Genomic DNA, 72089 nt, shown 5'->3' with positions numbered 1-72089 from the left:
ACAGAGATGTTGAGTAGTCCTCCCCAGGTTGTGGCTCTGCACCCAGGCTGTTTGGCTCTGAAGGATGTGTTCTTAACCAAGGCTAAATGTCCTCTCAGAAGGAGTGGGCTTTCCAACATGGAGCTCCCGGGCTGAGAAGATTTAGGGAAGGGGCTCTCAGAGAGCTATTCACTCCATATCTTATAGTGCCAATTCCATCTCCATATTGGGCCGGGGGGGGGGGGGTCATGAATTTTCTACGTTGGTGTATTATTCCCTCTTCGAAAATGTGTAGTGTCAACCTTGTCTTTATAAACTTGTCCTGATCCTGCCATTCCCCTGAGTATTTGACTATTCCAGACAAAAATCCAGTTGAACTAATTATTTTGTGAGGATTTGCTTTTCTTAAAAAAAAAAAAATTATGATCCAAGTCTAGTGCTTCCAAGGCATATTTCTTCAAACTTCAAGCATCTCAGAAGGAACAGGTTGTGTCAGGTTCTCTGAGAGGTCCAACATTAGGACCAAACTCCAACTTTTGAACAGAGCTACCTTCACCCAGGTGGGGAGGGATCGGAACAAGGTTTAAATTTTTTGTTGTTGTTCTACATGTTTTTCCCTGAAGTCTTTGTCAGAGCCTTTTTCTACATGCAATAAAGTCTTGAATTTGATGGAGGCATCCCCTTCTGGCTTATGGCAAGTCTGTCAAAAATAGATTACACATCTCAATTTCATCCATGTCTAAAGACCATGGAATAAAGTCGCTCAGCATTAACCCATAGAGTGCTTGCTAAGTATTGCATATCAGAATCTTCTTGGCAAAAGCCTTCTCGAGCTGGCTGGGGAAAGGTTGGGGTGGCAGCTCTGAATAATCTTCCATTTTTATCCCTTGACACTTTAATTAAGATAATTTAACAGCCTGTTAAGCACAATATGCAGAATTTGCCACTAGGAGCCAATGAGGAAAGTGTCTTGGGGAACTGGGAGATACGTGTGAGGTTGGAGATCCAGGCAGCATACAGTTGGATGGAGTTGTGGTTATTACTCAGCCCATTGACTGTGACTTTCCCAAGGTCACCCAGTTAATTAGTGGACTCCCTGGATCCCACACTGCATGAGAAGTTGTGGGATATTAAATGGAACTACCCAGGCATAATTGATTGCGAGCACTTTTCTTGAAAAAGCTCAGTGTCTGGCCTTCTCAGAAATTCACAATCAGCTTATGCAAAGCCTTGGGGTGGGGGAAAGGCTGAAGCAAATACCAATGATATGACTCAAGATCCTGTGGTTTTTCAGAGGGTTAGATGGGTTGCCAAATGGAGTCTGAGATCTCCTCATCTTGTCTCCTAGTGCTGCTGTGTGGCCCATGCAGCAACTGCCTATATCATGGGTACATGGACACATGTTGGGAGTCCCCATGCCTCTGTTAGGCAGTTAAGAAAAGTGCCTCCTACTCAGGCTTGTGCAATCAGAAATAACATCCGCTCCATTAATCATGTTCATCAAGAAGCACTTTCAGGCCTGACATGCAAAAGTTCTATTATTTGGCTACACTTTTTTCCAAGACCCTAAAGAATTTATTTTTTAATTCCACCTTTTGAAAATAAGAGTCTTCAGTCTGATAGGTAATATGCATTTCACCTTAAAAGTGGATGGCATTTACCCTGTCCTCCAGAAATTATATCCATTAGTACTTCCACATATGCTTGGCATTTATCAGGATTTGTTCTGATTCTTTATTTCCAGCTTGATTGGCTAGATGCATACATCTATAAAAATCATGAAACATGATGGATTTCAAATCCACTTGTAATAGACTGAACTTCATAGTACAAACTCTTAGATTCTGAGTACCATTAGCACCTCCTTTCATATTTAGGAGTCAAGAAAAAAGTGAGGGGGCAGATTTAGGGTGAGAGACTAAGTTAGGTAAAGGCCAGGAGCAAGGTGAGCCGGGGGAGGCTGGTAAAGAGAAGTAGGCTGGGGAAGCGAGGGTCATGAGTTCTGACTTATTTTAGGGGAAAATGATCCACTATTCAAAAAACATTGTGACTCTATAATAATTGGGGGAAAAATAAAAGCTGAGAAGGAAGAAATGCATGTGCGTGCAAAGGCATGGAGTTGCAAAAGGGCCTATGAGTCACTGAGAAGCTCAATTAGATGAGGTTGATGGTTAGAGGTGGATGGTGGGACGAAGCAATCAGGATGTGATGGAAAAGGGACAAAGTCAGTTGAGATTGGATTGTGAGAATCCTCCCCATCCTCCTTTCATCTTCTCCCCCTGCAGCTTTCCTTGACTACACAGGTTCAGAAACACATCTTCCTGTGAAACTTTCAGCCTGTATTATCCAAACCTTAAAGTTGAAAGAGACAAAAGAGGTCACTGATCCTTAATCATGTGACAGACTTCATTCTAGTACTTAACTCTTCATTTTGTTTATGTTTCTCCAGGTCTGTATTTCGACTATTTAAGAACATTACCAACAATTTCAGGAGAGGAATTTTTTTTTTGAATATTTACTTTTGAGATAGAGAGAGAGCGTGAGCAGGGGAGGGGAATGGGCAGAGACCGAGAGGGAGACACAGAATCCGAAGCAGGCTCCAGGCTGTCAGAACAGAGTCCAATGTCAGAACTCGAACCCATAAACCATGAGATCATGACCTGAGCCAAAGTCAGCTGCTTAACCAACTGAACCACCCAGGAACCCCAGGAGAAGAACTTTTTTAGATAGTTGTAACTACAGTAGGAGTTACAACAGTAAGTTACACAGTAACTTAATTAATAACCACAGTTGTTAAGGGATTTCTACATGCCAAGAGTTTCCTATGTATTATATCTAAAACTCAAAACAATCCTATGAGGCACACATTATTGTTTCCATTTTAAAAATGGGCAAGAGAGGTTAAATAAGTTGCCCAAGGTCACAGAGCTCTAAATGGAGGAACCAGGATTTGAAACCAGGTTGTCTTATTGTAGAGTTTATTTTTTTAATGCTTATTTATTTATTTGGAGAAAGAGAGAGAACATGTGCATGAGCGGGGGAGGGGCAGACAGAGAGGAAGAGAGCTTCCTAAGCAGGTACTGTGCTGTCAGCACAAATCCCGATGTGGTGCTCCATCTCACGAACTGTGAGACCATAACCTGAGCCAAAATCAATAGTCAGATGTTTAACTGACTGAGCCACCCAAGCTCCCCTAAGGTTTTTAAACAGCAATACTCTACCTGCTTCCCTAACAGGTGCTTAAGAAGTTTTTGCTGAATGAATGGGATAAGTGGATGCCAGATAAATTGCTTTTTAAAAAAATCCAAAGCCTGTTCATTGAAATACTATTAATGCATTACTTAATTCTTCACCAACTAAGAAGTTTTCTTTACCAATTCACTGATAGGCTCTATATTCAAAGAAGCATAAAGGTCCTATGAGTATTTCTCATCAGAGATCTATGAAGATAAAACTGTTTCGTGGTCTTGTTAAGTACCAATTCTGTCAATGGCACTGAGTTCTTTCCTCTAATATATAGGAAACCTTTCTGAATGTTTTCCACTTCCAGAGAGTTAGGCAACCTGATATCACTCTACATATCAGCAGCATCTCAATCATAAAAACAAGAAATGAATCCTTACAAGATCAAGACAGGATGAGTTTGGCCATACTACAGAGCTGACAGTTGATGGTAATAAAGAATCAATCAGTTCTCCAATTCAGAGACAGCCTGGGTGGGACCTTCATCTCTGACCACTACCCTGAAACCACTAGGAGCCAGGAAACTGGGGGAAGGATCCAGGTAAGATTTCCCTTAGAACCCTGCAGTGATGGCTGGGGGGGAGCCTCTTGAACTGAACGAATGCCCACTGCTATTTCACAGCCAAATGCAGGCGCTTGGGGATTTAAACCTATCAGGACTCACCCTTGGCTGGGAAACAAGATGAACAAAAAATTAAGGTGCTGACAGTTCTGTTTTTAGAGAAGTGCCAAAGCAAAATAGAAATCATGGAAAGAATCAAAAGAATGCAAGCAATGTGGCATTCCACTTTGACCTCTTAGACCTTAGAGGTCTTAGACCTGTGAGGAGACGTGGAGGCTTCTCTCCTGAGGAAGGAAAAGCCCTCGCTCCTAACAACATTCTGCCCAGACAAGATGCTTGCCCATACAATCCCTTTTCTGCAGAGCAGCTGTGCAGAAAAAGCACTGTCTTTTCCCATGATCCTCATGTGTTTTGACTGATGCTTGTGGGATAGTTTAAGCTCAGTAAAGCTTTCAAGGGTTGGCCAAACAAGTCTCGGACAGAAATGTCAGGCTTCAATAAACCATCAGGTCCAATGTCTCAATTTCAACTCAATGTTTAGACTGGAAGGAGAGCAGAGGAATACAGCTAACCCTTAATTTGTACTTATATATACTCATGTTTGATCACCATGAAAATGTCCCGCTACTGCCAGATCACCAATCAATATAGGTTGCACCAGACGCACGGGGAAGATACAACTGCAAAGCTATGAGACTAAAAGACAGTAGTAGTCAGGACATAGTTAATGGTAGGAATGAAAAACGTTGCCCTTCAAGATTGCCATGGGAACTGGCCACTTATGCTAATACTACCATTCATCAAAATATAGGGATAGTTTCTGAAGCACACAAGAAGGTGTTTAATGCAATGCTGGAAAATGCAAAAACTACCCTGTCACTAACTAGCTGTGTGACCTGAAAAATTTTACTTAAGTTCCCTGATCTTCCATGTCTTCACTGGTAAAATGTGGATACTCATTCCTCTGATGTCTGAGCAAAATATGTTTGTATGCAAAAACTTTAATATCTTTGATATCTAGAAAGTTCTCAGTAAATGGTGCCTATAACAATTATCGTCATCATTAACAATGACAGTAATGAATCTAGATCAGCCATTGTTAAAGTTATGGAATCTTGAGCCTCTCTGATTCTCATCTCATTTAAGTATCAGGTATGTATTACTTCATAGGGTCATTAGTGAGATAAATGCAAATGAAAAGCATCTAATGTAGTACCAGGTACACACTATATGCTCAATAGATACAACTTCTTTTTAGTGACACTACATAGCATTTTTGAAGTTATTTAATCTGCAAATGGGAGAAAAGCCAGAATAAAGTATCAAATTCTAGTTTCACCGAGAAACTACTTACCTCTCTGTTTAAAACCCTATTATAGTCTATTTAAAACATAAAATAAAAATTAAATCCTGGTATAGATTAAATTTATAATTGGAAACACCACAGGTATTAAACACGTATTCTTATGGATTATATTTACGTTCAAGTTAAATAAAATACCTGCAAGTAGTAAGGTATTAGAACATAGAAGCTGATGAAATTAAAGTTATAATCATGAGAGTCCATAAAATTGCATGTTCACATTATTATATAAATGTATTCCTCTTTTATTTCTGTGATGAGGCTATAAAAGATGTTCACCACCCCCCTCCAAAAAAAAAAAAAAAATGCAGAATCCAGGATGTCAGCTACAAAGCAGGTATGATCAGGAATTCTAGAAAGAATAAATAAGTCTGTCTTCGTTAATTAAAAGCCTATATTGAATAAAGTCCCATTGTGGTTGTGACAAAGATCAAAAGATATTTGGATGTCATCTTCAAAAGCTTTTGACACTAAGCTGGTGTGAAGTTCCAAAGCACTCTTACAGTCCTCCACTCTCTGGCATGTTTTAACTCTGAACTCAGGCTAGATCCTTCAAATAAAAGCTAGAGATAGCTACAGCAGTTATGAGAAAGGACAAAGATTGAGAACAAAATACCCAACTAGGCCTATTAATCAGTGATAATTTAAATGATACTTTTTTATGATTTTTAATTTTGAGAGAGAGAGAGGGTAAGCTGAGTGTAAGCTGGGGAGAGGGACCAAGAGAATCCCAAGCAGCCTCCACACTCGGCACTCAATCCCACAACTCTGGGATCATGACCTGAGCCAAAATCAAGAGTTGGACGCTCAACCAAATGAGCCACCCAGGTGCCCCTTAAATGACACTTCTTACAAGTTCTTCTATTTTGTATATATAGGTACACATAAATGCCATAAAATGTTTTAATGCAGAATGAATTTTTGTATTCTATTATTTTAGGAAATCTTTGAGAATGTTCATTTCTCAGTTATTAACCAGGTTAACTCTCAGTCACTAAGCCTGCCTGTTTGGATAATTTGGCAGTTAGTCCAAATTATGGAGCACACATAGGAGGAAACAGCCTCTTGATGATTGAGCTTAGAAATTCAAACACAAAAATTGATCATCTTCAACACGGAGGACTAAGTATCAAGACCATAAAGGGCTCTTTCAAGCCACACACAAACACACACATGTTCACAGACCCACCCATCAAAGATTCTGGCCACCTATCTACATATTAGGCGATTTTCTCTGAGAAAGGGAGCATGTGGATTGGGAGGGAAAACATACACACACACAGGTGATTCTGATACATTCCTTCTTCCCACTGCTGAGACCTGCTAAAAATTGATGACACATGTCACAATTATTTTTTCATATTTTCCCAAAGAATCAATCTATTTGCTGTTATTGTAACAGACTCTTATTCCAGGAAAGGCTGTGGAGATGCAATTGAAATGATGATAATTGACTTAGTCAGCCGAACACTCACTCTCTCAGCAGGAAGAAAAAAAAAAAAACAAAATCCTCAAAACAAGAATTTCATGCTTTTAGCCAGAGGCATCTGCAAAGCATGTGTTTGACCAAAAAAATGGTCATTTGAAGAAATACAAGAGCAGTTAAAAGTATAATTTATAGCATGTTTCTCACTACACATGGATCTGCTGTATGGTTTTCTGACCCTATGCTCAAGTTTATAGTCCTTAGGATACCAGGGACAGTTTTAGGAGGATGTTAAGGCCACAAGCAGCAGAAAAATTTTGAATTCCTTTCATATCAACTATTTCAATATTATTTTAAAGCATTAGGGTCCACTAGCAACTTTCATGCAGAAACCTTTTCTTTTAGTTTTGATGTGCAATCTGTCAGCAACTCTTTGATTTGCTTTATTATGTCCCCCTCCTTGCTATCACTTCATTGTCTCACAGCTGTCTGCTCATTTCTGCCTTGATTAATTTCTTCCTGGGTGCCTATATGCCTGATCTGGGAAATAATGCCCCTCACTTTGAGCTGTTGGCTTTTTGTCATAATGAATTTCAAAGAAATGTAATAAGAAACTACACAGCCTTAGAAACAAATGATGCTGAGAAGTACAAAGGCTGGAAAGAATGTATAAGTCTTACTGGAAATCAGTTTATTTCTATTTTTTAGAAAACCATTGAGGAAGGAAGGAAGGAAGGAAGGAAGGAAGGAAGGAAGGAAGGAAGGAAAAAAGAAAAAAGAAAGAAAGAAAGAAAGAAAGAAAGAAAGAAAGAAAGAAAGAAAAAAGAAAGGAAGGAAGGAAGGAAGGAAGAAAGGAAGTCACTTTAAACTAAAGAATAGCTGTGGTCCACTCCAGGTAGGTCCATGGCTAAGATTGAGGCAAAGTCAGTCCATTTGGACCCCTACATGCTCTCCCTCTGGTATCCCTTCTCTGCACTCTCTTTTGAGTTCGTGCTTTCTCTTCAGTATATCAGTAAGTGAAAAGACTTTATTGTACTGAGGACTATTCTATTTACATTAAACTGGCATCTGATAAAAAGCTATTGCTCAACATTAATAACAGCTTTGACCACTGGCTTCAGAAGAATTAAAGTGCCAGTATCTATAGAATATCAAAATAGCTGGTTGGAGAGATACATTTCTAACTATAATTAACTCCTAACCAGTCACTTCATGAAGCTCTTAATTTATGTGAGGTTTCAGTGTGCTGTTCTATCTATTGTTATAAAATTTATTTTAACAAGGTTTGTCGAAATAATTTTCAGTTATTGGTATGTCTCCATTGCCTCCTGGCTAAAAACTGTCAACCAAACTGTCAGCCTTGCAGAACATGAAAGTTGTAATTTTGTATTCTGAAGTAGAATCAGATAGATAACAAAGGCAATCATTAAGTACAGAATGTCATACTTCAAAGACATTTCAGGCACTCAAAACAACCTCTTTTGTGCCCATGAATTTTCAAACCATTAAGAGTTTCTCAAAAATTCAACAGTAGTTTATATGGAACATAAAATGTGCTTCACAAGTGTACTTTGAATTTTTTAATGAACCGTTTGCTGTTTGCAGCAAAGGTGCTAAAGTTTTGCTGGAACTTTGGACAAGAAAAATCAACGGACTGGAGTTATAAATACAAACACGTGCAGGGCTTAGACAGTCCTATCACCAAAACATCTCCACTAGAATAGGACTACATTTAAAAACCAGTTAGGAGACAAATAATGAATTGACTTTAAAAATTTTTTCTTCAATATTTACATTCGCAAAGCATGTTGCAAAGTTTTCATATACAAAACATTAGTTCATTTGTAATAAAACTTGTACATGGACAGATACTTAGGCCTGTCCATGTACAAGGAGAGGATTCAAATACACAAATTTTTAGACTCGGTTCTGCCTTTCTTGACCACACAGCACCATGGCACATTCTGGAAAATCCTGAGATTGAAAACTTCTCCTTCCTTCAAGTCTCTCCTGATCTTCAGGGTGGTTGTGCCTGTGATGCCAGTCCTTCTTGGAACAGCAGTGAGAATAGTAAAAAAGTTTCTGTATAAAGTTTCTTACCCATAAAAGATGGTAGAGGAAGGTGTCATCCACAATGTTTTTATGTCCTAATGCTGTTAATTATGTTTATTGGAGTCTCTCCTGGCTATGAAATAATTATAGAATCTTCATGAAAAATACAAGGTATTTTTTTTAATCTCATGCACTTGTAAAAAAAAAAAATGCGTGTAGGTACATTTTTTACTCCACCCATCATGCAAGTGTTTAGAAACCAGCCAAAAATAAAGTCCCTGGGGGAATCTCACGCAAAATGTTGATGGACATAAATATGAATGTTTTTTCATCCTCACCCTCATAGTTTCTCTGAGCTGCAAATGCCAACAGAAATACATACCCTAAATCCTTCAATTAGGATGTCCAAGAAATGCTAAGTAAGAAAGAAAAAGATTCCATGTGCTCAGCAATAGCTGCCATGACCAGTGCTCATGGAAAGTTCTAATGGCTTATGGTTGTCAGGGATGGCTAGAAATGGGTGCTACAGATTCTTATCAGAAGATGGACTTATCGGTTAAGCGTCCGACTTCAGCCAGGTCACGATCTCGCGCTCCGTGAGTTCGAGCCCCGCGTCGGGCTCTGGGCTGATGGCTCAGAGCCTGGAGCCTGTTTCTGATTCTGTGTCTCCCTCTCTCTCTGCCCCTCCCCCGTTCATGCTCTGTCTCTCTCTGTCCCAAAAATAAATAAACGTTGAAAAAAAAAAAAAAGAAGATGGACTTATGCATGAGATTAATATCAGTACTATCTCTTTGTCCCTCTCCTGCTCTAGCAAATACCCGCATGAGGAATCCTGGGAGCAGGAGGAGGAAGAGGGACTACATGGTTCTATTATTTGGTATCCTAACTGTCAAAGACAGACCTTTCATCTTGAAACAAACTCCAAAATCTTTGTGACAATTTAAGCATGAAATGAAGACTGCCCTCATAAACCAACTTCCCTTCTTTGACATTTCTATTATCACTAATTTTCAATAATGTACACTAGATCTTGCTTAGCAATAATAAAACTACCCGTGTTAGGAGTCTAGTTTTATATAACACTCCATATGGTGGATTCATAATAAATTTCTACTGGGAATACAATCATAAACCACTATTTTCTGCTATAAAAAACCATTAAAGCACAGACATGCACAAACAAGGTAATCTGCAATAAATTTGGAAATGTTAAAATACTACAAACGTAAATGTATTCAGCCCCATTGCAATGCATGTAATTTCCATAGCTTTATTAGAAATCTTGCCTTTGCAGTGGTTTGGCGATAGGTTATAAATATAGTAGGAATGAGTCAGCATGCAAATCCCTTCTGTGAAAAAACAATTTGAAAGGTTTTATAGCCCAAAGCTGTTTATTATATTGTAAGAATAGTAATGCAAGTTTGTGTTTGGAACCTGCTGGGAGGAGATTTCTCAGGACATCCTGTTTATAAAACAGCAAGGGAAAAAAAAAATTCAGCAAATTAAAAAAAAAAAAAAAGAAAAAAGAAAATAACAACATTTGATTTATGTAAGGTCACAGAAATAGTAGGTCCCAAATAAAGCAATTTTTAATTGATGGACTTTTCTCTGCACACATTAAGGGTCATGAGAGAGATGAAAAATATACCCCACTGAGAAAAGGAGAGCAGCGTTAGCCTGGCAACTTTGAATCCTGGAGGCAGAGAGGTAACTATCTCTGGAGATGAGAGGAGATAAGGTTACAAAAGCAAAGACAGAAGAGGCAGAATGACCGAATTGTCAGGATCGGCTACAGTCCGCCGACCTGAGGAAGGGGTGTCAGCAAAGCAGACCACCAAGGGACAAAGAAGCTGAGGCCAGCACGTAAGCCGTGGAAAGGATGGAGATGTAAGAGTCCCAAGTAGGGAAAACAACTCAGGAAAGGCGGGAGCAAGAACAGAGGGCTGGATTTGGGAGTCGGAGCTCACTGGAGCCTTGAGGAGACCAGCTCAGGACCCGGTGGGATACCAAAACCAGGCTGCAGGGAGGTAAGGAGTGAGTAGATGATGATGACGTGGAAACTGCAGACACACACAGTGTTCACAAGGGATGGGGGGGACTTGTTGGCTTGAGTGCAGATGTATCAATAGGCAGAATCTCTTAGGATAGAAAAGATCTGGGGGGTGGGGGGTTTGAACCAGTGAAGAGAGCAAAACCAAAGACATAGGAGACAGAAGTGAGTCCTGATGGGAAGGAGTTCTGGCAGGGTGTCAAGGAAATGGGCTCAAGGACATGGGCCAGGGAACTAGCTCTGGAAAGAGGTAAAGCATTTAGGCAGAAAGAAAGGGCGGCATCTGTAAAGATGAAGAGATAATCTACAGAGTAGAAGAAAAGAAGTCTGGGGGGCCTGGCTGGCTCATTCAGTTAAGCATCCATCAGACTTCAGCTCAGGTCAGGTCATGATCTCTCAGTCTGTGAGTTCGAGCCCGGCGTCGGGCTGTGTGCAGACAGCTCAGAGTCTGGAGCCTGCTTCCAATTTTGTGTGTGTCTCTCTCTCTCTCTCTCTCTCTCTCTCCCTGCCCTCCCCTGCTCATTCTCTGTCTCTCTGTCTCTCTCAAAAATAAGTAAACATTAAAAAAAATTTTTTTTTAAGAAAAAAAAAGGAAGGAAAAAGAAGTGGGTGGAACTGAGGCCCAAAGACCTTCAATGGCTTCATAAAACCAAGAGGCAAACTCAGCTTCTGATTTTTCTTAAATGTATGAATTCATTATAAAAACATATTATCGTTTCTTTGTGAGCTTCCAAAGCATCTGTGTGTATGTTATGTTGTGAGGGAGCCAAATACTATAAAAGATCCCAAACTGTCTAAACATGTGTGCTTGCAGCCTGGCAAACATGTGCGCGTGCACACACGCACATGCACAGCAGAAGTGCAAGCCCATTCCCAAACCAGGTGTCATTGTTTATTACATGGCTCACAGTACCCACCTATGACTTTTTCCCAATTTCCCCCTTCCTCTTTAGAAAGGCTCTTTCTGTAAAACCCCTGCCCATCTCAAGCAGAAAGGAGCTGAGTACCCCCCTCACCATCCAGAATGCATGTGAGGGCATAAACATCAGCCAGGAGAGCCTGTATGCATATCCAGGGCACATCGGCACAGGCCCAGGAATGATCCTTTTAGATAAAATGAATTATGGAAGGCCAGAAATTTTTAAAGAATTTGAGAAAAACAATGTTACAAAAGGAGGGGAGGGACAAGTCTATTTCCTGAAATGGAAGAATTCATGTTCCTGTTTGTCTGATTATGTGAAGAAAAGAGACTGTGTGAACATGGCCAGAAGGATGTGGGGGGATACTATTTCAGGATTCCAATGAAAAAAATTGACGAAGTCACTCTTTTATATGAAGAGGAAATTGGAGAGGATTGTAAGGGAATTTAAGAGAATACCAAAAGATCTTAAAAGGAAGAAAAAAATTAATAAGCAGGAAATAAAGTAGTGACATGGTGGGCATAGAAAATTATTTAGGGAAGGAAAAATCAAAAGTGTGATCAAAAAAGGTAACCAGAACTCACAGAGCTATTTTGAGAGTGAAAACCAAGTGAAAAATGTCAAGTATAAGATTATTCTTATTTGACATTTTTATATAGCAGCAACTTATAAAAACATCAAACACTGACATAAGCCTTCCTCTAGCATTTTAACACATCATTATATTGTTAACAATGTCAAACGACTGTAGCCATTCATGTGACTTTTAATAGATTACTTTTATCATAAAAATGTCATTTTTAGGATAATCTGCATTCTCACATTTTTTTATATTCAGCTCTGGTCTTAAAATGTCAAGTATAGAAGATATCTGTGTCTGCAATTCTTGGGAGTCTTACCACAGATCTTGAGAATATCAGTATAAAATAAGCCTTAATTTGATATGGCCTCTATGCTCAATTCATCTTTTCTGCAATTTTTTTTCCTTTTAAAAATAATTACAAAGCACATGCATTAGGTAAAGATAAAATTATGAGTTAAAGCCATAATAGGCAGGAAATTTATAGGGAAGTCTGCTTTGGCCCTCATGAAAGACATCCTATAACATGTTCAATCACTCGGGGTTGCATTCCCATAGGCATGATTATAGACTAGAGATTCTGGCCTGCCTACTCAGTTAGCAATGATGCTAACCACCAATCACTTCACTTTCAGGGGCTAACATGTGCCAAATGTCCAATCAGATTTCTTTGGCTGTTCCTCTTAAATGTGAGGAAAACAAAGCAATTAACTAATACATCAAAGATCAGGCAAGTCAGGCACAGAAGAGGAATTAGAACTCAAATAAGTCAATAGTCTCATGTGGGAATTGGCAAACTTTTTCTTGTAAAGAGCCAAACAGTCAATATTTTAGGCAGGCCACATCGCCTCTGTCACAACTACTTGACTCTTATACCATAGTGCAAAAGCCAGCAGGCAGCACATAAAAACTGGGTCTGGCTGTGTACCAATAAAACTTTATTTACAAAAACGGGATCTGGACTGGATTCGGCCCTCTAGCCATAGTTTGCCAACCCCTGATCTAATGGATCAGCTCACACAATCTGTCAAAAATTACAGCTCAAACTCTAGCAAACACTAATTTTATCCAGATTGAATAATAATATCTAACAGCAGTGCAATCTTACCAGATGCCATGCACCATACTTTTATACAAATTATCTCATTTTCTATCCCACTCGGTAAGTACTGTCATATCTTCATTTTCAGATGAGGAAACTCAAGCTCAGACAGGTATGTGAGTTACTGAAGGTAACTCAGCTTAAAGTAAAGGAGACAGAAATTGAAACTAGGCTTCTGGATCAAAGCCTCTGATCTTAACCACTGCCTTGATGTTCTATGTATGTCATTTATGGATGCTAAGAAAACATGTAGCCATAAAAATCTGGGCATTTTCTTGAAAAAGTGATATGTACTCTTTAAACTTACAGAACTAGACAGAAAACATTCCTTGTAGCTAGGCATCCCAAGCAGGTCCCATTTTAACCTATCTAATTGTGAGTGCACTGTTGCAAACCTACCATGCCCACACTGGAGAACGAGACCCACAACCTGAATTCTCCAGGCAGCTGATGCCCAGGACATTAGATGCTCACAGCTGTCACAGAGAAATGATCCTGGATTAGGGCAGCAAGAATAAACATGGTAGATGAGTTTAAATCACAGGCTAACAAGGAAAGAATCAACCCTGTTATGGCCACCTGCAGACAGGCTTACACCCTGGACTTCACAACCCATCCTCTGCCACTTCACAGCCCCACTGAGAATAAAAGAAAAACAAGCTTTCAACATAAATGAGAATGAAGATACGATGTTTTCTAACATCTGTTGTTTGCATGGCACATTCTCAACTCACAGCATCCTCCAAAGTAGGCAAGTATTATTTTATCTTCATCTCACAGATGAAGAGGGGTCACTGAGATGCAATAAATTGTTAAGGCCACATAATAAGGAAAGACTCAATGCCTGGTCTTCTGAGCAAGCCTTGGGGCCTCTTCCCCTCTCATCCAGGCTGTCTTTGAACCTTCTGAAATGACTCACAGAGTGATAGTTTGAAAAAGGAAGCCACTGTCAAAAGTCAAACACATTACACAAACATGGATTTTGTTGTTCAACTGAGGACACTGGAAAAGACAGCCAGGATAACCCAAATTTTAAAGGATGTCCCATATTTGGTTATTTTCACACATACTATTTATAAAAATAAATAATAGAGGGGGGATCTTTGTTAAAACTTAGCCCCAGAGGTCCAGAACTTACAGGATCTGTTCTCAACTGTCTCCACCCAGAAGTACTTCCTCAGGGAGCTTTGGCTGCCTTTGGCCATATCACATCCAAGCCAATCCTGGATGTGGACGTCACAGAAGGAGGAGGGCAGCATCCCAGCCCAGTGTCTTTTGCACCCTTTCTCATCATTGCACAATGATTGCTCTTTGCCTACCTGCCCTCTTACCTCCCTTCACTCCCAAATACAGGCAAAGAATGCAAAACATCAAAGTGAGGTCTAGGTTTTGTCAACTAGATTTGATTATTCTTTCAAACATTGAGACAAACCTCTAGTCTAAACAAAATTTGTTGGGAGCTAGGGATGAATAACTGAAGACAAAGATCATCCCCATTTATCAGAGAAAAAGTTAAAACTCTATCATTTCTCCTTAAAGCAGATACATGTGCTGTTTACACACACAGCCGCGCGCGCACACACACACACACACACACACACACACACAATTACTTTTTCTAGTTTCCTTGTTGAAGAAGAAAATGTCTAATTTACATGTAGAGCCCACAAATTATAGCCATAGCAGACAAGGAAGCAGATGAAGATTGTGATTGATATTCCAAAATCTCCGTCCTGATTTCCCCATCCTTAGAATTAGCCACTCTATAAATCAAACGGACATATGAACATCTGATGTTGAAACCAATAGGTCACATCTGTGAAAAACATCAGAAACATAAAGAACTGGATTCTTCTGTTTTCTCTGAAAAAAAAATCACCCCCTCCACTATCCCTATGACCATTTCCACCATTATACCTTAAAATATCCCGTCTCTTCTAAGAAAATATCACTTTCCACATGTCTATTGCTATTAACAATGGCCATTTCTTCTTTCCAGTTGGTTGTGCAGAAGATTAGAAATTGGCACTATTTTCCACAGTAACCCTGAATGAAACCTTGGCTGTTTCTAAGTAAGAAGCTATTATTGAGGCACACACATGTATATTGTCAGCCAGTGGCCTAATAGAGATGGAAATCTCTCATTTGTTAAGGGTATTTCTGTGTCTGCTGATCTGGGTTTATGTATCTCAGAGTTGAAGATACAGACCAAATATTAGGAGCTGTTAAGAGTTGCCTTCTACTCTTCCGGGATCACCTTATGAGAATCACCTGTGGACTGTTGGCCTTGGGTCTTCTCTCTCCAAGAATATCCAAGCAGAAATACTCATGCTATTTCTCCTGTATGAGGCCAATACCTGTGACCCACCATCCCTGGAATATGTGTCCTGGGGTCTTTTCTAGGCATGTTGATGGGTTTATATTTATACAATGTTTAGAGCTAAAAGAACTTCATAGACCATCTCAACGAAATTCCTCATTTACAGCTAAGGAATATGAGCAGTGAAGAGCGTAAGTGACCTCTACAAGGTCACACACCTTGTGGACAAGCCAGCTCACTTCCATTCTTCCTCTCATCTTTGCTCTGTTTTAGCTGACTTCATCTATACACAAACAAGATCTCTTTGGTGACCCTGGCATACACGTGCTGAGTGACCGGTGAGGAAGGGAGCAGCTCCTGGCTACTGAAACACTTTAGTCTTCATGAAGCTAGCTGATCCCTACAGAGCTGATCCATGGCTCACCTTGCACTACTTGCACCAAATGACTAGAGCATGTTGCACATAGTATGAACTCAACTAAATATGTGTCCAGTGAATAATATAAGTTAATCAGCCCAGATGATAGAGCCACATGGTTTATTCTGTGGTTATAAGGAAGGAAATGCATTGCCATGTGGCATACTGTAGAAATGAACACACTTTTCCCCAAATAAGGAGGCTAGGAGACATCATCAACCATGGGGCAATGGTGGCCCTCACTCTTTTATCATGTATCTAAAGGTTCATATGTTGTGGGAGAATTTAATAAGGTGCCTGGTGAATGGAACTGGGATCAAAGACATTAGAGAACCTTTAAGACCATTCTCTTACTTTATACATTTGGGAATCAAAGACTCAGAGAACTGATGGAATTTGCCCAACTTGCCCCTGACCTCAGGCCCAGCTGTCGCCACCCCTCCAAGCTGCCTCCTCCATGCTGGGGGGCCTTTGTTCCTGAAACTCAATCTCTACAACATGGAACCTTGTCTAGAGTTCAATGCTCTATACATAGCCCATCAAACATCTGCTGGCTAATTAATGAAGACTGGAAATTTAGCCCTTTAGTTTGCCCTACACCATTGGTAGGTTAAAAACCATGAGATTTTGCTGTTTGAATGCTGTTTGGGTCAGCTAAATCAAAGTGAAGATTCCTTCCATCTGGCTTAGATAGGCAATCTGACCCAACACCCCCTCTGAGACTAGCTTTGGATTCCTTTTCTTCCAGGTGGGCTGAATTTATACTTCCTCCTTTTCTCTGTTCTTACACTTTCTGGAGACTGAAAAATGGCACCTACTCTGTGGATAGTGAGAACACCATGACAGGCCATGATCACCAGGCTTGTCATCTTAAGTGTGTCGGTCAGACCAGCTGTCTTCTCTATAAACTCTATACCCCACCCCCTCTCCATAAATATCTGTAGATTAGACTGATCCTTCTGCTCGACAGCCCAGGGAAATGGGGATTCTTGTCCTCTTCATTAACAGCTGAAAAAACAAGAACTCTTTGTGTAGAAACATCCAGAAAGAGAAGGCATCCTCCAAGCCTGCTTCTCTCTTTATTGTGGGCAGGAGTCAAAAAGCCTCTGCTCATGCTCAAACCCAAATCCACGGTACCATAGACCTCCCCATGCTCTCCAACACAGACCCCCCACCCTCAACCAGAGCTGCTATGTGTAAATTTAAGGCTTCTGGAAAAATGAAGGGATTTACCTATGTGCCTACTGCACATGCAGGAAAGTCCTTCCTCTGCAACCTTCTCAAATACCCATGTTTCCTGGTACTCTTTTTTTTTTTTTAAGTTTATTTATTTTGAGTGAGAGAGAGAGAGAAAAAGAGAGAGAATCCCAAACAGGCTCCACTCTGTCAGTGCAGAGCCCAACATGGGGCTCGAACCCACAAACTGTGAGATGACAACCTGAGCTGAAAGCAAGAGTCAGACACTTAACTGATGGAGCCACCCAGGTGCCCCTGGTAGTCTTACTACCTTCTTAGAAAGTTTCCACTGTTGAATCTACTTGACCTCAGTCCTCTATCCGAAAGGACCATCCTTTTTGACCCACATATAATAAATGCTGCCCAGCCAGACCACCCCAATCAACCTGGAAACCCATGAAATGGCATGTTGCACCCAGATTGCTCTCACAATCTGTTTGTTCCACTTTTCAGCTGACTTTCTTAACTTAAAAAGAAAAATAGAAAAAACCCTAAAGAAATATAGTTAGATTTAACTGATATGTGGAATTTAAGAAACACAACAGATGAACATAGGGGAAGGGGAGGAAAAATAAAATAGAAACAGAGAGGGAGGCAATCCATAAGTGACTCTTAAATACAGAGAACAAACTGAGGGTTGCTGGAGGGGAGGTGGGTGGGGTTATGGGCTTAATGGATGATGGGCATTAAGGAGGCACTTTTCAGGATGAACACTGGATGTTATATGTAAGTGATAAATCACTGGGTTCTACTCCTGGAGCCAAGACTACACTGTATGTTAACTAACTTGAATTTAAAAAAATAAATTTTTTTTTTAAATCAAAAAAGAAAAAAAGAAATATAGTCAAATAGAAAGTGGCATCCTCCTGTTTGAGAAAATGTCAGCAGTGTGGGGTCGGCAATATTGGCTGCAGTACCAACTCTTTCGTGTAGTAATGAACAAACAACAAGGATAATAAGGAGGAAGAGGGTGATGACACGTGGCTTCATTTACTGCATACTCATATAAGTCAAGCTACATGCTAAGTGCTTTCCACATATAATCTCATTTAGTAATATTTCCAGTGTAAGCAAACAGATCAGACTATTTTCTCTTTCTAAGACTGATTTTCAGATCTGTCTCGCTGAGTTAATAGCTAAATCACAGGGTTGCTGTGAAAATTAAATGCGATAACAGAGATAAATGCAATTGTTAACCTCCGAAGTGATTTACAAATATCCCTTATTCTTCTTCTTACTGTTACGTTTCCATTCTTTCCAAGAACATTTGAATATACAGTCCCCAAGCCATAGCTCAGTCCTGACCAAGTAGAGATATCCTTGGCAACAGACCCTGTAGCTTCAAACACAAAACAAGGCACCCAAGTACTATCTTTCAGAAACCAGCTGTGTCTTTCACAAAATTTGACAAAAGGCTCCAAACTAAGTGAACGCCAACATAAAGGTAAGAAAGTTGCTTTCTCCTTCCCCATCCCAGTAAGGCAGTGATGTAGTTCAAATAATGTGCCTGCGTTTTGACACCCCCACCCCCACCCAAAGAGATGTTTCCAGGAAAGCCTTGCTCTCTGGAAAATTTCCCAGAATGAAGAGACCCCTGGAAACCCGCTCCCTCCCACAGGCCCCCTCAGGCAAGGAAGGGCATCTTAAAGGGGCTCCAGGCCCCCTTGCCTCTCTCTCTAGGCACTTGATTCTGGAAAAGAATATTGTGGTAGAAACATACAGGTTTTTTTTAAAAAAATTATTTTAATGGGTGTCTTTTCTCTAGTTAGGGTGTTAAGTGTTTTCCTGGTATTTATGTAAATAATAATAATAATAATAATCCCCTGTCCCTTCAAGAACTGAATTGCCACATTTTCCACTTTCTTCTCTCAGCACTAACTTCCTGGGAAAATGCCAACAGGAGTGGAGAAGCTCTTCTGCCCAAAGATACACTTGGCACTACGTCGTGTTCTCGAAAGGAGAATGCTTTGTCACATCTACACCTCTGCAACATGGGAGAGTACAGCTTTCTGATTTAAAATGCCTGTAGGTAAAACTACTCACTTTAAGACAGAAAGCTGTATGTTCTACTCCATTGGAGTTTTGAGAAGCTCTACCACTGCAGCCTTAAGACAGTGGCATTGCCAGCTGTGATAGAAAGCAAGGTGATGGAGGCACTGGCCAGTGAAGAAAATACCCCAGAGCGTGTTCCATAACCATCACACGACTGATGGGAAGAGGCAGCTCTTAGGGATTAAAAAAAGAGGGGGTGGTGGTGCTCACTAATTATCAGTTGTGTGACCTCACACCAGCTACTTAACCTCTCTGAGCCTAAAACCTATAAAATGGCAATAGTGACAGTACCTACTACTAAACTCTCAGTACTACTTTCCTGTGGCTGGCTGTAACAAGTTCCTGAAGACTACGTAGCTTAAAGCAACAGAAATTTATTCTCTAACAGGTCTAGAAAGCAGAAGCTCAACATCAAGATGTCAGCTGGGTTGCTTCCTCCTGTAGTCTCCAAGGGAAAATCCATTCTATGCCTTTCTTCTAGCTTCTGCTAGCTACTGGCAAGTCCTTGTGTCCCTTGACTTGTAGCTGCATCTCTCTCATCTCTGCCAAGGCCTCCGACATTCTCCCCTATGTGTCCTCTCTCCTTGTCATATCTTTAAGGACAATTGTCAATGGAATGAGGTGTCCATCCTAGTCCAATATGATCTCATCTCAAGACCCTTAATGTAGTTATATCTGCCAAGACCCTTTTTCCAAATAAGGTCATATCTACAGATTCCTCGTGAACATGTCTTTTGGGGAGGCCATCATTCAGACTATTACACCCTCTTGCCAACTGAAAGAGTGAATTTAGGTCATGCAAGTCTCAAACTTTTTCTTCCTATGTGAAAAAAAACACGGGTCAGTTTCCCTGCGCCCCCACCCCCCATAAATTTCTTCACTGTTCCTGGTTAGTGGTCTCTCTGCTCAGACTCTTTGAAGCGATGGTAATACCTGTGTTCTTCCTGTCCTATGGCTCACTCGTTTGTAGATGGAACATGGGCATAAGTGATGGGAAGTATACAGTAAGGTTTTCGATGGAAGAGACATAAGATGGTCTTGCTCAACGCCTCATGTTCTTGATGAAGTAAAAGAGATCTGAGAAGTGATGTGCCTTGCCCAGGTAGTATAGGTAACATGATGGCACAGCCTTCATAGAGTCAGGCACCTGTCCCCAGCCCTGCCTCTTTTTGCTGTCACCTCCAACTGTGTCACTCTTCCACTGAGCCTCACAGTTGTAAGGTCACCCTCAGCATTCTATAAACCCACATGAGAGAAGTCAACATGTCTCACACCTTACTGTATGCTCTTGGTTAATTCTAAAGGTCACACCAATTTTAGTCCCTAAAATTAAGTCCAAAATTAAGATGTAAATAAGCCAAAGTTGGACCAGTCAAGATGCCAATCAACCTTAGATTTGCTTTTCTACATTTCAGTGTATAAGGAGAAAGTTTGGAAAATGCTTTCCATCCTACATAAGGATAATAGAATCTTATAACTTCACTTAAAACTTTGATCATACAAATAATCTCTTATATTCTGAAGATTTGCCCAATATGTCTATTGTTTGGAACTCAAATAGTCTGTTCTCTAGGATTGATATTAACCATAACAAGTACATTGCCAGGCTAAAGCCTACAAAATAATACAATTACAACAAAAAGGAAATCAATATTAATATTAACAATATAAGTAACTAAACAAAGAAAAGTTAAACTGAATTAGAAAGTTAATTCTTTTATTAATTTGCCCAGAATTTCAGCTTGAGGAAAAATAGGTTTAATAAAAGGAAAATGGGAGGTAGAAGGGAGCTTTTAGGAAAGCTGATGGGGGCTTCTGGGTAGTTTCAAGGGCATTAAAGATCAATTACATTTAATTCCATTTTGAATTTATGGATTTTTTTCCAAATGAAATATTTTATACCTCTTTACAATTTTCAGACTGCTTTCAACACAGAATCTCACTTGCGAGAGCAGCCAGATGAATGGAGATTTTATCAAGCAACCACACCAGATGAATTCCAGCAAGTGATAAATTAGCAATTGGGAAGTGGGTATTACTACTCTCTTTCAAACCCCACCACTCTGGGTGTGGTCAGCATCATCAGCATCAACTGGGAACTTGTTAGAAATGCAGAATCTCATCTAGACCCCAGACCTAAAAAAATCAGAATCTGCCTTTTTTACTTAAAATTTTAGTTAGTTAACACACAGTGCAATATTGGTTTCAAGAGTAGAATTCAATGATTCATCACTTACATACAACACCCAGTGCTCATCACAAGTGCCCTCCTTAATACCCATCACCCATGTAGCCCAGATCCCATCACCTCCCTCCATCAACCCTTAGCTTGTTCTCTGTCATTAAGAGTCTCTGGTGGTTTGTTTCCCTCTCTTCTCTTCCCCCCCTACTTTCCATATGTTCATCTGTTTTGTTTCTTAAATTCTACATATGAGTGAAATCACACAGTATTTGTCTTTCTCTGACTGATTTATTTTGCTTAGCATAATACACTCTAGTTCCATCCGCATTGCTGCAATGGCAAGATTTCTTTCTTTTTGATGACTAATATTCCATTGTGTATATATACTGTATCTTCTTTACCCACTTATCAGTTGATGGATGTTTGGGCTCTTTCCATAGTTTGTCTACTGTTGATAATGCTGCTATAAACATTGGGGTTCATATACCCCTCCGAATCTGTATTTTTTGTATCCTTTGGGTAAATACCTAACAGTGCAATTGCTGGATCATAGGGTAGTTCTATTTTTAGCTTTTTGAGGAACCCCAATTCTGTTTTCCAGAGGGGCTTTACAAGTATGCATTCCCACGAACAGTGCAAGAGGGCTCCCCTTTCCCTGCATCTTCAACAACACCTGTTGTTTCTTGTGTTAATTTTAGCCACAGAATCTGCATTTTAACAATATCTCCAGAGGATTCCTATGCACATCCGCATCTGAAAAGCAGTGAACAGTGAACAGAAGTGTCTTTATGAAATAAAATAAAGTGGGTAAGCAAGGAAAAATATTTGTAAAGACTATACAATTGATTTTTAATTATACATTGATTTGCTAGCAATATTGCAAATTGAGTTAATATCTTCTTTCCCTTTATAAAACAGAGATACTGGATAAACTACAATAATTTAACAAGAAAAAAAAGGCAAACTCAAAAGACAGAAAGGGAAATTTCTAGTTACCAAAAAACCCACAAAGGAACTCATAGCAAATGAACAAATGTACCAGAATCCTGAGGGATAGCAGACTTGGCTGCAAGTACAAACATCAGGGTACTAGAGTTATAAAATCCTCATGAAAATCAGAGATGAGGTCTTGGACCCATATGAAATGTGATGCTAGACACAGACTCATCCATAAGCCCTGCTCCCTTTATATGAGGGGAACGCAAGACTTCCCAAGGGGACTGGAGAAAAAGCAAAGAAGTATCAGTTGTGACCCTAAGCCCCAGTCTGTGCCATATGTCGATATGGAGTCCAAATGAATAGTAAACTGACAAATTACTATGAAAATTCATCTTGGATAAGTGAAAATCTTGGGACACCCAGCCATGACAAATATAAAACTTCTCTGTAAAGATACTTCCACAAACTGGAGCATATAGGACTCACACAGACCAAAAATAACGCCAGCTGAGAATGAACCCACAAGCAAAAATTAACACCACATGAGAAAAGAATTCACTACAAGGGGACATTATCAGGTACCTTAAGCAAGAGATTAGTATGTCTCAGAAAATAAGAAAATAGAACCATTCTAAAGAGACTACAGTTTTATTTAAACCTCAGATAGAAAGGCTAGCAGGTCGTTTACAGGCAAGGAAACTGAATTCAGAGAGTCCAAGGCTTAAAGACTGAGAACTTCAATCCAGTCCCAGTGCTTTTTCTACCATATCACATTATCTCTGTTCTTAATAAATGCCAGCTAGTTGGATCATTTCTTTTATTCATGTAATATATAAGAGAAAGGAATGATTTTTTTAGATTGGGAAGGGAGAACTCTGATTCAGTTCATTTGATATTAAGCATTTTTTTAATGCAAACAAGGAAGGAAGTAGGTGGAGACATTTGTGTACTCAAAAATTCTTACTGAGAGTGAATAACTGCACTACCATTCTTTTATTGCAGTTGGGAGATATATTATAAAGAATCTTTATGTGCACTGATTGAACAATAAACATGTACCTTTTCTCTAAAAAAAAAAGAAATCTTACTGAGGATAAAAGGAAGTTGCAACGTAAGAATTTTGAGGCATTTGGACAAAATGGGAGGTAATAGGTAAATATCCATCTGAATGTTCAGAAGACAAGGATTTATGGCTTGGCAGTTTTTTTTTTTTTTCCAAGTCAGGATGCCAGGTAATCACTAGAACATGAGCCAAAATGAGCTTTTGCTTTTACTCCCAGAGCATCTTCATGATGTCCCTGAAAGGCTGTTTTAAGCAGCAGCGCTAACCTACAAACCCTTACACAGGGTGCTAAGGAATTGGTGTATAGTCAGACAGAACAGCAAAGCCATAACTTCTCATCTCTTACCCCTTCACTAAATTACAATTAAATTCCATCATTCAAAACTGCCTGATCTTGGGCCAGATGCATATATCACAAGAAGGCATTAAAATCTGACCTTTTATATCCCCAATAAGAAATGCCATGAGTCCATCACAGAATCATAACTCCCTCTCAAATTAGAGCTGAGAAAGATCTGAACTTCAGAGGGAAACTCTTTGATAACAGGCAAATTTGAGAACTTTTCTAGTAACCTCTTAAAATTCCAAATTTTAAAGAAAAAAAAAGATGAATTTTGTGCTTCAGAGAGAAAGAAATAACGAATGAGTACAAAGCAGGATGCAAAAAAAAAAAAAAAATGCTACACACAAAAAGGAAAAAGGAGCACACTGAGACATCTCTTTGAATCCAGTTATAAGATTACTGGAAACTCGAAAATCAGTAACATTTCAGCAAAGGCCCTAAAACCCAAAACAATTATCCATTGGCTCTCTTTTGCTGGCTAAGATTTACATCTAGTGGCTTCATCAGTATAGCTACCATAGAGACTCTGTAAAGAGTATTAAGGGACTTAGTGACTTCAGAGCTTGCTCTTAGAATATTTATCATTTTAGCTCAGTAAATAGCTAGACCTTTGCGGGTGAGGAGATAAACAGGCAGCCTTATCAGTCTTGGTACTTTTAAAAGGTTTTCATTCTGCAACACACTATGGAGCACCTATCTTCCCTCTGATGCCCATCCGTGCCTATACGAGTAGAAAGTAGATATTTAGACCCTTGTCAAGAATAATCATTTAAATAAGAAAGAAAAAACTGAATAGTAAGAAGAGAGATAGAGACAGGAAGCAACCAGAGACAAAGATCCAAGAGCAACAGTGGCTCAGCTCAGCTCTGCCATAGTTGGGAGTGTGTGGGATGGCTGTGAGGCAATTCTAATTGAGGGGCATAGACCAAGGCCATACATAGACACCTCCCTCTCCATCCATGCAAAAAGTATACTTGGTGTCCAATGGGAGGCAATGCCAAAGTGGGATCACTTTCCTGACATCCATCCATATCTTCACTTAATAAATATTTATTGAGCTCTCACTGTGTATACATATGTGCCAGAGATATACCATGAGTACAAAGAGGAGAAAAGAGATGGTAAAATATATAACAGGTAGAAAACACAGGTAAAATAAAATATCACTAATTCAAAAGAAGAAGAAAATATGCCAATTGTGGGACTATGTAGCCCTATGAAGAAAATAATATTTGAGGTAAGCCTTGAAGAACAAGTATGATTTGGACATACAGATATACTATTGCCAATTACAGTATTCTTTTTTCTACCAAAAACAAGAGGCCAACTGAATTATTGGCCTAGATGTACTTCTCAACTTTCCCTGCATCTGCGTCTATGAGTCACCTGGGGAGAATTTTTCAAATATCAGTGCTGGTGCCCCAAACCCCAGGTACTTTAATTTAACTATTGTAAGGTGAGACCCAGACATGAGTAGTTTGGCTTTTTTGAGCGCTTCCCAGATGATTCTAAAGTACAGCTAGGGTTGAGAATCGTGAGCTAGAACAAGGCAGACATGGAGACTAATATTTGCCTTTGGAAGGTTGCACCAAAACTTTATAAGAATCCCAGCCCCCACTGTGTCATGACTCCTAGATTGACATAATTCCCTACAGGGAAGATAGATCAAAATAAAATATTGACTTCAACACAGTCACGGTCCTTGGGGAGCTTCCATTTATCAGATGTTACCATCTGATACGGAAACTTTACGGACACTATTTGGTGCTCTGGTGGGCCCTCTGCCAGAAGAGCTCCCACTTGGAGGAGAGGGGTGAGGAACTGACCACATGGAATCATAAGCAGACAAACGCACAGAGTGTTCATAATGCTGCTTTTGGATATCGGTTTGAGAACAGAACCAGGAACACCTGATGGTCTCACCATTGTGATAACCTCTGTGACAATTGAATTAAGCAAGCATGGGCTTTTCTCAATGCGAAGGCACCTTTCAAAGTTTAAATTTTAGAAGGTATCATGTTGCAAACTCCGGTGAGCCAAGTGTTTGCATTGGGCAGCCCAGAGTCTTTTAAGGGTGAGGCTTACGATCATGTCTGAAAAAGTGAAAATGGATTCACATAGCTTCAGACTGGCCTACTACTATAGATAAATAAAGTAACTTTTCTATGGCTAGACAACAAACCACTAAACAAAATGTCGTGGCTTCAAACAAGTTCTTTATCTCTCTCATAATTTTACGGGTTGCCTGACTTGGCTGGCTAGTTTTTCCTTGGTTCTTTCATGCAGTTGTGGGCAGATAGTGGCTGGAGTTGTCTGAAGGCTCAACTGGACTGGACATCCAAGATGGCACACTCACATGGCTGTTTAATATTGGCCAGTTTCAAAGCATAAGAGACTGTTAAAAACTGAGAACAAACTGAGGGTTGATGGGGGGTGGGAGGGAGGGGAGGGTGGGTGATGGGTATTGAGGAGGGCACCTTTTGGGATGAGCACTGAGTGTTGTATGGAAACCAATTTGACAATAAATTTCATATATTGAAAAAAATAATAATAATATTAGCCAGTTTCTGGGAGCTCATCTAGAACTATTGACTGGAATGCCTGCATGACCCTTTTTAAGTGACTTGGGTTTCTCAAAGTATGATGACTGGGTTCCAAGACACAGAAAATAGAAGGTGCCAGTTTCTCAAAGTCTGGGTCCAGAAACTGGCAAATATCACTTTCACCATATTCTGTTGATCAAAGCAGTCACAGAGTCTGCCCAAATTTGAGAAGAGACATAGACCCCATGTCTTGAGGGAGGAATGTTAAAAATTCATAGCCACCTTTATCTTCCACAACTTATGAACAGATTAGCCCTTCTTATTCTCAACACCATATATCTGGGCTTTAAATAGATATTTTTTCACTGTTCTTTGATAGCAACTTCCACAGCAAATAAAAAAGAGCAATACTATGTACAATACAAATACAAAAGAGTAATACTGTGCATTCTTCACTTCAAGCTTATCACCTGTAAGTCTGGGCTGTATTTTTTTCCCCAGTAGTCATGACGAGTCTATACTAAACCTCTCTTCTCTCTGCCTAGTACCCTTGGTGAACAAAAGCATACATTTGCAAAGACAGGTGCAAAGATAGGACGAGAAGGATAGTCAGTGGACCAGGGCACAGATCAGGGCCACACACAAGGGTCAAATCCAAAGCCTGAGCCTTACAGCAACTCTAGAATTTTTCCACAAATTGTGACTGTTGGAATTCTGCCAACGTCAGCCCCACAGTCCATAAAGATCCAGTGCTCAAGAGTTTCTGCATTGCTAAATGTTTGCGGGGCTCAGGAATCAATATCTAATCACACTTAGCTGAAGCCCAATATTCTGTACACTCAGCAGTGTACGTTTTGGTTGCTAGGTATATAAAAGTTAACATGGGAAGTGGAACATTTGTTGGAATGAGCTGCATTAAAAATATTACCACTGTGGTGCAAATCACCGTTAATGACATTTATCGAGTGCTCATTCTGCAAGGGTCCCACTCTACCAGGAGTCTTCAGATGATACAAAGGAAAGAGAAGACACTTTTTTTTTTTTTTTTTACCTCAGAAGCTAATGTTACTTTTTTTTTTTTTTCTCAGCCTTTCACTAGGAGCCTAACAGCTAGATTACTTCTCAAAATCTCTGCCGGCTTTAAAATCTTGTTCAAAGTAATGGGAATATCAACTACACCTGCTTTCCTGGCAGGCCATTGCTAGTCTCTTCTCAGTCAGAGGAGCATGCTGAGAACCAACCATGCCTTTTTGTAAGCTCTTACAGAGGGCCCCAGGGGCGGCCAAGTCCCAACTGTCTCTTCTCTGTCTCTAAGCTGCAAAATTCACATTGAATTCACAGTCAAAACCCTAATGAAATGTCTAGTGGCATCAGTGACAACCTTTCCCTTTTCCATAGGCGGGCTCTCATATCACTTAAGAAACAGATTTTTTTTTTAATTTTTTTAAATGTTTATTTATTTTTGAGAGAGAGAGAGAGAGAGACAAAGCATGAGTTGGGGAGGGGCAGAGAGAGAGAGGGAGACACAGAATCCGAAGCAGGCTCCCAGCTGTCAGGACAGAGCCCAACTCCCAGCTGTCAGGACAGAGCCCAACTCGGGGCTCAAATTCACCAACTGTGAGATCGTGCCCTGAGCCGAAGTCTGACGCTTAACCTACTGAACCACCCAGGCACCCCAGAGAGAGATTTGTACAAACACTTTCTAGATGAGTGCTTCTCAAACATCAATATGCATGTAAATTTCACCCAGGGATCTTGTTATAATGCAGATTCCAATTCAGCGGGTCTCTGAGATTCTGCATTTCTAACAAACTCTCAGGTAATGTTGATGCTGCCAGACCTCAGACCTTATTTCCAGTAGCAAGGATAGAGGTTACTATAGAGAGAGCTTTACCTGTTTCAGGCAGTGTTCAAAGAAGAAAGACAGAACAAAGGTCCCAAGCCCCCTATCTTTTCCAATCTCTCTCTCTGTCTCTGTCTCTCCCTCTGTCTCTCTCACTCTCTTTATTTCCCTCAACCTCTCACTCAAGCTCTAGAGAATATATGCCAATCAAGTCTTAAGAAAAAAGCCTTGGGAACCTCAAAATTTTCCAACTTGAATATGCAAACTAAGTTCCAAACGTGACCTCAGGTTTAAAACACCAGCTTAGTTGTAGGCAAATAGAAAACACTGAAAACTGAATTTGGAAGTGTTGCATCTGACCTTATAGTCATGAATTTCACAGAATCGCTTCAAATTAGTTGTCTGACACCAAAAAAGGGAAGTACTTGCTAGCTTCCTTACATAGGTCCTACAAAATTGTTTCTTGATTAGGAATATTAAGACTGAAAGTTAAGAATTAAACTTTTGTCTAAATTAGCTATGTATTAAAAGCACAGGGGCTTAAATTTTGTAATTTATTTTAGTTTGAGTTATCTAGATATTGCCCTAAGTCCTCAAATCATGACAATATGCTGTTGTTCCTTTATTCCCCCCCCCCCAACTCTTTGATATTCCTTACCCACATATCACCTTCAATCACCCTGTCCTTCAAGATCTATCACAATGGCTCAGCCTTCTGTTCTGTACTCTCTGGAATGCCTGCCCAAGACCTTTTTGTGTTCCTAAGAAACTTATATTCTATGGTCATTTATAGTTTGAGTTTTCTGTTTCTACTGAATTTTTGTTCTGTTTTGTACTTAGTAGCTGTTGGTATTTTTTCCTAGATTGTCCCCAACCAGCCCCTTCCCACCTTCATTTTAAGCAAGGTGCATATACAAAGATCTTGTGTTTTAAAAGGCCTTTACTGAAGGTCCTAAGTGGTAGATTATAATGCTGCACTGCAAATAAATTTAAAGTATATATTACCCATCACTATTCTTGAAAATTCCATCAGGCACTATCCAGTATATCTCTGGATCTCCTGCCTTCTTGCTGATTATTCCTTTTCCTCTTTCCTTCCCATTTCTCTCTCTACACTGCTTCTCTCCCTCACTGCCCCTAAACAGTCCACCTTTATGTTCACACCCAGCTTATCCAGAGCAATTTGGCTCTCTTATACTCTATTCCCAAACTATTGCCAGACTCATTTTTGTATTTCCAAAACCCATCAAAGTGTTCTCCTTGTAGAAAGAACCACTAGCAAATTGCCATTTACAGGGCTCCAATTCTTTAGAGGCATGTGGAATTTAAAACAGCATTTTCTTTTTCATTAATAAACCTGATCTCACTTGGCCTAGTAACTCTGAGATAGGAAAAGCAAGCATTAGCATTTTAGACCAAAAAAAAAAAAAATCATGTAACTTATGCATAGTCCCCTAATTAGGGGCAGAACCAGGACTGAGACCCAGGCTTCCTCACATCTACTATATTCTCTCCTCTGAATCATTTTTCTTCTGGATGAGACCAAATATAACATTTTACAGAGTTAAAGAAGTCCTTAACTTTCTGGGGCCCAAATTGGATAAATCCAAATTTTATTACTTAACATAAGCTACTTGTTGATTTCCTAAAAGGCCTTTGGTTTATGGGGCACCTGGGTCGCGCAGTCTGTTGAGTGTCTGACTTTGGCTCAGGTCATGATCTCATGGTTTACGAGTTCAAGCCCTGCATCGGGCTCTGTGCTGACACCTCAGAGCCCGGAGCCTGCTTCAGATTCTGAGTCTCCCTCTCTCTCTGCCCCTCCCCTGCTCATGCTCCGTCTTTCTCTTTCGCTCTCTCAAAAATAAATAAACATTAAAAAAAAAAAAAGGCCTTTGGTTTGCAAGTGATCATGGGCAAGCCCACATGCAATTGTTTCTATGCAGAGGCCACAAATCAATGTTTTGCCCCCAAATTTTTAAGGGTGACTCCAGGACTGTGGAAGACAGTCCATGAGGCAAGGAACAAGAAAAATGACTTTATTTTTGATACCTACTGCTCTTCACAATTTTAAAGCCCCTGCAGAGTCCTACAAACCATAAATAGAAGCTTCAGTTACCACCAGAGCAAATGAAACCATGAAATGACACTTTAGAATTATTTCTTCACCTTCTCAACTGTTTAAAAGTCACAAAGATCTGAGAATCCTGAGACTACAGTACTGTCTGGAGCTGGTCAGCATAGTTGGTTTAGGGAACTGCGCTAATGCGGTAAGTCCAGTCTTCAGGTGCTAATTTGTTTATTCTACAGCTGCTTTCACCCAAAATTCACAGAGCACGTCCTATAATTGAAACAAAAAGGAGGAGAGTCTGTGTGGGAAACTGAGTGTGGTTAGTACAAGGGCTCCAGTGCTCTTAGTAAACGTATCCAAAAACACACACCACTCACTTGCATGTAATGATGTAATGTTTACACATATCCGTACACTTAATTTTGAAAATTACACCCTGAAACTTTGCCCTTTCTTTTCTAAATAAATTCATACTGTGGGGCGCCTGGGTGGCTCAGTCGGTTGAGTGACTGACTTCAGCTCAGGTCATGATCTCACGGTTTGTGAGTTCAAGCCCCGTGTCGGGCTCTGTGCTGACAGCTCAGAGCCTTGGAGCCTGCTTTGGATTCTGTGTCTCCCTCTCTCTCTGCTCCTCCCCAACTCATGCTCTGTCTCTCTGTCTCAAATAAATAAACATTAAAAAAAATCATACTGAGAAAGAGAAAAGCAGCCCCTGCCATTCAAGGAGCTGACCTAGTATGATTAGCTGGGCCTTGACATTGTCCTGTTGTTCATAAGCAATTTCACAGAAAATCAACATCAGACAAGGCCACTCTTTGACCAAATGGAACAAGACAGAAACACAGCCACTCAGTAATCATATCTAAACAGAGACAAAGCATGAACATTGTCCTAGCCACAAAATACCAAAAAGCCCAGCTAATCTGAGTGACTGATGCATCTTTCCCAATTACAGCTGTAGCTTTGCTCCCATCCCAATCAGTAAGATATACTGAGAGAGCCATAGAATTGTCCTTGAGTTCAGATAGCATCCAATCCAGACCCAACCTCTGTTTCCTTGGATCCTCCCCAAGTTACCCAACCAAACTCAAGTCCTATAGTAAGTCCTTTCTAATACCCTCTTACGGAGACATTCTGTGGCTCCCCAGGGTGTACAATCTCCCTCACTGGGATGAATGATAAGCATTTGTTCAAATACAGGTGTGTTCCTGGGGGTTTTGACTACAGAGCATTGACAGGAAGCATAGATAGATTTGGAATGAAAGTGAGAAACGTGGGACCATGAATGTTTTACCTTTAGCAGAATGTGGTCCAAACAATGGTGTGGCACAGTCAGAAAAGTAGTTATGTGGCCACATTTTTCCAGGCCACCGTTTTGTGACTTCATAGAAACCTGACTACTGCCACTGATATAATCTATATGAATCCGTGTAAATATCAACTGTGGGGTTGGAATCTGCCTCCACTTCTTAAAAAGTCAGTGATCTCTCCAGTCCAAATTGGATTTTTTCATATAATCTCCACACCTTGCATGCTAGGAGGTGCTTTTATAAAGACTTCTACATTTTTCATTTTGAATACAAGATAACATGAAGACTCTCACTGGAAGATTCCAGGCCGACTAGAGCATCACCTGTTCCTGATTTTGTTTCAACCAATTAAGCATTTAAATTGTCTCTTATCTAAATTGAATTTGACTTTATTACTTTTTTCTTACCCTTTTTCTTTTCCACAGTCATCAACCATATCTAGTAAACAATTATTTAATATGCTAGGGAAACAAAAAGTGTGATTGCAAGGCAGTAGAAATGAGGGGGGATAGGATGAAGTAGAGAAGGAAAACTGTAGCCTGTAGTACATCTGGGACTTATCTTGCATAAAGTGATCTTAGGTCACCTCAACTCTCTGGATGTCAGTTTCCTCCTCCATAAAACAAGGTTAAGATGAGATCTCTAAACTTCCACCAGGCAAAATTCTAACCATACCCTCCCTGCCCACCTTCACTTCTTCCTGACTCAGAAGAAAAGAAGCCCCTTCAATCTATAGCTCTTCCTTCCCTTTGAGATCCAAGTTCACCTGCCTGGCCTCCATCAAGATGTTGTTCTTTCTCTTGAATCTTTAATCCCTTTCTCCCCCATTAACTTCTCTTTTTCTACCAAAAGCTCTACTCCCAATTCACTTTTAGGAACCGCTAACTATTGACTTCTGTGGCTTCTTTGACCACAATCTAATGAGTATATTGCTCATTGATTCTACATTCCTTCCTTTGGAGCTAATCTGTTTTCAACCACCCCAATTTTCAAATGATTTGGAAAACAGGTATGAGTGATCTGGACTCAACACAGAGTCAAGAAAACATTTTGTTTTTAAAGGGGCATGTGTTGGAAATGAATTCTTATTACGATAGCATTACAAGTTATAGTAATCAATAGATAACTGTATTTAATAATTTGTTTGAAACAGACCATACTTCTACTTTTCCATGAGATTAATCAGAAGCTTTCATGGAAACCTTTATGGAACACATGATTGTGTGAATATAATTTTTTTATTTAATTGGCATTTAAGCAAATGGTTAAATTTTTTTCAACAAATTACAAATTTATTTTCCTTGACTTTTGGTTTTATTAATTTATGGTTGATTTTTTTAGGCTAGGATAATATATGAGAAGTCAATTCTCCTCTTAAAAGGGTTAGACTGAATTTGAAGGCCTATGCCAGTAAGAGATAACAGAAAGGAGGTGCAGAGTTTTGACTCTCTTTCCCCCAGAACAGAGGCAGGGAAACTACGTTCATCTCCTCTGTTCCCAAACCTATCAATCCTTAAAACTTCTTTCCTGACAAGCCTCGGGACTAAGGAATAGATATTAACAGAACTGGTCAAAAGTGTAGCAGCTTTCAAAGTGCTTTCAGTGAATAATCTGATTTTATCCTCATCACCCTGGGAAGTCAGAAGGGACAGATAAGCAACTCCATTTTCTTTCTCCACAGTCTCTCATATCATATAAAAGATACCTTCCTCACCTTCATTCATGTATACCAAAAACATTTATTGTGCTCTTAGTCTATGCCAGCAACAGAAAAGTTGAATTAAGGGCTGTTGTGGTTTATTTCCTTTGGGGAAAGGCAGTAAGCAATCCTCTGGAAGGGAGACAAGTGCTAGAAATATCTCTTTGTTCAACACCAGCTTCCTTAAAACACCAACAACTTCCTAGGGGGAAAAATAAAGCAACCACCCCCATATTTCTATGACTAGAGAAAGAGAGATTTGAAGAGTTTCCTTTAGTGTTCTCCATGCAGACTTTTTTTTAATGTGTATTAATTTTTGAGAGAGAGAAAGACAGAGACAGAGACAGAGACGGAAACAGAGCATGAGTGGGAGAGGAGCAGAGAGAGAGGAAGACACAGAATCCGAAGCAGGCTCCAGGCTCTGAGCTGTCAGCACAGAGCCCGACGCAGGGCTCGAATCCACGAACCGTGAGATCATGACCTGAGCTACAGATGTAACTAGAATAGGGTTAATCCAATATGATGGATGTCCTTTTGAAAAGGGAGGATTTGGACACAGACACACACACAGGGAAAACATCATGTGAACATAAAGTTAAGGATCAGGGTGATGCTACTATATGCAAGGAAACACCAAACATTGCCAGAAAACTACCAGAAGCTAGGAGAAAGGCATAGAACAGATGTTCCCTCACAACCCTCAGACTGGACCAATTCTGCCAACACCTTGAGTTCAGATCTCCAGCCTCCAGAAATGTGAGACAATAAGTTTCTGTTGTTCAAGTCACCCAGTTTGTGGTACTTGTTACATCAGCCACAGCAAATGAACACAAACAGCTTTACCAAAATCTCTGCGGGGCACTGGTCACAGGTAGCACTGGTATCACTCCAATAGAGAGGACACAACAAGTCAGTGTCCCCACAACTGTGCCACAAACCATAGTAAGCTCTGACATCTCATAAGCTTCCTTTCATCAGCAGTGGGGCTCAGGGTCATAACCAAAGGAAACCACAGAACTGGCTGGCACAGTGGGATGCTTGGGGGACCCAGCAGAAACCCAGAAGGGGGACATCAGAATGAAAGGAAAAGCTGAGGCTGCCATTTGTCTGGGAATACATATGAGAGCCCATAGGACCCCCGTGATTGCATTGGGGGCCATTAGTTAGCAGGAGGCACAATTCTCCCATGAACAAGAAGAGCAAAAGTCACTAAAATAACCAGTTTAATCTGATCAACATTTTCATTAAGAAAATGACCCATAACTTTGAGTTCTCTACTGGGATTGCTCTGTTCATCCTAGAAAAGCATCATGCTCTCACTTTCCATATCATTAAGATAGGGTTGTTAACTGGAATCATTCTGTGTCTGGAGTACACAGCAGTTTGGCAAGATTACAGAGAAAATGGAAGGAAATGGGTTCAGAAAACATTAACAACTTCATTCAGCTGTGTTGACTACCAGTCAAGTACAGCTCATACAACTATTTCAAGATGAAAAATGTAAAGTAAATTAAGGAAAGTAAAAAAAAAAAAAACATGAAATAAGATTATTATGCAAAAATGTTCAATCAATCCTTTCCAATTTTCTATGCACCCTAAATAAAATGTATGTTTAACTGTAAAATGGGACCTTGTTTAATAATGCAAGACCTTGTTCTTTTATGGAGTCTGTTAGATCAGGGCCATGCAAAGAGGTATCAGGAAAATGCAAAGGGAAGCAATGATTGGATAATTAACTTGTCAATGCAAATAAACAATACGCATATGATTTAGGCCCTTAAACCAGTTTGTGATCAGATAGTATAATGGAGAACTGAAGAATATTAGCTACAACAGGCACAAGGAGATCTTGGTGGTGATCCTGGTTTTAAAAGGAGATAGTGTCTATAAATATTATTAAAAGTACATTTCGGGGTATATATTAATTATATCATCCTTAAAGGATATTTAAAATTATGTAATTACAACTATATAATTAATATAACCAACTTAGAAATAAATATGGTAGGTATTTTCACAATGCAAAATTGACACCTGTTAATAACTGTAAATTCTAAGTGGTAGAACTATCTAGGTTAGTTATGTTATTCTTTGCCCTTTTCTGTTTTTAAAAATATCTCAGGGGGGCGCCTGGGTGGCGCAGTCGGTTAAGCGTCCGACTTCAGCCAGGTCACGATCTCGCGGTCCGGGAGTTCGATCCCCGCGTCGGGCTCTGGGCTGATGGCTCAGAGCCTGGAGCCTGTTTCCGATTCTGTGTCTCCCTCTCTCTCTGCCCCTCCCCCGTTCATGCTCTGTCTCTCTCTGTCCCAAAAATAAAAATAAACGTTGAAAAAAGAAAAAAAAATTTTTTAAAATTATTTTCTCCTTTATTCATAAGATGTTTGCATAATTAAAGTATTTACATGGTAGCAATTAATTAGCTGCTAATGAGGCACAAAAAGCCATGTAATTCCTTTCAACAGTAGTTCATAATTCAATCCAATATTTTTTTTGTTTACTCAGACTCAAGAATGCCCTTAATTAAGATTTGCTATAATTTCTTGCCTTGACAATTCAGTGTCTATAGCGTCATCAGCCTATTATTGGCATAGAAGTGAAAAGAACACTGGGTTTTGAGTCAAAACTCAAATATTAGTCCCATTTCTGTTATTTTTTAGTTTGAGCACTTGAATAGGTTAATTAAGTTCTCTTCACCCCTATCTCTTCATGCATAAAATAGAGAAAATCATACTTTCCCTGACTAGTTCATAAGGTTAATTTAATTGGCAAACATGAACATGGATTTCAAGGTTATTTTCTCCAAATATGTAATATGTTTATTATATACAAAGATTTTCACAACATACTGTTGCCAGAAAGACTAGATAACAGTTTTGCTTTATCATCTAAATTTTTCTGGAAGGAACCACACCAAAATGTCAATAGTGTTTATCTCCGTGGGGTAGAAATAGTAGTGGTATTTATTTTGCTCTTTTCTATTTATGCATAGTTTCTATGTTTTCTACAATAAGCAAGTAATACTTGTATAATAATAAAAGATCAAATTCTGAAATACTTGCGTATTGAATTATACAATAATACATGCTAACTTAGAACATTTGGAAAATACAGAAGAGTAGAAAAAAAGATCACATATATTGGCATGTGCTTACTATGGTGTTACTATGACCCTTAAGAGGAGTTGTAATAAACCATCTCCAAGGTTGAGTTCCCACATTCCATGGTTCTTAGTACTTAGTACTTAGTCTAGAGCTACCCTAAAAAGCAGCTGAATAGCTATATGCACCAGGCAACATTTGGGTATATAAATCTCCATGGCAACTTAAATTTGGAATTAAAATGGCTATGGCCCATCCAGTCAGAGGTGAATCATAGAAAGCTATTTTGGTTGGCGCTGCTAAAACTTATGTTGTGATGCTGCTAAAACAGAGCAACAAATAAAAAGGTTGTTTGGGGAACTCAGTGTTAAATAATTGGAAACAAATAAATTTTCCCTAAAAGAATATATTGAAAAACCAAAGGAAACAAGACTTTCAATTCCTTTAAAAAGGAGTAAGTTAAAGGTGAACTTTGGAAAGGTTAGCTCTTGCGAACGTAAGAATGCAATTCTTCTAAATACCTTTCAATTCTAAAGCACAAAATCTAGCTATTCCATCAGAGTGACTTCCAATCAGCTCCTACACTTGAAATATGAGGAAAACCACTAAAGCTAATGTAGAATGTTAGCAGCTTATATATGGTACAAACTTCTTCTCCCTCTTGTATTGTCACCAAGTGGGAAAGAAAAAGGAAATTTGTGACTGACTTTACACAGCAAGTGCATTTCTTCATTCTCCCTAAACCTAAAGCCACATATAAAAAGCCCCTGGTTAGGGGTGCCTGGGTGGCTCTGTGGGCTAACACCTGACTTTTGATTTCAGCTCAGGTTATGATCTCATTGTTTGTGAGATCGAGCCCTGACAGGCCTGTCAGGCTCTACACTGACAGAACGGAGCCTACTTGGGATTCTTTCTCTCCCTCTCTCTTTGCCCCTCCCCTGCTCGTGCTCTCTCTCAAAATAAATAAATAAACTTAAAAAAAAAAAAAAAGCCCCTGGTTAGAACCACATGGTGATCATAAATGTAGATGGTATCCTAGGAATTTTTTTCATTCTTTTCAGAAGGCTTTTAACAGTGGCTAAACCTGTTACCTAAATTAACCCAGAACGAAAAAAAAAATATTTACAAATTATATATCCTATTAAAAACTTGTATCTAGGATGTATAAGAACACTTATAACTCAATAATATAAAGCCACATAATCCAATTTCAATTAGGCAAAGTATCTAAATAGACATGTCTCCAAAGAAGACATACAAATGGCCAATGGCACGTGAAAAGATGCACAGTTATCACTGGCCATCAGGGAAATGCAAATCAAAACCACAATGAGATATCACTTTACACCCACTAGGATGGTTCTAATCCAAAACAGAAAATAATGTGTTGGCAAGGATGTGGAGAAATTAGAACCTGCCTTCACTGCTGGCTAGAATGTAAAATGGTGCAGCCACTTTGGAAAATAGTCTGGCAGTTCCTCAAAAGTTTAAACATAGAGTTACCATATGACCAAGCAATTCCCCTCCTAGGTATATACCCAAGAGAAATGAAAACATACATCGACACAAAAATTTGTACACTGTTCATAGCAACATTACTCCTAAGAGCCAGAATGTATAAACAACTCAAATGTCCATCAAGTGATGAATGGATGAATACAATGTATAGTCCTATGATGGAATATTATTTGGCCATGATAAAGGAATGAAGCACTGACACATGTTACCACATGGATGAATCTTGGAAACATTATGCTGAGTGAAAGAAGCTAGTCACAAAAAACACATATTTTAAGATTCCATTTATATAAAATGTCCAGGATAAACTAATCTATAAAGACAGAAAATAGATTAGTGGTTGCCTAGGGCTGAGGGAGAAGGTAACTGGGGGAAAAGAGGGTGACTGCTTAAGGTTGAGATTTCTTTTTAGAGTGAAAATGTTCTAAAATTGATTGTAATGATGGCTGCACAACTCTGGGAAATACTAAAAACCATTGGATTGTACACTTTAGATGGGGGAATTGTATGACGTGCGGATTATATCCCAGTATAGCTAGTGTAAAAATGATAGGTAGGTAGGTAGGTGGGCAGGTAGATAGATAAAGATAGACAGACAGACCCAGGTAACAGTTGCTGAAGGCCAGTTTCCAGAGCTGGTTGGGTCTCAGAATTGGATTAGTGAGAACGGCTAAGTCACTGCCAGGTACTGGTGCCTTTCTCTTCCTCTACCCCAAATCACCCAATCAATGAAAAATAAACTGTTCAAAACTTCTTCCACAACTCGACTCCCGGTGCCTTCACTAAAGTTGATTCTTTCATTAAAAATATGTATATATGTTGACTACTTATTTAAGAGAAAAACATGGCACAAAAATTGTCCAACTTCCATTACTACCTTTATTCATGTTCTCTCTGGCCAAAAGTTTCATCCCACGTACCAACTATGGAGTCTTTCGGACTCATTCCCCAAGAAGCTGGCATATTCTCAATCCCATTCCAGTCTGGGAGATTTAAGATAACCCCATCCCTGTCCCCAGGGAAATACTTTTTTGAAAAATAAAAATGTTATTTGGATCTAAAATTAAGTATTTCGCTTATTCAGACACTGTGCTATAAATCCATCAATGTTAATAAAGAAGCCACAGTTATGATTTAGGAATCTCAAACAAAGACTAAGGTTAAGGTCCCAAGTGAGATTAATGAATACTCTTTTCTATCACACATGGCAGATTTTTCTGTTACATCTCCCTGTAAAGAGATTTGGATCCCCCTTATGACAAATTATTTTACTTCAGAACTTATCTTTACTCATCTGAAATATAAACCTCTGTATTTACGAGAACATTCATGTCAACATTTGTGTCCACTGTTATAAATAGTGATAGCTTAGGAATTGCTATTTAGCGCTCATTTAATGTGTTACTGCACCTACTGGTTTATTATTAAAATATTATTACTGTAGTGGCAGCAGCAGTAACAGTAGTGGCAGTGGTAATTCCCCACCTAGTCCTAAACTCCTTTTCTTTTCAACTATAAAAACCACAACATGTCTTCTGGTTTTTGAGATGGTTGTTTTAGAACTGTCAGCTCCCTGCTAAAGCATTTTACTACCAGCTTGAATCAAAAGTGCTTCTGACATTTCTAAGGCTAAGACAGACATGGAGCTTTAGCTCTCCTCCTACTTCAGTGGCCTTCAGTTCCTCTTACAGCAGATCCCCATGCCCATGAACATACCCGATACTCTTTCCTTTTGTTGCTCTAAGTTAGAGGGAATTGTCCATGCTGTAAAGGAGATATTTGCTAAGAGTCTCTGGTCTTAACCGCTCTTCCCCAAAGGACTCCCTAACCCTGGAAAGCAAACACAGTGGGTTGGCCTGGACCATAAGGAGCACCCTTTTCCCATAATCTAAAAAGGCTTATATTAAAACAGGTATGAGGCCCAAACCTGTGTCTTGGATCTGTCCACATTCCTTTCTGCAAGCAGGAAAAGGACAAAGGTGTGAGTCCATGGTGCTTAACTCTTTAAGCTATGTGGACAAGGAAGGTAGACAAAGAAAAGACGGACACCGGTCCCTTGAATAAGCCCTCGTCAGAAAACCACTTTGGCCACTTGGGTGAAGGAAGAGAGGAAGTGACATCCATGAACTGATGTCTTTTCACAAATTGACTTCACCATGAGCAAATATGGCCCAACTAATACCCTGGGAGCTGACCAAAAAGATTAGCATGTCTTCTACTTTGGGTAAAGGGAGAAACACAGGACAGAAGGGAACCTCCCCTCTCCTCGTGGCCCATGACTTGGAATACTCAACTTCTAAAATCTTAAAATCCACTAAATCATCACCCTCCTTTCACCCCTCCATTTTCACCTCAGTCATTCTTTTTCAGCATTTCTGCCTCCTTGTCTCTTCACCTGATCTACTCTGGAGCCCCCAACTGCTGGTGTCCTCACTCCCCTAACAGGCAGCTGAGCAATGCTGAAGGAGACCATAACGTATAGACCACAACAACTCAGAGGCACTCTTCACCCAATTCTTTTACATCTTTCAAATAAACCTCCTCCACCCCACAACAGATGTTTTTCTAAATCTCCAGTACTCTTCTGATGCTTCTTCCTTCCTTTCCACCCACCACCCCCCCCCCCATTCCCCCTGGCAGATGTGCTTGACTGTCTCTACACAGAGAAACTGTCTGTGAAGGCAGGAAGTTGAAGTTCTGGTATCTGAATCAATTCTATTTCCTTCCCTCTAGTCTCATAGAAAAAGATGCTCTTTCTCTTCAAACCATGAAGCAACATCCATGTTGTCCCTGAGTAGAAACTACTTGTGTCTTTGTGATATTGCTAGAAATCGAAGTCTTAATCTCAGTGTATATTCAATTTGCCTTTCTCTTAATATAAGGGAAGTTGAGTGTTGTTTAAATGTTTTTTGTATACATTGAATGTTCTTTGCCTGTTTTTTCCATATATCATTTTATTTCATTCTTTTTTAACATTTTCTTTACTTTTTATTTTTCTTCTTTTCTTAATTCTCTATATCGTTTACTGTGTTTTAGAGTATCTGTTCTCACCATTTCCCTTCCAATTTTGCTATCATCCCTATGATTATTTTACTACTTTCTTCCTTACATTGCTTTTGTGAGGTTTTCCAGTTTACATTTTATCTTCTCCTACACTGTACCACCTCTTCCCTGGGCTCTCACATCTGTTTGAAGCTCTTGTTTCATGAGAACTACTGTTTCATTGATTATTTTTAAAATTCATGCAATGGGGGTGCCTTGGTGGCTCAGTCGGTTGAGTGTCCGACTTCGCCTCAGGTCATGATCTCACAGTTCATGAGTTCGAGCCCCACGTTGGGCTCTGTGCTGACCGCTCAGAGCCTGGAGCCTGCTTGGGATTCTGTGTCTCCCTCTCTCTCTGCCCCTCCCCTGCTTAAATTTAAAAAAATTTCATGCAATGTATTTCGTTGCAATATTCATCTACCCTAAGGCAACTGTGTTTTTTCATTTCATGTCCTTTGTTTAACATTTTTTCCTGTTCTTTCTTTCTTTTCTCTACAGCCTATATATATATATATATATATATATATATATATATATATATGATATATGGATTCTCACTTCTTGATTCCTCATTACTGAAAGACACAAATTTTTCTGGACCAACTATTTGCAGGTATATGTTGGGAAAAGGCCAGGGGCACTGAAATTTTCTCATTACAGAGTTTTGTGAGTGGTGATGACTGGCAGCAGTGGTTCTTTCTCACAATAGCAACTTTATCTTCTTCCCTGACACTGTGGAGATGGTCTATTTCCTCTGTACAGACTTCCTGAACGACTTATTTGGTTCTGCTTCCTCTGATTCTTAAGAGCAGAGTCCAGGAGCACCCCTGGCCCCTATATAAGCATCCTGTTGCAATGAGCGTTTGGGGTTTTGAGCCTCAGGAGGTACTCATTTCACTTTGCTGGCTCCTTGAGATCTGTAATCTCCACATCCTCTCCCCCCACTCTTATAAACTATCCCCTCCTTCTCCATTACCATTGATTTGGGAATTTACAGTTCCTTAATTTCACTAAAACTGGAGTTTGAGGGTTTGTATTTTTGCTTCTTATGTTCATTTTTGTTTAGGGATGATTTCTTAAAAAAGCTAGAGAAAATGCCAAATTTATGTTGTAATACATCAGAAATCTGTCTCTTTCTTTGAAACCTTGCTTTGAAACCTTTGAAACTTTCTCTGAAACCTTGCTTCACATGTATTTTCAAGCTCATCTATTTTTTCCTCAAATTTGGTGGAAGAAAATAAAAAGCCTCTCTGGTACTTTATGCCCCTTACCTACCACTGTATCTCTTTTGTCATTCACCAAATATTTATTAAATGCCTACTCTGGATGTGGCCCTGACCTCAGTACCAGGGTTATAATATTGACCAAGATCAGCATTGCCCCTCCTCCCTTGGAGGTTACAGTCAAAGAGAGAGAACTGAGAATTAAATCAGCAATACAAATACTCTACGTCACCATCCTACTTGCCCACCTTCCACTGGCTTTTCAATTCTCTGCAATTAATCTCCTGCCTCTCAAATCTGCTGATCTTGTATTCAGACAAAGTCGTCAGGGAAATTTTCATTGACAAATCCAGTGACAATCTATCAGTCATCATCTTGCCTTACTTTCTCATGGCACAGTTTACTATTCCTTTCTCATTAAAATATACTGTACCCCAAATTTCTCATTTGAACTCCCCAACCTCCTCATTTGCCCTGGACCTCTCTGTCCACTGACAGACAGTTCCCCCTGCTTCTCACTGAAGGTTAGTGTTCTCTGGGGCTTTGTCCTTGGCTCTCTTCCCTTTGCATTGTATGTCCTCCCTAAATGACTTCACAGTCTCAATAGTTTAGCCACTCTTTCTATTACAAACAACTCTCAACTTAATATCTTTAACTCAGACTTCTCTCCTGAGCTCTAGATTCATGTATCAGCCACCTATGGGGGACTCTGTATCTGGATGACCCTCTTTCAATTCTAATCGGTTAGATCTAAAACTGAATTGAGACTTTAAGTTTTAAAAGTAAGTCTGCATTCCACAGGCCTGTTTAGTGGCTTTACCACATACTTTATTACCCAACACTAAAGCCAGGCATTTACCCTGAATCTTTGCCCCTTTCTGATATCATTTAATGTATTTTAAGTCTGCTCCCTTGCCTCAGTAGGCAAGCCCATCTTTACTGCCCTAATTCAAGCCCTCACCATTCCGGGCCTGCGCTAAAGTCATAGCCTCTTACCTGGTCTTCCCGCCTCATTCCCCCCTCTCTAGGCAACACTGTCACTAACGCCACAGTGAGCTTCTAAAATGTAAATTTAATCATGATGGCCTCTACTGAAAATCCTTTAATTTTTCCCCCTACTCTTGGATAAAATACAAACTCCTTACTATAATTTGAAAGACCTTTCATGATCTGGCCTGTGCCTATAACCCCAAGCTTATACCTTGCCGCTTCCCTTCCTTCCCTGTCCTATACCCTATGCTCTGCTGTACCTGTTACTCCTTCTCAAACCCTCCATGCTGGTTCAAGTCCTATAGCATCCAATATGATCCTTCTTGGAATACACTTCCTGGAACCTTCCTTTTCCATGTTTCACCTAGTGAATTCTTGCTCATTCTACAGTGTGCCTTGCCTTGCCCCACCTCCAGCTCACTCCACAACTTTATCTCCTCTGAGTCCATTTCTGATGTCCTACATGCATCTAAGAGCATCTGTCCCATCATGTTTGAATTCTGTGTTTATTCATTGGGACTTTGACTACTGAGAGCAAAGCCCCTTGAGGGCAAGGACATGGTCTTATTCATTTTTGCATCCTTAGGTACCTTTCCAAGAGCCTGGTGTTCAAATACTTGTGAATGAATGAGGGAATGAATGAATGAAGTGTGTTGAGATCATAAAGTATGGAACACTATACACTAGTCAGTGGAGAAAGGCATTTTACAGCCATGGTGGTGTTGAAAGACGGGAAATACAGTCCTTCTCTCTGGCTATTAAGTGTTTTACATCAGATCCTTTCCGAAGTGTTAAAAGTTAAATCAATTTCCAGGAAAACATGACTGCCAATGTAAAATATGTCCTGAGGGGAATATTTCCCCTCCTAATACTTTCCATGTGCATGAAAGGGAAAAGTGCACCCACCGCACATGTTCGATGTTGTCATCTAGAAGCTCATGCCCTTACATTTCTCCAGGACCTTATTTGCAAGCTAGTAAATCAGTATGTTGGCCAGGGATCCATCCATGAACAAAGTTGGCAGGTTCTCTGCAGTATAATGAGCCATCTCCCTGTCGGTACCTGGTCAGGTCTGGCTGTGAGACAGAGCAGACCAGAAGGGGCCAAAAGGGACCAGACCAATCTGGACAGACATGAGGAACAATGCTCCATCCAAGCAAGGGTCACCAGTAGAGCAAGGACGGAGAGCCATGTCCACTCTAGAAGACAGATATTGGATTCATCAGAGTACCCATGATGAAGCCAAAGGCAGTATCAGCCACCATTTCAGGAATCTACAGGTGTTAAGAAATATTGATAAGATGAGCAAGCATAATGTCCTGTGATAGAAGTCCCATGTGAGCGTAGGGGCAGAGACCAAAGGCCATGGGCACAAGTCAAGGTACCCGTTGAAACTGGACCCAAGGGAGCACAAAAATAAGAGAAAGCAGTGACACGGTTTCCCTAAGGGAAAAAACCCACTCTATAACACAATGGCAATATAGTATTGATCCTGGATCAGTGGCATTCTTAGTGTATAGATAAGGACTGTGTACAGAACATTTTGGGGGTTTGTGTGCCCAGAACGACTTCCTCATATGCTTCTGGTAATAGAACCTATCTTTCCTGCAGAAAGCCCATTCCTTGTGGTTTGAGTAGACCTAACCTAATCCCCATAGCTCCAGACCCGACTTTGTGTTCCTTCCCCGGGCTGCTGGGGTCCCTAAGGTAGCGTACTGTAAGTCTCAGGCATCTGGCAGCCATATTGCTTACCTGCCTAAAAAATGAACAGGCAGAAACAAGTACAAGTGAGAGATGCAGAAAGGAAAGAGATTCAGAAACATCATTTGATCCCTGAAGCAAGAGGCTACCCCTGAAATTCCTTTCAAAAGAGGTCAGAATTGGGTGTCTGCAGCTGAAAGAGTCCTTTCTCTTAGAGGCCAATGTGCATAGCTCCTAGGAGCCTGCAAGGCGTGGCAGGTGCTTGAGGCTAGGTTTACAGTGTGGGCAGAACACTGGATCTTCTGAGACATTCTCACAATTCTTAATGTGACTACTAGATTTTACACTGAGATTTGTTTTTCAAAAGAGAAGGGAAGTCTATATATCTAGGCACTGCTGTTACCTTTTCTGCTCCTTTTTGTTTCTCAAGCTTTTCACACCCACACTCAACTTTCTGGAGGAGGGGAGGGAAGGGGCTGGTTATATGACACATAAGACCACTTGAAGCCACCATAGGATGGCTTAGCAGTCATCTTCTGGATACTCAGGGTCCCTCTGCTTAGTGGAGGGAAAGGCTGCCTATACCACAATTACCTGTCATCTGAGAAGTCAGCATAGGCCTGACTTCCCTTGGGGTTTAGTTTCCCCATGAAACTAAAGTGGAGATAGAGCTCTACTTCATCCTACTCCCTGTGGGATCCCAAAATGGTCCTGTATAATTAGCCTGAAGACATTCCCTGCTGTTTGTTTGTCACGAAAACAAGTAGAAAGCACTAGAAAAAAAGAGTAGTTATTTAGAGGTAAATAGCAAGGGAAGGTTGGAAATGTTTGATCTCATATATAGATATGGCCTTTGTGTTCCCCAAGTAATTACTTTTGGTTTACTTTCTTCTAAAAGTGCGCTGAGATTTGAAGGTTAGTAAGAATGAACAATAAAATTAGGTACTAAAAACAAACAAGGCTCTCAGGGGATGGATTCAAATAAGAGAAAGCCAAAATCTTGGCACTACACTTAGGTGCAAAAAAACCAGACCTCACAAGTTTTGTCAGCCCTTCTGTATCCATCAGACTTTCTTTACCTACAATAATTAACCTGGAGAGGGAATCTGAAAGTTTGACTCAAAGCCTTGGGTTTTCAGATAAGAGAGCACATCAGCTTTCAGAGAAAATTCCAAATGTCCCTGCATTTCTTCATTATAAAACCCTATCCGTGATCTGTATTCTAGAAAATTTTGAATCATGTTTCCGCAAGGTGCAAATAGCCCTGATGACGATGTGTCAGGGGTTTCATTTTAAAACACTATTAAACCAAGCAGGTGGTGGCCAAATTGGAGAGGATGTTTGATCCCGTCCCAATTTTCCACTGTTGTAAAGACAGACACCAAAATAGCAAATCATTCTTTATAGTCAGTTCTCCTGTTTTTCAAGAACCAGAAATAATTTTAGAAGACCTTTTTTTTTTCCTTGCAAGGGCTCCATAACTTTGACACGCAGCTTGCAAAATAGAAGGAGAGAACGGAAACCACATCCAGAAATAACCATTTCCCAGTCCCTTGTAATGGATTATAAGTTAAAGGGGCCATTGACAAAATTAGCGCGATGGTGTTTCATAAAAAGTTAAGTAAATCTTAAAGGGAGGTAATGCTCTTCTCATTATACTTAGGGATGAGGAGATGGTGGGACACAAGATTTGTCAACAAGCAGCAGCTTTGCTTCATTTCTTCTTATGCCACCAAATTTAACAGACAATTTGAATAGAACATTCGCCTCACATACTCACATAAACCGAATCTTATTGCTAGTTGGGGCATACTGAAAAGCACGAGACTAATGGAGCCAAACTTTCCACAACTGTTTGATCAATTTGCTATCCCTTTATTTTCTAATTTTTCTCAGAAGAGCAAAGTTGCATTTTCCTCAGGCCTTACTCAACTAGTAGATGGGAGAAAGTCCTTATTATTCTTTTTAGACTTGCAAATGGGATTCTTTATCTCAGAGGCTCAATCACCATTTCAAAAGAGAAGATTTTTATTTTTAAGAGATTCTTTTTTTTTTTTTTACTTGGTTACTTAGGTCTATTTTAGAAAACGTACAAACTCACTGGAGTTAACTTGATCTATATGGTTCAAAAAGGGGCAAATTCTACCAGAAGGAAAACAGCATGGACATTGGAATGCAGTTATCTGGGATAATAATACTTAACAACTTAAGTAGAGGAAGTAGTTCCCCTTTAATATCTCAGCTCAGACTTCCCTCTGCTATCACTATGCTAGTAACATTATGTTCAGAAGCAATCAGATGCATGCGACAATTGCTTTTTAAGCACCACAGAACTGGCTGCAGTAATTTGGTTGTTTTCAACCATTCTCCAAATAAAAATATTTGAGCTAAATACGGTTTAACACAAAGGCTCAGAGTTTGTAAATTGTTATTTATTATTATTATTATTATTATTATTATTGGAAACTGACCTACACATTCCCCTGCACTCTATCACCCTGCATTGAAAATATAACAGAAGCGAAGATTGAGAAGGAGCTAGAAGAACTTAAGAGCACTTTCCAACCTTTTGAAATGCTAGAATGATAATGCAAATACAACGTATATGCAATAACCCTGCAGTAAAGAGGAAGACGTACAGAAAAGAGAATGTTGCATAAAATGTAATTATACATTTTATTTTTCTTTTCATGTTTTTATTTTACTTTTGAGAGAAAGAGAGATAGAGTGCAAGTGGGTAAGGGGCAGAGAGAGACTGGGAGACAGAATCTGAAGCAGGCTCCAGTTCTGAGCTGCCAGCACAGAGTCCAACATGGGGCTCAAACTCACAGACTGTGAGATCGTGACTTGAGCTGAAGTCAGACGCTTAACCGACTGAGCCACCCAGGCACCCATATGTTTTAAGTGTAAGGGGAGATGTCAAAGCATTTAGTTATTTGTAGCACCTATTTAACTGTAATTCCATATTCCACATTAGGTGAAAATCTGAGTTTGAGCAAAGTTGGCTTTTTTGTCTCTTTAATTACCCAGGCATTGTGCCCAGAGATAGGGCTGTAATTACCCAGGAAACCAAGGGTCATAGGGAACGACTGATCAGGTCAATACCGAATCCTCTCTGAAGCAGGAGGAAGGCTTTCACCGGGCTGACTTGGAAAGTTGTTCTCTTGGAGTCTCTTTCCTGTAAGCAGAGTCTGCCCCCAAGTGGTAAAAGTGAGGCGCTGCTCTTACTTCCCCAGATGCCTCCTTCTTGCTCTAGGTCAGCAGGAGGGTGTTTGTAGCAACCCATGCCCTTGACCACCCTCCTACCTTTGAGTTGCTTTTTACTGCTTCTCTCCCCTCTGTCCTCCTTCCCCCTTTTATTGTTGTTCTCCTTCCTTCTATCTTTCTTTTTACTCGCATCTACTTCTTCCCTCCTCCTTGCCTTCCAGAACCTTGCACAGTATTATTATTTAGCAGCACAGCCATGAGGGCTAAAACTGATGCAGACCTTCCGCGGAGAGAATTTGGATTCTTATTTAAGGAATTTAGACAATGTTGTTTCGATAAATAAATAATAATCACCTTAAGGGGTAATACCATGACATCTAGAGAGCTTAGAAGATACTGAATGAGAAATCAGGAAACACAGGTTTCACTGGCCTTGACCCTGTCCCTGAATTATGATGATTGTAATATGTTTGTATGAAAACTAAGAAATCTGGACACAGGTACACCTTCATATAGAATCGGGGGGCAGGAAGGCAATGTGGGTTTCTCTGCCCACTTCAAAGAAAAGCAGAAGGGCACCTTACCCATCATGTCCACCAGCAAATCAGCAAGCCACCCAAACACACACAACATAGGTAATTAAAAACAATGCCATTATGCAAATGTGGCTGCAAACTAAAGCTGCTCATTCTCATCATGGCCCTATTCCAACCAGCCTGTCATCCCAAGGACCTGAGCAACCAATCCATCCTGGATATCATTTTCATCAGTCCACCTCCCTACACAGAAATCTTCAAAGGTATATTTCTTCAAATATACCTTCGAAGGTATGACTTCAAAGGTATATTGCCTTCAAAGTCTAAATACCTTGTACATTCAGGATCTCTCTCTCTCTCTCTCTCTCTCACACACATACACACACACACACACACACACACACACACACACACACACAAATAATCTCAACCTACTCAAGGTCTCCACTTCCAGCCACTTTTCTCTTCCTGCGTGTCCTCAAATGTCCTGTGTTTCTTGCCTTCATGCTTTTGCATTTTGCTGTTTCCCAGCCCAGAATGGTCTGACACGAGGCCCACAGCCTTTGTGGAGTTAATGTCAGTCTGGAAGTTCCTTTTTTATTTAACAAAACTGAAACTGCATTAGTGCACAGAGTGAGACGTGTTACCCAAGGCCATATAAGCTGAGGGCACTTTCAGACCCATATGAAAGCCTCATGTTGAGATATAATACATATATTTTAATACAATGTAATTTACAAAGCTATTAATCTTCCAAGGCAGGTGGGGGGGTGGGAGTGGGGAGGGTGAAGTGTTCATAAACTAACAATGAAGAATTCAAATGGCTTATGCCATTGCCAGAATCCTGAGGTGGAATTATGGCCCCATAACTCAACATTGGCCAGCTCTTTCCATTCTCTAATGGATGTATTTGAGGCTTGGGTTCCTGCTAACTTTCCCTATTTATTCTCTAGCTTCCACTCCCTTCCAGTCACACCAAGAAGCCCCCTAACTACTTCATAATCTGTCTCAGAGGCAGAAAGCATGACAAGTAGTTAAGCTGTATCTTTGTTGAAATGCAGAAGGAGCTCTCCACAACCCTCTCAATCCAAGGACTGGGCACAGGATTGTGGTGGGGAAGTGCCTCTTTCATAGCAGCTGTATAAGTGCCATAGAGCATCTGCCCATTGCCTCTAGATTTGGCTGGCACTGCTCCCTCCCAGAAGCAATAACACACAGTACACAAAATACCTATAGATAAGGGAAGACCTAAATACTACCCAAATATTATAACACATGTCCATTTGCATGAAAATCCTGAAGAGTACTTATCTAAGTGTAATAATCAATCCACTGAATCAGAATCGTCTAGCATGATCATTTGAAAATGCGGGTTCCTAGGCAGCATCCCAGACCTATACACTCAGAATCCCGGAGGTAGAGCCTTGGAATATAAATGTATAAGCAGCAATTGAGGCCATTCTTATCCATGCTAACATTTAAGAATCTCCCTTCCGAGTATTTACTCTGTTTTCCTTCCTTGTGCTAAATGCAGTATTCCAGGCAGGGCCTACCTTACACAAAACCATGGGATAACTAAAAGTATCAAAATCCATGTGTCATAAACCTACTTCTTCCCCTGTACCTACCTTCCCAAAGCAGCCCTCTCCCAGCCTCAGCACTGAAGCTTCATCAGTGCACTCACACTGCCCCTGGGTCTCCCTTGAATCTCCCACCTAGACTTATCTTACTCACATGAGCACTATACGAGCATCTAGATCTTTCCCTCCACCTTCCCGTCCAACAAAATGTTATCTCATTTCTGCTTGACTTTTTGAGGATTTTGCCATTCATTAGATGAAAGCTAACCAATTTGGTCTGATCACTAGCGCGTGCTAAAGGTTTAATTAATAGGCACTTCTTGTACTTTGGCAACGCTAACGGACATTTTCTGGGACAGATGAGGAGAGCTTTGGCCTTCTAAATTACATCATTAGTCCTAACCTGTCTACCCGTTGCTGGTAGATTTCAGAACCTACACAACTTTATCTCTAGAATGAATTAATAATTTCCATTTGCCGCCAAATAGTAAGGCTTAAAAGCACTTTATAAACTGAAAAGTGGTATATAAACAAAATAATGTATTATGATTCATCTCAAGACCAGCCCTGATTCAGAAATATGTGGCAACTGTTTTCCTGGTTTTCACTCTCCTGGTAGCAAACAAAACGTTCTGATTAAGGTTTTGCCAGCCAAGTCTGTGTCAAATACATCCTTTGATGAGCAAAAATGGGGTTCCCAGAGTTGACCCTGTCTGCAATTCATCTTCTTTGTCCTTCTCCATCCTCATGAATTTTGGCTTAGGCCTGCCACACCAGGCAGATATGGCCCAGTAAGGATCGATTAGGTAGTCTTACCCTCTCATCTTACAAAAAGGAAACTGCTCCAGACAGGTGACAGGAGGTAGTAGCGGAGGTGGAGCCCGAACCCGGGTCTTCTAGCTCTCAGCCCACTGTGCCACACTGCCTTGAGGTCGCTTTGTCTGAATGTACCATAAAATGTCTCTAAGATATTTTTTATAGTCCTTAGAGATGAGCCCATCATGGCCAGTCCCATACCCTGATTTTACCCATCTCCTTATCTCCCTGCCTATAACCAGATTGCCCTCTAGACAGTTCGTCCCAGAAGGCTATGTTGTTGTTGTTGTTTTTATCTTAAAAATATCCTATAGGAGTGACACAACACATCCAAATGCTGTACGAGCAGAACAAATACCCTACACTTATCTGTGTAGACAAGCGCTGCCTGTGGAATTCGGTAGCATATTGACATACGGCTGACTACTTACTGCCAAAAGCAGTAGGTACCACAGGAGATGGATGGGTGGTTAGACTGTTACATAGTCCGCTCTGTAATAAGCCAGGTTCTCACATGGACTGTGGGAAGAGACGGGAAGGATAGGAAGAGATCTTAAAAGTCATGACTGACCCCTCCAGACAGAAGGACAAGAATCCTAACAGGATATCTTTTTACATGGAACTTTTTCAAAACCTGCGTTTCAAAAAGACTGAATTCAATTCTTTGCCCTTTTAGGCTAGAATAGAAATAGCTCCCATGGAAGGCTTTGCATGTGAATTGCTGCATATTGGGTTTTTTAGCCCCAGAATTCCCTTGAACTGGGGGGAGTACCAACTGGAACACAACACACATGTTCTTTAGTTTGAGCCAGTCACAGAAATCTAGGGGCTGGACAATGCTGTCAAGTAGATATGATGCACAATAACAGCAGTGGCCGTGTATAACTAGCCTAGTGAATTTGAAAACCAAATCAGAGAGCATTTGGTGGCTTGATTAATTTGCTTTGCCTATCTGCCATCTGTTCTTGTCTCCAGGAGCCCAAGATGGGTAGCCCTGCTTGGTTCTGCCGACTTAGTCCAGCTGGAAGCCCTCCTTCTACAAGGAATGCAGGGTGAGGTCTACAAAGAATGTACATCCCTGGCCCCTGCTCTGATCTCACCCTGTGGCTGCAAAGCCAGGTTTTGTATACGCAGCTCCTCCCATACGTTTCAAAACTCCTTTTACATCCTCTGCCTCTGTTTAAAAGTTGTGTAAACTCACAGGTTCACCTGTTTTATATCTTCCCATGCTGATGACTATAAAGAAAAGTGAGGTCACCTGGTGACAATTGGGCAATTGTTTCTTCTGAGCTGAGCTGCAGAGTGTCACATTTGAATTTTGCCTTTGTTTTTCTTTTAGCTGAATTACTTCATTCTTTTCATGGCAAAGCTTTTCATCAAATGCCTCACGCACACTTGGCATACAGTGCCCTAGGTAGGCTCAGTTTTGCTTTCTGAACTGAGCAATAAAAGTAGCGCTCATCTTTGCCCTTCTCTTACCGCACCCCCCCCCCCAGACCTACACTCAATTTGCCTCATTCATTCTTCAACACAAATATAATGAGTGCTTCATACGTGTGGGGCAGTGAGCTAGGTCCTGAGGGCTCAGAAGTGAAAGCACAGTCCTTGGTCCTCACCGAGCTCACAGGCTAGTGGGGGAAGATAAATAAATAAAACTATGCTACCAATATTATGATAGAGATTTACACAGCGTACTCATGGCAAAGATTTATGGCTGGTCACCAAAATTGTTTCCTTTCTTCTTCCATATAATAGAGTTTTAGCTAAGCATATAGCCAGCCACCCTGCCCTGAACTCCCTCCCGGGCAACTGAGCATGGTCCTATCTGTGACTCAGTTCTCCCCGTCAGGAATACGAAGTGGGAGAGATATGTGCCACTTCTACAGCTAGGTCTTAAAACATGTGCTCAGGTACTTTCTTACCCATTCTCAACAGCTGGAACACGGATGTGCCTGCAAACTAGCTTCTATGATGTAGAGGAGGACACTGCCCTAAGAGGTGGGAAGAAACAAGGCAGAAGGGACACTAAATGATTGCACAGCGTGAATGGGCCCACCTACCCGTGCTGGGCTGCTCTTGGAATGAGAATAAAGTTCTTTGTTCCTTCAGCACTGTATTGTAGGGCTTCTTTGTTCCAAGCGATCTGCTTTCACTCTACCCAACACAACACAGTGCCCTACACTCACGGGACTGAAGCCCTGTGCAAAAAGGGAGTCAACGATTCATCGATTCATTGGAGATCACATCACACAGCAGGTCAACTCACCTCCCTAGCATCTGCCATATGCTCATATCTGCTGCTACAGGCTGACTCCGGAGGCACTCTTCTAAGAACTGCAGCACCTTTGAGTAATGAGGGGCCAGAACCACTAGCAACATTTTTAATTGCCTAGGAAGCAATTAAAAGGTGTCATGGAAAAGGTGTGTGCAGTGGCATCAGAAAAATCTAGGTTTGGACCCTGAATCTGCTTCTTACTACCTCTGAACCTTGGGCAAGAATCTTAACATCTTTGAACATTTTCTTTTCATCTCTACATAATAACATCTGTCTGGCAGCATGGTTGAGGGGGTTGTAATAGATATAAATGCCAGGTCCAGGGCCTGGAACGCAGTAACCTTCTTTAGGTGATTATTAGTAGCAGTATTTTGCAGGCCTGGTGAGAAAAGAACTAAATGCTCTCTCACTGCAGAGACAATTCTTTCCCGTAGCCACTAAGCCCACACTGGTTCAACCAAAAAGTTTGCCTACATTGAAGAAATGTAGAATTTGATCTCCTCACCTAAAAAGCAGTCGGAAGTGTGTTTTGTTCTGAATCTTCCTGTACACATCTTCAAATCTAGAATAACGCACACAAACTCACTTATACCAAGAGGACAAATACATCTATTAAAAGCAGAGAAGAACTGACTACTGTGTAAATTTATTTTGGTGCCAAATTCTGCATCACTCTTTCTGGATGCCTGTTTCCTGGATTATAAATGTGGCAAAAGCAGGAACAGTGCATTTTTCATGCCATCTTCCTCCAACTTCAAACGTTTGACACCATGGCAGGCATTCTGCATTCCGTAATTACATGAATCATAAAAGTTTAGAGCTATAGGGTCTTTAGAGATAATCCTAGTTTGCCCTTGTTTCAGATTAATTTATTCATCCACTCATTCAGTCAATATATATTTATCAGGAACTATAATGTACTGACAGATTGGGCTATACCAGAGATGAAGAAAGTAACATCACAATTGGTAAAATGACTTGGTCAAAGTTGAGCTATTACAAATTAGGAGTAGCGTGTAGGTGTTGTAGCCTCAGTGGTCTTCTTGCAGAGTCTTGCACACACACCAAGATCTTACCCAAAGAGCCCCTTGGCTCTTTTAGTTTGTCACTGCCCCCACATCTGTGCAAAGCTGTCTGCTCATCCTTTGGGACTCAGATCAAGGAGGCTTTGCTCAATCATCCTAGTTAAAGCCTCTAAAACCTCCTTCCCACAGCTGATAAATCAGCCCCTCCAGGGCACCTGGATGGCTCAGTCGGTTAAGTGTCTGACTTTTGATTTCAGCTCAGGTAACGATCTCATGGTTCATGGGTTCAAGCCCCATGTCGTGATCTGAGCTGACAGTGCAGAGCCTGCTTAGGATTCTCTCCCTCTCCCTCTCTCTCTGCCCCTCCCTCAGTCACTCTTTCTCACACACACAAAGTAAATAAATAAAACATTTTTTAAAAATGAGCCCCTTCATAATCAAACTCTTTGTTAAATATTCTAAAAGTTAAAAACTCAACAAATAAAAATATTTGTTATTTTAAATTGTTTTAATGTTTGTTCATTTCTGAGAGAGAGAGAGAGAGAGAGAGAGAGAGAGAGAGAAGGAGGGAGAGTGGGAGGGTGGCAGAGAGAGAGGGAGACACAGAATCCAAAGCAGGCTCCAGGCTCTGAGCTGTCAGCACAGAGCCTGATGCAGGGCTCAAAATCACCAACCTGAGTTGAAGTCGGACGCTTAACCACCTGAATCACCCAGGCGCCCCTGAATACAAATATCATTAATGTTTTATTCCCTCAAAATCTTCCCACTCCCCAGAAGAAGACCAAGAATACTGTGGTCCTCTTTCTTCTTAAACTATGCCTAAATCTTCCATCAGTATGAGTATCACCTTGTCAGTTATGAGTCCTCATTTCCTTTTAAACTTGATTTTGAAATAGTTTCAAACTTTTAGAAGAGTTTCAATAATAGCACAAATAATTTCCATATACTCTTGATTCAGATTCACCAAATGTTAACGCTGTAACGCATTTATCATTCTATATGTGTGCATGTAAGTGTGTGTGTACACGCGCACACGCGTGTGTGTGTGTGTCCCTTCGATTCGTTTGGGAGAAAGTTACAGACACAAATACTTGACTGTATTTCTATCAAAAAACAAAGACTTGTTGTTACATAACCACAGTACAGTTATTAAAATCTATAAAATTAATATTGATACCTAGCTATTATGCAATATACAGATCTTATTTAATTGCCATCAATTGTCCTAATAATGTCTTTCATAGAAAAAAAATGTACTACTCAAAAATCCAGTCTAGGATCATGAGTCTCCTTGAATCTTCTTTAACACAGAACAATTCCTCAGTATGTCTTTGTCTTTCATCACCTTGACATCTGAAAGAATACAGGCTAGTTATTTTGTAGTATGTCTCTCCATATGGGTTTGTGCCATGTTTCTTCAAGACTGGATTCATGGTATATATTTTTGACTAGAATGTCACATATGTTGTGCTTCTACCATTGCATTTTTTCAGATAGCATGCAATTTCCATTTGTCCAATTCCTGGTGATGCTAACTTCTATTATTTGGTTAAGGTGCCAGCAGTGAGATAGGGGGTAAAATTGGGATACAGTTCCTCCCAAAGAGACGACTGCCGCTTCTTCATGTAAAACTCATGAAAAACTCAGACCTACTGTCTTAAATATACCATTTCCACTTGACAAGGCAGACTTATTGGACACTTCCATCTTGTTTTGTTGAGTCCATTTTGACTCATCCCCAAATGGGTACACCCACCCTAGAGTCCCTCCATCAATAAGACTTTCAGTTTCAACAAGAGCTTAGTAGCAGATTATCAGCTGCCTTAAAAAAGGTTGGGGCAGCCAGTTGGTGGCTGTCAGAAATGGTCTACTGTACTGAAAAGTACTGCCTCTCCTAGTCCTCTGGCAATCATTATACCCTTAACTAAAGCTGAGATGTCTTTTTTTCCATCTGGGTTTATATATTGTTCCTGTTGGACCAGCTAGGAGGGGCCAGTACATGTGGTAGCCCCTGAATAGGAAAATTCCCTGACATTTATGGGCATTTACAGTACAAGCATATAAAACATCATTGCCAATTATGCATTCAATAGTGGAAACCACAATAATAGTAGACTGAAGTGGCCCAGAAGCCCCATGCAGTAGGCCACTTGAGCTTCTCTTCCCTACTTTGAACTGTGCCCAAATCCCCAAAGTTGAATTCAGGCACCAAGGAGTCTGATGCACATCAGAGTCTACACAAGATACCAGATCATGCTATTTCCCAGGTGGGCAGGTGAGAAACAAAGCATGGTAGGAGAATCTGGGCTATGGTAGGATGGCAGGGGCAGCAGAAAGAGAAGTTTATTGCTAGGCTTTTCCTCCCCTTTCAATCCTTTACCCGAGGATCAGAGCCTAAGCACAGCACTACTTCCTCCCGAAGACACTTCCTGTTGTCCAGCAAGCACCAGGACCCCGGATCCCTTTTCTTTCTGCCCCAGAACACAAACCACTATGGTTCCACCATGCTTTCTGAGGACCTTTGGGGCCTTTGGTGACCCCTGTGCCTAGCGTTCCATCTTCTTACAAACCAAGTCAAGCTGTGAAGAGGGCCATGGAGATGAGCGCAGTGCCTCTGTGATATTAGGCAAGGTGTTGGGTTCGCTTTTCTTTCTGAGTGGCCTCCTGCTTATGGCTTAACCAATGCTTTCAATTCATCCAAACCAATGTTTTTGGTTCACCCAAAGTTCTATTTAAATAGCAAGGTCCTCATTACTAACACCAATCGCTTGGTTTGGGGGACTCCTGGCTCAATAGCCATAGACATAACTGCCTTTCAGCTGGGGCCATGGAGCCTGCTTGCCCGTTGTTGTGGTAATATCCCTTCCTCTGCCCGTGAAGATGAAAGAATAAGCAACAGTCAGGCACCATTTGGGTAGTTCGTTTAGTCCTACTTTTCGTTGTTTGGCCTATAAGCATTAATTCAACTTGTGTTCATAAACAGGACAGTAGGAAACCCCTCTTCCACTCACACCTTCCACACATACCCCTCCTCCCCACTACTTGGGCAAGAATACTCACTACCAGATCACAGAAAATGTTCTCATCTCTCTGAACCTGGTTCATGAAACCTTCCTCTTCCAGAAGGTCGTGTTTCTGTGAGCATCCCAACCTGGTCTCCAGAACAGTCAAAGTTGCAATTTGACTTTACCCCACTTTTATAAGCTATGAAGTTAGCCTATTACTGTTTCATGGATGCTTGTAGAAAACCCAAGACACTTGTATCACAGACCATGGACCGGCTACTCACAGTACAATAAGCATCGTGAGCATCATGAGCTTCAGTGTGCTTACATTGGTTCCCCTTACCCCCAGGTCCCATGGGGACAACAAGGAGGACCCAGATGGAGACCTGCATATTCAGTGTGCTGCACTGTAGGAAAGAAACACTTATCTTCAAGAATCTACCAATTTTACAGCAAGCAGTAAGCAAGCCTACCTTTTGTCCCGGAGAGAGACATTACCTTAACCTTCAAAATTGCTCAGATGCAACCCTGAGAAACAGCCTGGTTAAAGAGAGATCAGGCCTTACATTCTTGGCATACAAAACAAGATATGTAGAAGCATGAGAGACTTATGGAGGGGTTTTTCCCAATAACAACAAGCCCTCTGGGAAAAAGGGAAAAAGGTAGTAATTTTCAGAGGTCTGCATTGCATCATTTGCCAATTTCCTGATTTAAATACTACCTCATGGCTGACTTCAAGCCACCACTGTGACAGCACTCACGTGAAAGTTGGGAAAAGATGTGCACACACACTAGCTGGACCATCCACTGATAATTGTTGTTTGAATCAATTGTTACTATGATTGTTGCCCTTGCCTTTGAAATGCATACCTGAATCTTTTGTTAGATATGCATAGTTGAAGTTTATCTGCATGTAATACAAGAACCTCCCTCATCTGAGGATCCTAAGATAATTTCTGGTGAAGTTTGGAAGGGAAATCTTGAGTTATACTCACGGATAAAAGAGAACCCATAAAACTGAAATGTTGAGAACCGGGGTATGATAGTCCCAGCCTCTGACTGGTAGTCAATCCTCCACATTTCTTTCTGAATCTTTAGTAAACCATTAAACCCACGTTTATAAATTTCTGAGTCTGTTGTCATTTTCTCTGACATTACCTGACTTTAATTTTCTTAACAGTATTTATTGCTCCTTAAATTTCCTGGATCTCTCTCTCTCTTTTTTTTACTTCATTAATTGTCTTATTGCCTTTAAAATGCAAAAAGAAAAATTTCATCTATCTTATTTACCCTTTTAGCCCCAGCACCTATAACACTGCCTAGCATGTGAAAGATAGTCAATAAATATAGGACATATAAACGAATTCTGGGTCCTGTTTTATTACCTATCCCATCTCATTACGTTGCCTCTGTATTCAGTCATTTTTTGGATGTGGACATAGCAGATACCAATCAAGATGGCAAACAAAAGCTGCAAATTTTTCCTCTTGTAATTAAATCTTGATTAGGTTTCAGGTCCTATGATATCCCAATGCCACCACTCATATACTCCGTATAACCCAACAAATCATTAAGCCTTTCCATGCTGCAGCTTCTCCATCTAAAGGATCTCAGGATCCTTTAAGCATCTAAGGATGCTTAAGGATCTCAGAAAGAATGGCTTCAGTTTTCATTGTCATCTGTAGACCATTCAGTACTGGGCATGTATCAATGACAGTTTTTGTCTCATTCCAATACCCTCCTTGCCTCCAGAGGGTGACAGGAGAGTAGGAATGAAAAGCTATAGTCTCACATTTCTCTCACCTACCATAGTGATTCAGAAAATCTGAAGATTCTTTGAAGGCAATTTCCCAGCTTCTCTTTAACCAGGAGATAAACCGTTACTCTGACAAGTTTCCCAAACTCACGACTCCTCTGTTTTCTCATCTGTAAGATGGGGCTAATAACACCTACATCACAGTGTGGTAACAATTAAATGAGATAACCTAAGTCAGTGGTTCCCATGTGAGGGCCTTCAACCGGCAGTGTTGGCATCACCTGCCAGCTGGTTAGAAAGACAAAATCTTGGGACCTGCCCCAGACCTACAGAAGGAGAAACTCTGGGGTTGCCCCCTTCCATCTGTGTCTTAATAAGCTTTCCAGGGGATTCAGATGTACACTAGAGTTTGCGAACCGCTGACAGATGAACTCAATTGACACTTGTTTAGCCCTAATGTCTGCTTTTCACTTACTCATTCAGATTCACTAGCCACCCAAACCAATCCCAGCTAAACTGCAAAATTATTTCTCCTCACCACATTTGGCCGACGAGAACAATGGGTGGGAGACCTCGGAGCAGATCCTGCTCTAAACCCAAATGTAAATGCTTATTCTGGCTGTTGTTCCTCTTCTCCCCAGTTATCATAATTTGGCCAAATGTTACCTAGGTGTTTATATTTTTGTCTCTCCTGGATCTTTTATATTTGTTGAGGAGTTGTTTCAGTAGACCATTTTATGCATACATGAGTGGCCCAATGGTTGCCTGCACAGGCAGGTGCTAAGAAGGCCATAACACTGGGGTGAAAGAGAGAAGAGCATGTGCTTCAGAATCAATCAGTGCTGGGCTCACACCATCCAGGGAGCACTGGACAAGTTAGCCATGGTGGAGCCTGAGTTAGTCAAATGAAAAATGGGCTTAACAACAAGAAAAACCTCTATTTATTGAGGGTCTCCTATGTGCCAGGCACTAAGCTAGGCATCTTATATTTGTTATATATTATCTCATTTAAACCAAAACCATGAGTTATCTTTTTTTTCTCTCTCTTTAAATGTATCTTGTTTAAATACTTCCAACATTTTCAACATGATTTTGCAACATTCAGGGCCCATCAATTTCTTTTCCAATATAATCAAAAGATAATAAAGACACTTTGGGGAAACAGGACTTAATTAATAACTAGTTTTTGGGCAAACACTGTTAGAATTCCTCGATTCCATTAAGTGAGTGATATCAGTTGAAAAATGAGGCTAATTTTGCTGCAGGTTTAAAGAAAGTGGAAATAACCTCTAAATGGTAGTTTATCTGTGCTTTGCAGTAAAGGTTCTTAGTTCATACTTAATTGAAAAGGCAAGTTACAGTTGAATTTTGAAAATCCTGAAAGAGTTTTTAAAAGTAATTTAATGTAGCATTTTATGGTTGCTTTTGTAGTTTAGAATTTGCGATGGATATCGAGGGATGTATATGCCTTCTGATCCTTTAGATTTAATCAGACTTCTCTCTTGCTTGCATAATGGTTTATGGTACCTTTGATGATTTGCAGCCAACCTAGCTCTTTTAATAATTTACTGTAGAAGCATTTAATTTTTAATGGACAAGAATGGGTTAGAGGTAGCTTTTGCATTGGTAAGTGCTCTCCTGAAGACTGGAAAAAAGGAACAGTGTATTTAAATTCCAAACGTTATTGAAAAACACGCATCTTTTATTACCAAAATCAAATGCATAATTGAAGAACATACCAAACCCAAAATTATTGTTCATGCTTTATTTAGCCAGAAGATAGCATTGCTTTCACGATGCTATCATGAGGACATTTTTTCAAATGGCCCCCACTTTTTTTTAACCTTCCTTGCTGCTCTTAATATTTTGTCCCACTAGATAAAGTGTATCTGCTACAGGGTGAGAATATACATCATTTTATTACATTTTGCTCATCAAGAAAAGCCTAACAAAAGAACGGTTTGTAATGTCTGGTACATAAAAGAAATACCGTCTTATATTCATTTTCCTTAAAAGTTTTTCTAAGATTTCCATATAATGTGCATACCTAGGAATGATTTCACATCTAGTCTTAAAAATATCAGAGTTTCCATGTGGAAAGAAAAATGGGAAGATGCCAGGATAAATATTTTTTAAGACTTGATGGAGGACAAAACATATCTTGCCTTCAGAGGCACATAAAACAAAAAATGTTGCAATTGCTGAATAACCCCTTTTTCAGCTCTGCCATATGTAAAAATAAGAATGCCTTCACAGAACTACTTTCTGGGGAATCAACTAACAGCACACAGCCCTGGAAACTTATTCTCTCCTCTCCTAACATTCCACAGTTGACTGTCCCCAAGCTTACCCTGAAATGGCCTACCGGGAGAACTCTGATGGTCAAGGGTCCAAGTCTGAGCTCTGTTTCTAAAGCACCTTTGGAACTCAAACATCAGAGCAGTTATGAAAATGGGAAACCATTCTCTTTGCTTTGGCCTTCAAACAATCTTGAGATTAACACCTGCTACAGAGATTGGTTCCCAAGAACCTTTGGTTCTTAGCCAAGACGTTTGTGCTCTGTCAAAAATTGCCCGATCTAATGATGAAAGTTTGAGGATCCAGCCACCATTTCCATGCTTGGTTTCCTGGGATAAACCTGCAGGTGCAAGACTTACCTGGTTAACAAGGACTCTATCTACTGCCCACCATCTTTTGGCTTCCTAGCAGGGGTTATATATAAAACAGCTTATACAACATGTTTCTAATATTAGCCACCAGATTCTCATCTTGACCCCAGCTAATGAACAGAAACTTCTAGATTTAATCAATTGTCCCCCTTATTTGAGGAAGCAGGAATTACTCCTGAGCAGACAAGTTCTGGGGCATCTGACTTGGGTGACCTTATTAATCACATACATGCATATCTTTTTCTTCTCTCCAGCTCTCTCTGTTTATCTCATATCATCAACATTGACTTTTATTTGTTTGTTTTAAATATTTATTTTTGAGAGAGAGACAGAGCATAAGTGGGGGAGGGGCAGAGGGCAAGGAAGACACAGAATCTGAAGCAGGCTCCAAGCTCCTCACTGTCAGCACAGAGCCTGATGCGGGTCTCAAACTCAAGAACCAGATCATGACCTGAGCTGAACTCAGACGTTTAACCTACTGAGCCACCCAGGCACCCCTCAACGTTGACTTTTAGAGGTAAAGAGTCCCTAGTGATCATCCGGCAATCCACGAACTTTTCTGTGAAGAAACTAACTTAGGTACTTGCCCAAGAACTAACTTAGGTATTTGCCCAAGGTTACACAGAAGCCAGAAACTAGAATTTTCTAAATTGAGTGCTTTCAAACTAGAGTGCTTTTTGCTTTTTGAAATCTGCTTTCTAAATTAAGTGCTTTTCCCATTACGTCACAGTCTCACTCTCCCCTTCCTCTCCTCCCTCCCATCCCCTCTCCCCTAACTACTGTCAAACTACTTTTGATTTTGTTTTAGGTCTTTCCAGGGTGCCAGGGGTACCCATGAGTGTCACTTATCTGCTGCGATAGGCTTTATTCCAAAAAAAAAAAAAAATTAAGGGAAGGGGAGGGGAGACCGATAGTGGGTGCTCCTGATCCCAGTCTAACAACCTGTTTTCCTCCTCTTCCAACCAAGTGTTCTGCCTCTTTTTTACATTCTGACAACATCGTAGAATGAGCCGACTTAACCTTAGCTAATTTTCCAGGCTATTCTCCATGACAGAAACATAATTAAGTTTCTTGGGCATATTAATTCTTCTTAATGTCCTTCCCAGGCTGAGGCTATGTGAACCATCTTCAAAAGAGATTAAGGAGGGGCGCCTGGGTAGTTCAGTAAGTTAAGTGTCTGACTTCAGCTCAGGTCATGATCTCACAGTTCATGAGTTCAAGCTCCACGTTGGGCTCTGTGCTGACAGCTCAGAGCCTGAGGCCTCCTTCAGATTCTGTGTCTCCCTCTCTCTGCACCTTCCCCTCTGGCACCCTATCTCTTTCTGTCTCTGGAAACTGAATAAACATTAAAAAAAAATTTTTTTAAGAGATCTAGGAAATGTAGAAAAGAATGTTATAAATGTAGCCTTTTAACCTCTATCCTGCCTGGGTCCTCACCTCCCCCCCAAATTTATGCCAACCAAATACATGAAGTGATACATACACTAAAGTGTTAACATTCGTCACTCCACAGGTGTAGACCTGGAGTGGGATAGAACCAGAGAGAAAGGTTATTATCTTCCTTCTAGTAACATCTTTTAAAAAATGAGAAAAAAAAATGAAGGAAGGAAAAACGGGAGGAAAACATGCCTAAGCCACAGTAAAATTTGTAAGCCTGAAACCTAGATTAACTCAGGAAAAAAAAATTTTTTAAATATATATTACAAATAAAAAGTTTATAGGCATAATATAGTCAAATCTATAATTCTTTAAGTCTATAAGGCTAGGTTTTTAATGAAAGGTGAAAAGGTCTACAAATTCCATTTTTTTTTTTTTTAGCAGTTAAAAATAGGGAAATTCTGAGTTATGGACTGATTGTGGGTAGAGAAGAAAAATGTCTCTGTTATGGCTGGGTGCTAGAATTTTATACATACACCGCCCATGTCTATATAAGGGGGAAAACAGATGGAATAACAGTCAATCTTGTATTTTTGTCAGACTAAATGATTAACCATTTCACATCTGAGTCAGTCTCAATCCAATCAACTGTATGGAAATTAGTCACTATAATGGGAAAAGTACTTAACTCAAAAGGGTTCATTCATTAATCACATACCAACACACCAGAAAGATAATTTTTCTGCCTAAGTTCCCAGACTCTACTTGTTCATTCATTCCTTCAGCAGATATTTGTTGAATTCATACAATGAGCCAGGTACTCTATAGGGCACTGAGAATAAAAACATACTCCTTAAAATAAAGGATATTGTAGACTGGAAGGGAGAAAATAAAAAATAAATAGATTAGCTCATGATCTATAAACATTAACATAGATTTTCCACACTGCCCCCCCCCCTCAAAAAACATCCTGTGGGGTTAGGGGGCAAAAGGGAATGAACAATTATATACCTATTCTAGGGCAAGTGGAAAAACCTTCACAGAGGAAGAGGTACCTGAGCCAGGACTTAGGGAGAAGTTGGAGTTCATTGCAAATTTTCCAATGAAAATCAAAGCCTGAAACTAGAAGAGGCCAAGTTTATGAATACCTCCATTAGGCCAGCATTTCTCAATGTGTTTATAGACCTTATTTGAGAGGGGAAAAAAAAAAAAAAAAGGATTCCATGGTCAAAAGAAAGTTTAAGAAATTGTGGATTCTACAACATGTAAGTTTTCTTTACAGCAGGACTTCTCAGAACGTTTACACCCTCAAAATTTATGCCAACAAAATACATGAAATGATACACCCAAGTGTGAACACTGGTTACTCTATGGGTATGGAACTGGGGTGTAGTGGAGTCAGTAAGTATTACAGTAATCGAGAAAGGAGGGACATAATGCTCAATGATTCCCAGGCTGAAGGAAAGACCCCTTTTCTTTTTTTAATTAAAAAAAAATTTTTAATGTTTATTTATTTTTTGAGAGAGAGAGACAGAATTTGAGTGGGGGAGGGGAAAAGAGAGAGGGAGACACAGAGTCTGAAGCAGGCTCCAGGCTCTGAGCTGTCAGCACAGAGCCTGATGCAGGGCTCGAACCCACAAACCATGAGATCATGACCTGAGCCATAGTCGGATGCTTACCTGACTGAGCCACTCAGGCGCCCAGGAAAGCCCCCTTTTCTTGATAGAATTTGAGGGTCTACTTGTCTGTGTATACACTTTATATTCACAATCTGTACTAATGGATTTATTTTCATGTGTGTTTTAGACTAAGATAAGAAAAAGTGATTGTATGCTGCACAAGTGAATGTTCAAATCCCTATTGAGTAAAGCAGCAGACAAATTTTAACATTTATTATGACTGTTATCAACACTACAATCATTCTCATTGCTGAAGGCTGCCATTGTCTTATAGAATTCTAGAGAGGCTATGCCACCATTTTGTTTGGTGTCAGTGTCAGAAGACCCGAAAACCCAGAGGAAAATGACCGAATAATACATATGCATATGATTGGTAATTATGTCTGAAATAACTAGACCAAATAGCAACCCGGAAATCACTTTTCTTCTTTGTATAATGATCAACAAATAGATTAATAATCAGATCTTCCCTTTATACTCACTGCAGGTATGTGTTGAATTATGCTTTTTCTATTTGTGAAAAAAAAAGTATAACTATGTATATTTTAAGAAGTAGTAAATATTAATACAAGGGGGGAGAAATGCAGATAGTCTAGACAACATAGTAAAAGATGAATGGACTCACTGGGTCACTGTTTCTGTGAACAGAACTTCAGACACTACAGATAAAGAAAGACTCCAGGCCTGTTATATGACACTAGTTAAAGCATGTACCACCTGTATAATAGGCTGGGAAAGGGCTGATCCAATTGATGAAGGGAGCTTTAGATCTATGACTTACATTATCATGATGAATCCTATATTAAAATTAAAGTTCTATCCATCACACTGGAAATTTCCCTAGAGAGTTTTTAACAGTTCCCTGGTGGCTGCCTTAATATGTAAATCACTGCCATCCTGGGAGACCAGTGCAGAAACTCTGCTAAAACTTCTTCTACATTACTTTTTTTTTTTTTTTTCATTTTATTTCTGTGCAAACTGAGTCCTTTTGGGTTTTATTAAAAAGAAAGTCCCTCTCTCTTCAGATTACCTGAATTTGTATCACTCTTGCAAGTGCTCTCATTCAACTGTTCTGTATTATTTCCTATTTCCCTTTTGTGTGCTGATAGTAAAATCAGCAGCAGCGAGGCGTCTGTTCTGTAGGCTTAGGAAACTTGGCTCGATTTGCTAGCACAAGCAATAAATGTTGGCCAGCTTAGATTTTGTAGCCTGTAAAATGTTGGATACTCTAGCTCGGATTCTTTGGTCGGTGGCCACAGTCTGCAAATGTCACTTTGCATCAAAATCACTTCAGCAACTGTTGTTCACAGGCCTGACCAAAGGGAGAGAGGGTGATGCAATCAGATCACGTGGGAGAGGAGTTAGAGTCTCGTGGTACTAATTTGCCCTGTGTTAAGAACAGTGCTGCCACAGGTTCTCAGGTGTGACAAAAATCTGGGGGTCTCCTTGACCCTAATTATAATAAGTTCCAAATTCAACTACTTTTGAGATTTGGGATGGGGAGTGAGGGGAAAAAAAAAAAAAAAAAGATAGACCCAGAATTATTCACTTGCCCCGATTCTCTCTTCCGTGCCAGAAAAAACCTTGAATATAGAAGTTCATGTTCTACCAGCCTTCCAGTTATGCTCTCCTCTCTCCCAGACCACCCCCCTCTTCCTCTTTCTTCTACCCCATAATTAACTCTAGAGGATAGGGAGAATAAAAGCAGAGCAGTAGCTGTGATCAGTAACCAATATTTTGGAGGAATTTTTGGAGCTGATGACTCAGCCTGCCCTGCTGAGCATTTGCTCAACTTTTTTCCCAAATGAGTCATTCAGAAACTTCGGGCAACTGAACAGAGAGCACACAGACACTGACTAGCTGCCCTTCACCCCACACCTTTCATTTGTTCCAGAATGTGGCCAACCCAGACCATCCTCCCTGGCTCCAACTTTTTTCAGAATCCACCCCTCAAAAGGCTTCCAGGAGGGGGGGGTGACAGAGGAGGATCCTGAACTTCCTTTACTAGTGTGTAGTTAGAGGAGAGGGGTGTAGAACCAAATGGTCCAGCCTCTTAGAAGGAGAGCGCCTACTGCAAGCAGTAGAAAGGAGAAATTACCTGGCAGATTTTTCATTCGAAAAACTTTATAAATTTTTTAATCTTCCTCTTTCAAAATGAGCCATAAATGGGTCAAATGATACAGAATAGTGAAATGGATGTGGTATGAATTCTTTATAATTATGGAAATGGCAGCTTCCTTATTGGTTACATGAGTCACGTAACATGTGATTCCCTGTCTTGAGTTATTAATAATGGATACACGGTTATCAAATTGTTCTAATGAACACTTCTAAAATACTTTCTGCCACTGAAAGAAAATATTTTATTGTAGACAGATATACTTGGAGGACTGAACTAGGATGTCCCATTATTACTACTTCCAATTTAATGTAAATATTGTCAAAACATTGACATAGAACAATGAAGCTAATTATCAAAAGAATATATGCTTCTAGTTGGAATAAGAGTCTTATTTTTACTATCTCCAAAATAACCCTTACCAATCTATTATTTAAGGAAAGTTCATTATTTAAGGAAAGGGAATTTTGGAGGGTTTCCAAAGATTACCCAAGTGTCAGACAGAGAATGGCAAATCTGCCAACCTAATAGAAAAATAAACTTCTTTGCTCAAAAAGCAATGAACCACTCTACTCTGGGTCATAGAATTCACTCAACCTTAGTAAACTCAGTGGGAAGAAATGAAGCAAGCCAGTATCACCACAGAAAAATAAAGGGTGTGAAACATTTAGCAAAGAGGCCCAAGTTAAAAAGAGTTTAGGACCATTTAGGGACCAAACCACCTGGTCTTGAAATTCTCAGGACAGTGCTTCATATCTTGTGCTGAGCATAATGATGGAAACAGGAGCGCCTCCAAATGCCAAAGAGAAACACCTGAGCCAGGGCTCTCACCTGCCAGGGGAGAAAGGGAGTCTTACAGGCTCTCGAAGTTGGCACTGCTTTTGATGGATATATGGAGAAATAGCTGGGAATTGTGCCCTCAGCTGCCCCTGGGGAAGAAGATCTAGAATTTGTTTTGTTTTGTTTTGTTTTGTTTTTACCATCAAAGCCCCACATGAGCCACAAAAATATCTCACAAGAACACCTGCTGGCAAAAACAAAGGCCCAGATGGCACAGATGAAGGCATTGTCTACTGGTATCACTGAGCCAGGATAGAGACCTTGTCAACATCTTTAAAGAAAAACAGAGAAATGCCCACCAATAGAATGGTCAAGTTGTCCTCTGACTGTAACTCAGCACCTAAGTTTTTCACCAGCTTGGGAAGCAGTTCTCCCCTGCATGGGGAACTGGTTTCAGGAAGAGAAGAGTCCAAATTCCCCCTCACACTGTATCTACCCAGCCACATTAGACACTTTTGTATTGCCTTCCCAGTAGCAACACCCACCCCCAACTCTTACACAGGTGTGCAATAGGATCTTCAATGCTGGTGCAATGTGACCCATCCCTGGCCATAAATGATTGGTTCGGGATGGGGCACCTTACCTAGACTGGGCCAATCAGAATCCTTCCCTGGTAATTTTGAATCTGGAACTGAGATAAAGCAGCTTCTCATGAGGTGGCTGAAATTGAGGATGTGTAAACTCAGAAGGCATTAACAAATGGGCAGAGAGGTGGAAAAATCAAGACAGCAGTAGGAGGGAATAATGAAACTGATGCACTGAGAGAAGAAATGAAAATCCAGGAGGAAGCCTCAAAGGTGATTTGAGTCCTAGGCTCCAGATGTTCTATAGGCCCCAATCCCATTCATAAGACATCCCCATATCCTCATAATAAATTCTCCACTTTGCTTAAACACATTAGAAATTTCAGTTATGTGCAACCAAGGAGCTCTGAGTAATATATCAGGAAAAGGAGAGCCTAGTTTTGCAGCTGTACCTATATGAAAAGCTTCAACTACAAAACATTTACAAGAATAGGAAACTGCTCAATAGGCAGGGAAATCCAAAGCAAGTCAACAGTGATTTCTCTCCGTTTTCATCCCTCACCATGCCCAGGATTCAAGGATTCCTTCTTCCTAGTTATTTTTATCCAAGTTAGATCAGGTTAAGATATTCATTAAGGGAAGTTTTGAAGTGGTAAATTTAAAGTAACAAATCAACCCAAAGAATATAGAAGCATAGGAAGGTCAGATCTAGAGATTAGGGAATGGGGTAAGGACAGAGATGGTATTCACTGAAAGATCCACATCAGTCTCCTGGCTGGATGCTTCTAGAGTATGGATCATTGATTACCCCTTATCAATGAATCAGACAGGGCTCCAACAGGGCCCATCAGCCAAATCCCACCATCATAAAACTGCTCTGGTCATTCAAGCCTGTGTCTATGATAAACCATTGTCCCTAGATATGATATGCCTGCTTGCACATCTAAATATGTTCTAAAACCTTTACCAGCTTTGTCTATTTTCTTTATTATTGTTTTTCAAGGGGGAAATACCTGATTTCTTCAACTCATCTGGTATAAAACCCAGTATAAAATTAAATCCATTAGGTATTTCATAGGATTACATTAACATTTATTTAGCTCATTGAATCTCAGTAAGTACAGAATTTTCTGTCTAGATCTCACCTTTTAGAATCAGGAGGTTGCCAGAAAAATCTTCTCTTAATTAAATTGATACCCCAAGTCACTACAGGTTTATAAAAGTATGCTTTTAAGTGCTTCCCCCAAAGACAACTATTTGACTGAGGGTTTTTTCTGTTTGCTTGCTTGGAATTGGTTGAGTTTTATTTATCATGGAATCAGCTGAGTTTAACCAGCAGAACGCCACCCTGTAATTCCTGGCTATGTTGTGGACACATCCTTTTGAGGGTCCAATAAAACCAGTGTCGAAGGAAAGTGCAAACCACTCCTCAGTAATGAAATCCAGCCCCTGTGATCTAAGGGATACAGGTGCCCATTAGTATGAGGTACCCACATGAGCTCAGATCTAGAACAGAAAGGCAGGCAGAATGGCCAAAGCCAAACAACTGGTAACAGAAAAGAATAAAGTCAAAGTGCCAGTGTGTTAATGCAAGGGCGGTCAGAGCCAGGCCAGCTTCTGTTCACAATGGCAACTACACGGCTTCTGTGGGCCTTTGAGAAACTCCTACCAATAGTACTCAGGAGCACAGAAAACACATGATCCCTAATCAAAGAGAAACAGGCAACAACCCATTCACATGTACATTTCAAGTAGCCCCCTTATCATCTCTTTTAATCAGAGATGAAAGAGCATCTAGAAAGGCCCACATTTAGCGATGACACTCATTTTTTATTAGTTACTCATCTGTCCTTATTCCTGTTTTGAGATGAGAAAACAGTTGTGCTTATAAACATCCTCCAAAACTCCTATCAATGTAGGTTTAAGTAACAAAATTTCCTCCCCAGTGAAGGTGTGTTCAGGCTAATGGAAAAATCAGGCTGGTGGATTAGGCTAGGTCCTTCCGAAACTATTAAAAGTCGTGAATTTTCTCTTCATTAAAGCAAATTATTATTAGAAGAACACATTCCACATTTTAGAGCAGAATCCTTCATAGATAAAACAAAAACAAGATACTGAAAAGGCACACACTTTGTGAAAAACTAAATTATTTTGCTCAGTTTGGAATAACAAGATGGCTGCTTGCTTATTTTAAAAATATCAAAGGCAAAACTGGCCCAAAAAAGAGAAAAAAAAAAAATCCCAGGAAAGGTCTTGGTTTCCATTACCTATATTTGTATAAAAGCTATGTGTTGTTTTAACTAAACATCTGGTCTTTGTCCCTCATGTAGAGAATTCTGAGTTTTCTTGACACTTTGGCAAGAGGTACCATAACCCCCTGCCAGGCCAGTAAAAATCACACATTTTTCCTGCAAGGAAAAAAATGTCAATAAAAATGAAACATTAAAAAGCGTAAAAGCTTGAATTGGAAAGCTGTGCTGTAGACAGGCCGCTTCCTAATCAGCCTTGCACAACTGCTTTAAAAATTCTTTAAAACATTACCACTCCATATCACTTGAAAGATTTAATACTGAAAAGTTTGTTCAGTACATTGTTCTAAAATATATCCTTTAGACATAGGGAACTTGCCATTTAATCAACCTTCTAGAATAAATCATTTGAATTAATTTTTATAATTACTTAATGTGTATTCTTGTATTGTACAAACTGATTCTTTAAGTTACTCCAACTAGAATTGAATTTCAACTGCTTTTACTACATGGAGGGATAATCTTTGTCTCATGTTCACATCAGCACCTTGCAAGGCCCTGGCATTGTAATCTGTCATAATAAAAAGCATAGAAGTAAATACAATCCTGCCATCAAAATATGACATGCTCATTATAACAAGCCACTCATAAATCTTGAAACAAAGGCACCACCACACATTTTTAAAACAGTAATTTTATACAATTTGCATAGGACAATTTTATTTGGAACCAAGGCAGACATTTCTTTCTCTTTGTACACAATAGACTGAGATGTATTGTACAGTAATACCATCACCCACCTCTAAAGGGGCCTGAAATTCGTTAACAAATGGCTACAAAATACTTTGCAAACATGCAATGAAAATAATACGATAATGCCATAAATTCTTGTGCATAGCACAACAATTGGACTCTGCTTATATGGAAAGAAAGAAAGAAACTGTAAGAAGGTAAATAAATGCCCTGAAAATAAACTGCTTGGGTGAGGATGAGGAACAGGGTTGTATAAGAAAATTCTTCTGTATATTAATATTCAATACCTCTTTGGCAGACGTCACCATGGCCTTAGGGGGCATGGATCAATGTGTGGAGGAAGGTAGCTCTTCTGTATAAAAATTGCAATAAAAACTTGCAGCCCATGGCACAAAAACAACCACGTATTTTAAATATTTTCCTAGAGGGGCAGATAAACCGGGACATTACAAAGTCCTAAACCTAACTCACATCACCTCAGTTCCTGACTGGCAGAAATGATTTGTCCCCTACTCTAACTGCCTGGCAAAGGTCAGGGACATCTATTGGGCATGGAAAAGTAACAAGTAATCAGAGAGCCCTTTTCTGTCCTCAGTCAGTGGAGCCTATGAAGTCCGCCTAATGGAAGACCCTGAAGCATGGTCAGGAAGCCCCTCTTAGGGCTGAGTAGTCCCTTTTCACACCCTTCCTGCTGTTTGGACACAGTAACACAGCAAGACCCATCAGAATATATTGAACTTATCAAACTGCATATTGCACTGTAACAGGATAAAACATACTTGCATTCAAACTACCTATACTTGACTGTCCATGT

The sequence above is a fragment of the Leopardus geoffroyi genome, chromosome A2, assembly GCF_018350155.1.
Source record: "Leopardus geoffroyi isolate Oge1 chromosome A2, O.geoffroyi_Oge1_pat1.0, whole genome shotgun sequence".
Lineage (NCBI taxonomy): Eukaryota > Metazoa > Chordata > Mammalia > Carnivora > Felidae > Leopardus > Leopardus geoffroyi.
The sequence above is the reverse complement of the archived record's forward strand: the minus strand, read 5'-3'. Positions refer to the sequence as shown.